Raw genomic sequence first — 72,089 nt, forward strand, 5'->3', positions numbered from 1 at the left:
TCTTACACTGAACTAGTCTTGTGATGGTGTGAGCCTGAAGTTGTACAGGAGCCACCATGGAAAGTCTGAGAATGTAGCCAGTCGGGAGGAAGTAGAGTCGAGAGATGAATCCTGGTGATATCATCCGATTCTTAAATGAGGCCACTGGTGAAGCCAGCCTCTCTAATAGATTTTACAATTAGGTGAAGCAGTATCTTCTCTTCTTTGTTTAAGTCAGATTGAATTGGGCTTCTTAATAACTTGTGACTAAAAGATTCCTAATTGGTAAACTGTTTAATTCTGAATTCACAGCCTTGTCCTTCAACCTGATTCTCTTTTGGTATTTATTATTTTAGTCACTGCCATTATCATTCATCCAGTGTGCTAGCTAGAAACCTAGGAGACATCCTGACACCCTTCTCTTTCTCAAGCCCCATATCTAATCTACCAGTGAGTTTTGGATGTTTTGCCATTTAAATTTTTTTTTTAATCTATCTACTTCTCTTTGTTCAAGATAGCCTCATCTTTCACCTGGGCTATTAAAACAAAACAAAACTCCTAAATATCTCTTAATATCTCCTCATGCATCCTTCAATCTGTTCTCCATTCTTCATCCGGAGGGATTTTTTTCAAAGTACAAATCCTAACATATCATCCTCCACCCATCCCAGTCCTTTGATTAAAACCCTACTGTTGGGCTTCCCTGGTGGCACAGTGGTTGAGAATCTACCTGCCAATGCAGGGGACACGGGTTCGAGCCCTGGTCTGGGAGGATCCCACATGCTGCGGAGCAACTGGGCCTGTGAGCCACAACTACTGAGCCTGCGCGTCTGGAGCCTGTGCTCCGCAACAAGAGAGGCCACGATAGTGAGAGGCCCGCGCACCGCGATGAAGAGTGGCCCCCACTTGCCGCAACTAGAGAAAGCCCTCGCACAGAAACGAAGACCCAACACAGCCAAAAATAAATAAATAAATTAATTAATTAATTAAAAAAAAAAAACACCCTACTGTTACTTTTAGGACAATGAAAACTCCTGTGAGAAGATCTGGCTCTTACCCACCTGGTCTAGTCTCATCTTAAACCCTTACGCCAGTCACTAAGGGCCACTGTACATGTTAATTCTTCTGCCTGGAATGTTCTTCCCTCCCCTTTTCAGATCTTAACTCTGAGCCATTTCCTCAAATAAACCTCCCTTTTAAGTTCAACAGTACTAGTCTAGCCTCTCATACCACTATGTGCTTGATTCGAGATTTATTCCAAATTAAGGGCGATTCCTCTTTCTTGACCACATTTTTATTCTTTAAACAAGAATGAGATGCTAAGACAGAAACCAGTCAAAAATATTCACACATCCTTTTGTCAACTATTAAAAGCAGTGACCAAATTATACTTAGCTATTACCTGCACTGAAGGTAAATTTTTTTGTCTGAAGGTGGTCCTGATCCCAGAGTGGGTGTTGATAGGACAGACATGTAGCTGAAAGGTGAGAGGAAGCAGTGAGGTGGGAGGAGGTGAATGTGAAAAACTATTGATGTAGAGCAGATGCACCAGGTGTCGTAGTTCTTTGTTATAACCTGCTGAATGGGAAGAGGTTGTGACTGATCTTATTAACTCTGGCTTAGAGCAAAATCTTTATAATTTCACTCTAATGTCCAAGTGTGAAGCCCACATCATCATCCCAGAATAGACTTAATGGATCTTGTGGCAGCTAATGGAGTGTGTTGTCCACATCTCCCTTGAAGTGAGAACAAGCTGCAAAGAGAATAGTTAGCTGACAGCCTCCAGATGCTGTAACTCTGGGATCCTCTGAAGTGTCCATGACAAGGAGGTTACACGCTCCCTGGGCTGCTCAAATCCAATAACCGAGCAAGGCAGGTATACTAGAGCCGGGCCGTTCCTGGCCAACATAGGGCTCCTCTAAAGGACAAACTTTGCTCTACAATGCCCCACTGGCCTGGTCAAGCCTTTCTGAGATCTGCACTGCAGTCTGGGGCCTCTGCCTACCCAATCCTCCTTCCTTCTTCTCTCCTTTCACAAGTGTCAGGTGAGCATCATGGTCTGAAGTTTTTCCCCATCCACTCCTGCTCCTTCTCCCTTACTCTTCATAGTTGTTTCCTCCGATTAATTATTTGTATATCTAATTTTATCTTGGCATTTGCTTCCTGAAGGATCTGAAATAACACATACATTCAGTTGGGAGAATTCCAGTGAGAAAGGGTCTGGAGTGTTTTCCTTTCTCCTTTTGCCATATCTGGAGGAAAGGAAGTAGAAGAAATGTTGAGGGAGAAGATACTTTCTTGATCACTAGGATTTGGTGATGGTTAATTGGCTGCACACTCCTGAGTCGATCATCACCTTTGATTTAGTTCATTCCAAATCTCCTGATGAGGGAGACCCACAGATCTGGATGGTGATGGACTTGTCTCTGAGCAGCTGTCTAGGCATCTGCGTGGTGTCTGTGAAGTATTTGGCTGCACCTTTCACCTGACAGTCATCTAACCTACAACTGTGATGAATGTGGTCCATTTGGCAAATGCCTTTCCTTCCCTTCCTGTTCATCTTTTGATGTCCCTGTCTTCCTGATCTTGACCTCTGTGGGCATGGCTGTGATCCTATTATTCACGCCTCTCAGGAAACATGGTGTGTGTGTGATGGGGAGGAGCACTGCTGTCTTCTGCCTTACTTTGCCAATACCTATCCCTTCTTCCTAAAATTCCTTTCATCAAGTTCTCGTTGCAAGCCCTGAGGCTCAGCAGATAAGCAATTGGCAAGTAAGGTGCCGGTCTCCTCTTCCTGTAGTCTCACTGTAACACAGCTGTCTGTCTCATGGAGCTCCCCCAAATCAGGAGTGAGGGAGCAAGTGTTCATGCAACAAACTAAAGCACCCAGGAACTTGGATCTGACCCCGAAAAGACTCTTCCTATTCTTCAGCTCATTTTTGTTTTTATATTTCTTCCTCTAGCAAGGGCATAAGGTCTGGGAAGATGAGCCATTCTAGTTTGCTCAGATTTTTTTTTTTTTTTTTTTTGGTCTCATATGGTAAGTTCTTCATTGAGCTTAGTCTAAGGCATTTTGAAGTGGGTATGAGGAGAGCAGGAAAGGAAAGTAAAATGGGTATCTTAAGTGGCTATCACAGGTTAAACGTATATCTCTAAACGTATATCTTGCAAATCAGTTATAGTGCCAACCTTACTGAGTTATGAGAATTAAGATAATTCACGTAGGGTATTTAGAATGGTGCCTGGACATGTTAAACAATGAATAATATTAGCTATTATTTTGCATTGATTAAAAATTTAGGTGAAAAGAGAAAACAATTTTATTATGTAAAAATCTTACAATGCATATTTCTTGATTTGCCCAACAAAAACTTGAGAATTTGTATGCATACTTATTTTGTTCAAAATGGCAAAAGAAAGCATTATGTTGTTTTTATAATTAAAAAATCATAAAATTCTGATTTACTGGGAAATCCTTGTTTATTTGTAGCTAGAGATGTGATAAAATGAAGTGCATGATGTTTTATAATAGCAGGGACAAGATCCAGAGAAGAGGGCACTGGGGTAAACTTCCTTCAATGTCATCTGCTTATTTATTTATTTATTTATTTATTTATTTATTTATTTATTTATTTATTTATTTATTTGGCTGCATTGGGTCTTTGTTGCTGCTTGTGGGCTTTCTCTAGTTGTGGCGAGCAGGGGCTACTCTTTGTTGCGGTGCACGGGCTTCTCATTTAGGTGGCTTCTCTTGTTGTGAAGCACGGGCTCTAGGTATGCGGCTTCAGTAGTTGTGGCACACAGGCTAAGTAGTTGTGGTGCACGGGCTTAGTTGCTCTGTGGCACGTAGGATCTTCCCGGACCAGGGATCGAACCCGTGTCCCCTGCGTTGACAGGTGGATTCCCAACCAGTGCGCCACCAGGGACATCCCCTCATCTGCTTTTTAATGCTATGCTTCCCCTTGGAATGTCTCCTCAGCCTGTACACTGGAGTGTCCCTAGCTCAGAAGTAAATGACTTTCACTGTGTGAAAATAACGAAGTTTTTGCCACACGTAGTACCCTCTGAAAGAGTAAGTTTTATTCTGTCTGTTATGATCTGTATCACCATGTGTATGTTATTTAGCAGTCTGTTATTGTCTTAACTACTCAGCTACCTCGTCGCATCATGGGTGTATTGTTTGAATTGGGCCACTGTGACTCACTGGGTTATATCTCCCAGCCCTTTATACTATTACTATGTCCAAATGCTAGAGCACATTTTTTTCTCAATTATCATAATGATGTGAGTTTTAAAAATGAGTGATCATTGAAAATAATTTTAGAACAGTTCCATTTGTTGAATGCTGCCAGTATTTGTACTTCTAGATAAGTAATCTTTTACAGCAGGGGTGAGCAAACTACAGCCTACCACCTGCTTTTATAAGTAAAGTTTTATTGGAACATAGCTCTTTTGTTTATGCATTATCTGTGACTGCATTTGTACTCTAATGGCAGAGTTTAGTAGCCGTGATGCCAACCATATGGCCCTCAAGTCTCAAATATTTCCTATCTAGTCCTTTACAGAGAAAGCTTGTCCACTTCTGTTCTTCAGTGTGATTATTTCTGTAGAAGAATGTCCATGGCTAGGATACACAGGTGGCTTCTCAGACCTTCTCTTAGAGAGAGATCTTTGATGACTTATGAAGAGGAGGGAGGTGGGATATAATTATTTTCTAGATTACTCCAATTGTGTTATATAAACAGAGAGAATGAGCAACAATCAATGCTGCTGCTGGAGAATCTACTATCCCCTGTCCCATGGTCCCATTACAAGTTCATTCTTAGGCATGTGGCCTTTAAGACACAGCTTCCTGGGCTTCCCTGGTGGCTCAGTGGTTAAGAATCCAGCTGCCAATGCAGGGGACACGGGTTTGAGCCCTGGTCCGGGAAGATCCCACATGCCGCGGAGCAACTAAGCCCGTGTGCCACAACTAATGAGCCTGTGCTCTAGAGCCCGCGAGACACAACTACTGAGCCCGTGTGCTGCAACTACTGAAGCCCGCGCACCTAGAGCCCGTGCTCCGCAGCAAGAGAAGCCACCGCAATGAGAAGCCCGCGCACCGCAAGGAAGAGTAGCCCCGCTCTCTGCAACTAGAGAAAGCCCACATGCAGCAACGAAGACCCAACGCAGCCAAAAATAAATAAATAAAATAAATAAATTAAAAAAAAAAAAAAAAAAGACACAGCTTCCTCTTTCTTTTGGGATTATATTAATGTGTCACTATCAATTTGAATAGGAAGGAAGAGAAGGGTGGTCAGATTTCCCCTTTCATCTATATTTTCCCTCAAGTTGGCAGGCTTTCTTCTCAGCTTTGGTACTCAGCAATTATCCATGCTCCTTTAGTATTAATAATCTACATAGCAGGGGGCAGTTTTTGAAGTCTACCTAAATTTTACAGTTTCTACTGCTCATATTTCCTTCAGAGTTTCTTTACCAATTGATTGAGTGTAGCAGGCGTTCTCACTGTCTCCTTCATGTGTCTCCTTCTCTACTTCATATCTTCCTTTTGTCTCTCTTGGGCGTTGTTTTGTAATTTGTTTTTAATCTCTACTTTCCAGTTCACTAAATCTCTCCACTGCTGAATCTAATCTGTTGCTTTTTTATTTTAATTTTTTCCATTTCTAGAATTTTTATTTGGTTCTGTTTTATATCCAGTTGGCCAATTCTAATAGTCTCTTGTGCCTTTTCAATATTTTCAAGTTACTTTTTTATTTTTTGAAACATATTAAACATACTTATTTAATATTTTGGGTCTGATTATTTCAATATCTATTCTTTATTGTCTTAACCTGCTGTTTGTTCTGTATGCTAGCTTTCACTCATCATGATTTGCTTCCTTTTCAGTATGATAATTTTGACTATGAACTTACATACCTTAGAACTCTATCTCTGAGAATTTTCTTTGAGTCTATGCCCAAAATTAATTTCTCTGGAGCAGAGTTGATTTTTCTGCCAGGTTTCTGGGAACACTGTTGACCAAGGGTCACTCAAATTATCTTTGGTTTAGGGTTTTAAATACATGGGCAGCGTGGCTTTTGGCCCTCAAACCATGAGAATGCAGATCTGGTGAGGAATTTCTTTGGAGACATTTATTTTTCTTTTTTCTTTATATTTCTTTCTTATCAGACAAAGCTAAGGCTGAGAAAGGTGGTATCTCCATGACTCTCTTTTAGGGAGAGGTTGTTTCTAGTTCACTCATTGAGAGTATTGCCCTTGGTGGTCCTGACTCTTATGAAAGGGGTCTTTGATCCAACCTCCCATTTTGCTTAGCTTCTGGCTCTGTCTCCTGTTCACTGCCAGTGGCCCATTAAAATTCAGATTTTAGACCATCAGAACTCAGTAAGTGCCTCCAAGGAGAAGTTTGGCTCTGGCACTTATGTGATTTTTTGTGCATTGTTGAACTTTGAATAATTCTATTCCTTCCCACTAGCTGAGTTATACATTCAAAATTTTGTTGCATTAAGAAAAATCTTTCCTAGCATTTTCTGGTGTGCTGTTCTAGAAGGGATTTCACTTAATGTTTATATAGCCATATTTTCAGAAATATCCATTCATTTAAAAAAGACTTTTTATTTATTCTCATATGTTTACGTCTCTCACCCTTCCTCCACAACATCTCTTGCATTTTTCCTTTAATCCTCTTTTTTTCCATTCTCACCCTCTACACCTTAGACTATTGCAAGGACCTCCAATATGGATTCCCGCACCCCCCATCTCATTTTCCAATTCATCCTGCATGTGCTAGCCAGAAATATACTTACACAAATGAAATGCAAAATGGCCAGCAACAGCATTTTGTATCAGCATCTTGGAAAAGAGCTCAGAAAAAATATTACCAGCAATACCAGGAAAGGAGGCTATATTGTCGGAGGAAACCTGTAAGTAAATAAATATATATATGACAATCAGATAAGCACTTTGCAAGGTGCAAGAGGCAGGTCCAAGAGGCTGTCTCTGGGAGCAGAGAGGAAGGAGAGGTCAAAGCTGACTGGATAGAGGATGGGATGCTAAAGGGCTTTACAGAAAAGATGGTGTCTTACTCCAGTCTTGAAGTAGCTGTTATCCAGGTGAAAAGAGGGTAAGAGGAGGTATTCTGGAAGCAGAAACAATATGTGTGAAGACACCACATATGGTTTACTTGGAGACAAGAAATTTGAGTAAGGTATAGAATGAAGGACATCCCAATGGTAGAGATGTAGTCGCAATTTAGATTTCCGTTCTGCAGAAATATATAAGAAGAACGCCTCTCCAGTTCTTTCCTACATTTTATTATAGTTCACCAACCCAACAGGTTAGCAGAGAGGTAGTATTATGATTTAGACATTCGAAGTTGCCTTATTAGTTACCTAGTTCATGCCATATCTGAGGTTTAAATTTCTTCCACTACGTTTTTCCAAATGAGTTTTGAGTCCCTTCGTGAATGCTTTTACGTGCAGATAGTGTGGGGCAGTTGTTAAGACCAGACTCAGGAATCAGATTGCCTGGGTTCAAATCCTATCTCACTACTATGGCAGGCCATGGCCAGACCAGCTGCACTGAAGAATCAAGTGGGCACACTGGCCATGCAAGAGCCAAAACAGGGAGATAACTGGATTAGGTAACAGTGGCTCAACCAGAAATTCTGACTCTGGAACCACAACACTAGGGTCTAAATGATGTGGTTCTCTCCCAGACTAAAAAGAAATGAAGGGTAAGTACGGTGTTGCAGATTCTTCCAACCTGGAGGATCTCCACAGCACATGAGCTGCTGAAACTACTCCACTTTAGGTGTGCTTGAAAAATAAAGTTGTCACAAGAGAGATTTATCTCTTTCCCATCTTGCTCTTCTGTGTATCTTTTGCGTTGCTTACTAGCTGAAGCAATAGTAAAACCGCAGGAAATTTAATCTTAGCTCACCCAGAGTTATCAGTTTTGCCGATCTGAACCTAGACCAACATTTGCATAGCTTAATCACTTACAAGCTATGATTTGCTCATCTGTAAAATAGGACTGATTTGAGGATTATGAGATAATAATTGCAAAGTCCTTGACAGTGGCTGGCTCATGGGGAGCATGAGCTAAGGTTGGTATTATTAAGTCACTATTTCACATGGTTACCCACTTCATTTTTGCCAATTCTTTCTTATCCAGAATCAGATGGTCATACCTGTAAACTCTACATCTTGTTTTGTTTTTTTTTCAAATATTTTGTAGAATGAGCCAAATTTCTCCTTCACAGCTATTCTCTTTTCATGTTACATTTATACCATTCAACTTGCCTATCCAAAATCTGCTCCCTCGGTCTTTCCCATCTTAGTTCATGGCCCTCCATCTTTCTGTTTGATTAGAGTCAGTATCGACTCCCTTCTTTTTCTGACAACCCAAATCTAATCTGTAACATCTTCCTGCTACACCTCATCTAAGCCACTGCAGTGTCTCTCCTGGTTTACTGCAGTAGTCTCCTAATTGGTCTCCCTATTTCTGTGCTTATCCCCATTTAATTTATACTCAATGCAGCAGCCAAAGTAATCTGATAAAATAAAAATTTGGTCCAGTCTGTTAATCCTTTGTTCAAACCCTCAAATGACTTTCCTCCTCACTCAAAGTAAATGACAAAGTTCTCTTAATATGAGATATGAGACCCTATAAAATTTGAACTCCTTTATCTCTTATCTCATCTTCTACTACTCTCCTTCTTGCTCACCTACATACACACTGACTTCCCCAATATGGTATTTGTGCTATGGTGTGAATTTCTGGGTCCAAATGCATGACTTTACATTATCTGTATGCAAATACCTTTTGCTTAGATGTGGCTTTTCAGTATCATCTTCAGTTCTGGTGCTCCAGCTAATGGCCATTCCAAGTGCATGTTGTGTTTATATTTGATCAACATGTCGATTATGTCCTCATTCATTTAAGTCATTAATAAAATGTTAGATCAGATTAGCAAACAAAGACTTTGGATTCACTACTAGAGACCTTTAGATAAGACTATTAAGACTGTTCATCCAGTTGCAAATACATATATTTCTGCACCCTACATTTCTCACACTTGTTCCTTAGTAAGATGAGGAAACTCAGAAAGGATAAATGAATTGCTCAAGGACCCATGACTAGTAAGCAGCAGACGTGGATCTAGACTGCTGGTCCAAGGACTTTCCCAATATTACATAATACTTTAGCATTTTTGTATTTCCCACAACACCAAGCACAGTGTTTTTCAAGTCCTCAATGGACATGTTTATTGCTGATTAATATGCCTTGCTTTCACTGTCCTGCAAAGTAAGTCCTTCATTTAGACCTGTGGTTCTCAACCCATGACAATTTTGCCTTCAGGGGACGTTTGCAAAGGCCTGGAGACATTTTTTTTTTTAATTGAAGTATAATTGATTTACAATGTTGTGTTAGTTTCTGGTGTACAGCAAAGTGATTCATATATATATATATGTATATATATATGTTTGTATATGCTAAACTACTATTTTATCCCTCCCCCACCCCCTTTCCCCTTTGGTAACCATAAGTTTGTTTTCTGTCTGTGAGTCTATTTCTGTTTTGTAAATAAGTTCAGTTGTGTCATACTTTAGATTCCACATATAAGTGATATCATATGGTATTTGTCTTTCTCTGTCTGACTTACTTCAGTTAGTATGATAATCTCTAGGTCCATCTATGTTGCTTCAAATGGCATTATTTCATTCTTTTTTTTTTATGGCTAAGGAATATTCCATTTTATACACACACACACACACACACACACACCACATCTTTATTCATCTGTTGATGGACATTTAGGTTGCTTCCATGTCTTGGCTATTATAAATAGTGCTGCTATGAACATTGGGGTGCATGTATCTTTTCAAATTAGAGTTTTTTCCAGATCTATGCCCAGGAGTGGGATTGCTGGATCATATGGTAACTCTATTTTTAGTTTTTTAAGGAACCTCCATACTGTTATCCATAGAGGCTGCACCAATTTACATTCCCACCAACAGTGTAGGAAGGTTCCCTTTTCTCCACATCCTCTCCAGCATTTGTTATTTGTAGACTTCTTAATGATGGCCATTCTGACCGGTGTGAGGTTGTACCTCATTGTAGTTTTGATTTGCATTTCTCTGATAATTAGCGATGTTGAGCATCTTTTCTTGTGCCTATTGGCCATCTATATGTCTTCTTTGGAGAAATGTCTATTTAGGTCTTCTGCCCGTTTTTTGATTGGCTTGTTTGGTTTTCTTGTTATTGAGTTGTATGAGTTCTTTGTACATTTTGGAAATTAAGCCCTTTTCGGTCGCATCGTTTGCAAATATCTTTCTCCCATTCCGTTGGTTGTCTTTTCATTTTGTTTCTGGTTTCCTTTGCTGTGGAAAAGCTTATAAATTTGATTAGGTCTCATTTGTTTATTTCTATTTCCTTGAGAGACTGACCTAAGAGACATTGCTATGATTTATGTCAGAGAATGTTTTGCCTATGTTCTCTTCTAGGAGTTTTATGGTGTTATGAGTCTTCAGCCATTTTGAGTTTATTTTTGTGTATAGGGTGAGAGAGTGTTCTAACTTCACTGATGTACATGCAGCTGTCCAGCTTTCCCAACACCACTTGCTGAAGAGACTGTCTTTCCTCCATTGTATATTCTTGCCTCCTTCTTGAGACTTATTTGATTGTCGCGAATGGGACATGCTACTAGCATCTAGTGGGTAGAGGCCAGGGATATGCTAAGCATCCTACAATACACAAAACAACCTCTTACAACCAAGAATTATCTGGTCCAAAATGTGCTGAGATTGAGAAACCCTGACTTAGAAATTAGCTTATTGATTTATAAGCAGTTAAGAGAAGGTCTGAAAGGGCACCAAAGCAAGCTCATTGTTTTTTCTCTCTGGTTTCCTTGTTAATAGACCCAGCTTTTAAATAAAACAAAAGAACTCTTGAACTAAAAAAAAACCAGACATGCAAATAAAACCTTGAAGCCCAGATCCTTTTAGTACCTGAGGTCCTTGTACTTGCACTGAGAGGTGATGGCCAAGTAACAGCCGCCCTCCTCAGCTGGGATAAAGAAGGTTGTACTCATTACATATTCATGTTTTCAATGGCATTCTTCACTTAAGAGATTCAGGGCACATCATTAATTAAAGCAATGAATTCCCCAGAAACAACAGTAATTAAACCTCAAAATCAAAACAGCATAAAAAAGCAGGCCTCATTTTTCCATCCTATCTGAAACACTGAGAAAAATCATACAGCTTCATGAGGCCGTGTGGGGAATGGGATTCATCAAGAAGGCAGACCACACACCTTCACTTATGCTTTCTTCCTATTGTTTCTTGCTGCTAGTTCTAAACATGAGCCAGAGACAGAGCTACCAGGAAGCAAATAGCTGGTTGGTAGTGGCAGTGTGATCACTTACGTGGTATGTGTTTTATCTTCCATGAAGAAGCAGTGGAATTCTGGAAGAGCAGGAGGGTTAGAATTTAAGGAGTCAGAAATCCACCCTCTTAACCTAGGCAACCTTGGCCGTCTCCTTTTCTACTCCATACTTAATACTTGAACAACCTCATAGTTTAACTCCCACATATTTGCTGAGTACTTCCATGTCTATACTTTTCAGTCCAGGTACTGTGCTGAATGGTTTGCATGCCTTATTTTTTAAAAATCTTTCAGCAGTCCTGTGTACTCTTATTCACATTTTCTAATTTATGAAATTAAGATTTAGAGAAGTAATTTGTCCAAGATCATATGTATAGAGGGTGAGAATGTTGGGACTCGAGCCCAAGTCTTTTGTTCCCCCTTCATCCTCAATTACATTGTTTGGTTCACGTTCCCATTGTTTCCCAGCTGGATTATTGTCCCAGTTTCCTAACTAGACTTCCTTTCATGCCATCCTACACTCTGCCACCAGGATAATCTTTGTTATATTATACTTAATATTCCCCTAATTAGTCTAACTAAATGATTTATGGTTCCTTGAGTATATCAGGTTCCATGTCCTCATTATGTTGTTTCCCTAACTGATATTTATTCTCCTTAAAAATTCAGCCTTATTGAGTAGAAAGGTAGCCATACCTTTTAAAAAACATAGACTTAAGTTACTTGCCTTATTAACATATGTAAAAAAAGAGAGGAAAAAAAAGTTAAACTTTTTGAGTAATCCTCACGTTTGTGAAATAATTTTCCATCCACAGTATTGGAATACTTTCTTTACTTTTGTCAGTTATATCATTTACATGGATTTCATTAGGCCTGACCGGCTTATCATTGGATGATAATGAAGTTCACCACTTTTCTCTTTCCCTCATCTCTAAAATGTCAACCTTTTAATTTTTTTACAGTATTCTGAAGGCACCTCAAATCATATTTCATTCATCTTCTTTACTGTGAGAATTAAACACATACTCAGAGTACGCCTATTTGTGGGCGTATCAATTGGTACCGCTCTCTGTTTTCTCATTAATTGGTGTAAGTCCACTGACGCTCTGACCCATTTGGGCCAATCCCTCAGGAGGTGCTACATTCAGGGAAGTACAGACCTTCTGACTCTGTTTTACTTGTCTGTCTTGAAGAACATAAGTGGGAATGGAGATTATATTTTATGGCAACTCATGAAGATCCCCAGCTACCTCCTGTAGTGCCCAGTAACTTTGCCCTCATTTATGCCATCCCATCCCTATACTCTCTCAGTCTCCTCCCCCAACTCCTCTTGCTCCCGCACCCTTCCTCTCCACCCACCAGCTCTATCAGTTTGCAGCTCTCTCTGCTCTCCTCCAGATAACCACCCAGTTAGCTTTTGTTTTTTCTCCACCTTCCACATTCTGGGGATTCCATTACACGAAAACTGAGTATTAGTCTGGCAGTATCCTGAGAACAGCGGGGAGAGGGGACAAAATGGGCAAAACCAGGTCACTTATACTTTAATAGTTTAATTACAATTTTTTTGTAGGGTAGGGGCCACGCTTCCACTTGTAATCATGATTTTGGTGAAGTGAGGAACCTTAGAGATCTGATAGTCCACTTTTCTAACTACATAGATGAAGAAACAACAGCTACCCGAATAGGTGTGACTTACCCTTGATCACACGGCTGGCCAATGCCATAGTTAAGCCAGACCTTCTACTCAGAGATCAGGATATGTCCTAGTATTCAGTGTTGTTTAAACTCCTCACTCAGTGCTAAGTGCAATGCCTCTTGAAGGATCTGTACAAGGTGAATGTGGGAACAACAACAACAAAAAATGTGATTTAATGATTACAGTTAAAGTAGAGTATCCTTCTCCCCACCACACCATGAAGAGGAACTGAATGGAATAGAAAATAAGATTGGCTGGCCAGTCTGCTTATGCTATTTTAGTTATGATGTTTCATTGTGGATTACCTGGGAGTCTTGTATTTTATTTTAATGATATAATGAATCTTTAAAATGAAGGTAAATATATCCCACCCCACCCCAAATGGCCTTTTAAGTTTTTATTGGCTGTGCTTTGATAGTAATAAAAATAGTAATGACAATACTAATAGCTACCACTACACATTACATACTATGTGCCAGTCCTCCCACTAAACATTTAATTTCTCTTATTTAATTTAATCTTCAGAATAACTCTGTAAAAAAACAAGTGTGTATATCTACCTTACAAATTAGGAAACAGAGGATCAGAGGAATAAGATAACTTATCATCACTTAGTAAATAGTAGAGTCATAGTGTAAACCCAAGCCTTCTGGTCTCCAAGAAGCTATGCTTTTACTCACTGCCATATAAGGCAGAAGGTGACAGCACCTACCTCATTCTGCATTATGTTATATGTAGTTCTTTCATTCAAGGGGCTTTTATTACTATACACTGGGACAGGTGGTAGGAACACAAAGTCCAAGAAAATATTTTCTGCTTTTAAGGAGACTCTACTTTAGTGGGGAAAATAGACAAGCAAATCAACAATTATAGTAAAGAGTAAGAAAGGGTTTTCCTTGAGCTATAAATGTGATACTCAGAGTGCCACGGGGGACATCAAAACGAGTGGGAGTGGGGATGGTCAGGGAACGCTTGCAGGTCTAGCGGGCCTTTGAGGTGAATGTTTAAGGAGGAATAGATGTCAGTTAGGGAAACAGTATGTCTGAGGACATGGAAGAGATGAACTCAAAAAGTGGTGAGTAATTCATTTAGACTGGAGAGAGCAGACCGTTCGAGGCTCTACAGAGGAGCTGGAGAGGCGGGCTGTGGCCAGGTCCTGCAGGGCGTTTGAATCATGTTGAGTGGTTTGGAATTGATCCTGAGCACCATGAGAAACTGCTGTGGAATTTTTATCAGAGAAATGACTTAATCAGAGATGGTTTAGGGAGTGTACTTGTACTTGGGTAGGGCTGGGGAGGGTAGAAAGGCAGGGTGGGGCATTGGGTGGGGGGATGGGAGATTATGGACAGGGCATTAGAGGGGAAGCTGCTGTGACCCAGGTACAAAGGGAGCAGGGTGGACTGAGGCACCTGTGAGGGAAAATGGAAAGGAGGAAACGGGTTCCCCAGATTTGAAACAGGTCCTTTGACTGCCATGGGGACCAACTAGATGGTAGGCTTATTTGCTCCGTTGACATTTGACTCTGACCCTTCCTCAGGGAGACTTTACTGAGACTTTACTGGGTGTGTTGTCTTTTGAAAAAGAAGCGGAAGAAAGACCAAATGTGAAATGAATCACAAAGAGATATGACCAAGAAAGAGACTCAACCAAGGGACCTGAGGGAGGTCAAGAAGGAAGAGATGTTTCGTTTCTCTTTTCACCTTGAGCCTTGCGTCCTTTTTCCCTCTCTGGTCTTTCTCATGTCTTCTCACTTATTCTTCCTCTGCCTCTGGACTTTAGCATGCAGTGCACCGTGGCTAAAGGTCTCAGGAGAGCCCAGAGCTAAACATTAAGCAGTGCTGAAGCTACAGCGCAGTTTAACTCTAGAATGTGGTCATTGCTAAACTGAGGCTTTTGGAAAAGAACTGTTTCTTGATTCAAACACACTGCATGGGGGAGGGGTGGATCAGGGGAGCTCAGCTTTTGCTTCCACAGTGTTCCTTGAAAAAGCCTAAGTACTGCTTGTGAACAGTATCTACGTTTTTCCATTGATATGTAGCTATTAGTTTGAACCCAGGCCTATGAAGTCGCTGTGATGCTAATGACCTTTTGTTTGTAAAAGATCTCAAGATTCTCAAATTATGCAATCCCCATTGCCAAAAAGCTTTCAGGTGGCCTTTTGAGCAAAATAAAGAAAAATGGCACATAAATTCACACCCATTTTTCCAATGTAAATGCCATTTTATTAAAAATGGAGTCTATAGAAGGGCAATCATAATTTAAATTAATGTGTCTTCAAATAATACTTGTTATTGCCAATTATTTTTTCATATAATATAAAATCTCTGGGTTCATAAATAGTAGTCTTTCCCTATTCAGGAAAAGCCATGCTCAGCAATGTGTTATTCATGACTTAATTATTCTATAGATGCTTCATTCATATGCATGCAGATATATCTGGCAGCACTGCATTTTAATGAAGATGCTGAAAGGCAGCAGGCTATAATTTCTAACAGAGAATTCTGTCAGGACTGAACAATAGCAGCTCCTCGAGAGGACTAGGAAATAGCATAGCCCAGAAAGAAAATTAAAAACCCATTTAAATATTTTAATTATAATCTTCATTAGTGAAATCTTGAAATCCTTTTGAACATCCAGAGCTTCTATAGTTTAGGAGCTATTTTGGTTGGAGGACAATAATTTTGAGGAAGCGGAATATTTTCAAGATTCCATGGTTTGAGATACAACCAGTCCCTACAGAGCACAGGACTGGGCCTCTGTCCCATCCCCTGTGCCCCCTTACCCTGAGTTTTTTTTTATTGAATTAGTGGGGTCAAAATGACCAGTTAAGTCAACCTTGCAAGGTACAATGAGAGGAAGAAGGGGGGGAGATTAATTTCAGGATTTTTACACCATACATATATATACATATATATATATACATATAGTGTAAGATTTTAGCACGGCAAAATGCACCTCAAATTTCCATCCCTTGACCCTCCAGAAAGTTCGGCTTGACTAGAAACAACTAAGACCTATTTTGACTGTAGAGATGGCCACAATTTTGTTATGGTTTCTCTCTTTCTCATCTTGCTAGAGAGGAAGAAATGTCAGAAAAATGATAGAATTCTCAAAAGCATGTGATATCAGCTAAGTAAATCATGATACAGATCATAATTCTACTTGTTCTGTTACAGAATAAAAGCCAAATAGAACCTGTCACTACCATGTTCAGATATTTTAGGAGAGCTGTGAATATGCAAGTGATAGGGCATTTTAGGCATCTAGGAAGGTGTGGCGTTTTCTGGAAGGGTGATGAACAAGAGACACAGCTGTCCGCGCACTACCCTGGGTTTCCTCCTACTCCATTGAAATGCTGTTGTTCTGGTCATCAGTGTTCCTTGTGTCTTCAAATCCAGTGCACACTCTTCTGTCTTCCTCGAATTCCCCCCTCAGTAGAATTCAACAAAGATGGCAACTTCCTTTCTACAAACATGTTTCTCTCGGAACTCTTGAGACACTGTACGCTCCTTCTTTTCAGACTTCTTGTCCTTTCCTTCTTTTTTCTTTGTTCAATGTCGACCTTTGATAAATAGAATTTAAAATTTTTTGCATACTTGAATTTTCAGTCGTTTTATATGTTTTACATCTTTCATTAAGGAATTCCTTACATCGAAAATTTCCATTTGCTTGTCACATTTTGAGGTAGAGATCCAACGTTTTTGTATTCTATATGTATGACCATTTGTCCCAGAATTACTCATTGAAGAGATCTCCTTTCACCAAGAATCTGCAAAGCCAGCTCTGTCATCTATCAAATACTTGTATAAATATAGGGCTGTGTATTAGTTGTCTATTGCTGCATAACAAATTACCACAAAATTTTCAGGTTAAAACAACACCCACTTATTATCTCACAGCTCTGTAGATCTGAAGTCTAGGCAGGCTTGGCTGGGTTCAAAGCTGAAATCAAAGAGTTGGCTGGGCTGGGCTCTTATCTGGAGGTTTTGGAGAATAAACAGCTTTCAGACTCATTCAGGTTGTTGTCAGAATTCAGTTCTTTGAGGCTACAAGAGTAAGGTCCCCATTTCCTTGGCTGTTAGCCTGGGGCCACTCTCAGCAGCTCAATGCCACCCACATTCCTTGGCCTGTGCCCCCTCCATCTTCAAAGTCAGCAATTCCATGTCAAATTCTTCTCAGCCTTCCAATCCCTGAGTTTCTCTTCTTCCACCAACCAGAGAAAATTCTATACTTTTAAAAGGCTCATTTGATTAGACCAGGCCTACCTAGATAATCTTTATTTTTTCATATAATGTAATGTAATCATGGGAAGGACATTTCATATTCTACCTCGGTCCAAGGGGAGTCATTCGTAGAATTTTGCCTACACAATCTGTTTGTAGCCTTTCTAACCTCTACCATTGGCTTATTCCTGTGTCAATATCTACACTGTCTAATCATGTTCCATCAAGAACCCCACTGATATTGAAACCGTGCACTTCAGACTGAGACTTGAACCCAGCCAAAATCCTGATTGGGACTTGAACCCACACAGCTGGGACTCAAACCTGGCCAAAATCCAGACTGGGACTTGAACCCACACAGCTAAGATTCAAACCTGGTCAAAATTGTCTTCCAATTGAGGTCTTCCAACTGAGGTCACACACCTGGTTTCAGGACTTAATGAAGCTCAGGTTCTTGATGTCTCATCGCAGAAAGAATTCAGTGAGAGACAAAGTGATAGGTAAGAAGTGGATTTATTTAGAGAGAAACACACTCCACAGGCAGAGTGTGGGCCATCTCAGAAGGTGAGAAAAGCACCAGAGTATGGGGTTGTCAGTTTTTATAGGGGTGCCTAATTTCATAGGCTAATGAGTGGAAGGAGTATTCCAGCTATTTCAGGAAGGGGCGGGGATATCTAGGAATTGGGCCACCGCCCACTTTTTGATCCTTATGGTTGGTCTTGGAACTGTCATGGTGCCTGTGGATGTGTCATTTAGCTTGCTGATGTGTTACAGTGAGCGTATACTGAGGCTCAAGGTCTAGTGGAAGTCGACTTGTCCGCCATCTTGGACCCATTTGGTTCTAATCAGTTTATGTCACGTCCTCCGGCTATGTAATTCTCTCAGAGGTTGGGCCCTGCCCCCTTCCCTCCTGTTTCAATATTTTAATTGGAATTTCATTGGATCTATAGTTCAATGTTTTTGATATTGAATCTTTTTATTAAAAAAATTATGATGTATCTCCTCATTCATAAGCTTGTTCGTAAGTCTTGCATATCTTTTCCTTTTTCACGTGTCATAATGAAACGTTACAATGACCTCTGGCCCAAAGCAAAAATTTTGAATGTGAGGTGGGACTTCTGGAAAGGTTGAGTGAGGCAGTAGGAAACCCTCTCCCTAAAAAGCAAATATAAAATCAGACAAAGCTGTTAAAAACAGCCACTCCAGGATTTTGGAAATTGACCAAAGGCGTCTATCTAATTGAGAAGCATTCATTCAAGAAAAACTAAGCATCATTAAGAATACTGGGGGCTTCCCTGGTGGCGCAGTGGTTGGGAGTCTGCCTGCTAATGCAGGGGACACGGGTTCGTGCCCTGGTCTGGGAAGATCCCACATGCCGCAGAGCAACTGGGCCCGTGAGCCTCAATTACTGAGCCTGCGCGTCTGGAGCCTGTGCTCCACAACAAGAGAGGCCACGATAGTGAGAGGCCCGCGCACCGCGATGAAGAGTGGCCCCCGCTTGCCGCGACTAGAGGGAGCCCTCGCACAGAAACGAAGACCCAACACAGCCATAAATAAATAAAAATAAAAATAAAAATTATTAAAAAAAAAAAAACTTAAAAAAAAAAAAAGAATACTGGGAGTCTGTGGCATTTTATCCTGGGGTTTCTGCCATTCCCCACCCAGCTCTGCTATTCAGCACTTTTATAAGGGCCGGGCAAGCTGTGAGGAATCGCAGCCTCCTTACTAGAGGGGGCTGATTTGCTCTGGAGAGAAGCACAAATACACAAGGGCATTGTCAAAAATGATAACAGGAAAATCCAGGGATAATAGCAAACAATTTAAGAAGGCTACCTGAGGTGTCAATACTGCTTGGGCAAGCGAGAGACTGACAGACCAGCTAGAAAATTAAAAGGGAAATCCAGAGATCAAGAGAGTGATAGAGGGGTTCAGAAGTGTCCACTTAGCCCTGGTGATTTGGAAGCAGGTATATGCATGCTCACTGATGTGTACTCACAGAGGAAAGACCAGATAGGGCCCTGGCTATCTACTTGTGCCTGATGAATGTGAAGTCTTGAGTATGCAGAAAGAATAAGCTAGAGCAGACTGTAAACTGCCTGAACTTTGATGACATTCCTTAAACACACACAGCTTCACAGCAAAGGGTGGAAACCTTACTGGTTCAAGATGTTTATGTACAACCTCTAATCAATCATTGGCTGACCATTAAGTTAGGCTGACCCCTAGGGAGTCAGGCTTAAAAATAAAACAAAAATATGTTAAAAAAAAAAACAAAAAAATACCCTGAACAAAGGCGTCAGTGGCTGCACAGTGCCGGGAAGACAGACTCTACAGAGTTAATCCAGGCAAGCCATTACAGAAACAAAAAAAGCAGCAACAGCAACTACCCCGGAGGGGATAAGAATCCAGAGTTGCTGCAATATATTATCTAAAAACTTCCCATTTAAAAAATTACATGCAAAAAAAAAAGCTTAGGAAGTTATGACCATACATACACAGGAAGAAAAGTGAAGGGATTTCTGGACATGTCACCCCAAAATATGCCACCTTGACATATTGATTATTTTGAGTTGAAATCACTTGAAAAACAGCAGGTGAAATTAAGGTACTTGATTACCCTTTTTATTCCTGAAAGCAGAAGTTAAAACTCCCATGTGAGAGCTGCCCTCCCTGTGCCAGGAGGAAAGGAACATTCTTATCACCAGAAATGAGAGTCAAGGCCAGGAAACTTCTGTACTAACAGACCTTGTTAAAATAACTCTTATCTCCCTTTGGTCTCTTCATATTAGTTATGTTTCCCCTACAGCGTTTGCCTCCCCTACCGTTTCTGGCGGTGACGATGGGATAGTACTGGCTGGGTCACTGCTTATCACTCTGGGGCTGAAGCTGAGAGATCCTGGGACATTTGACAAACGCTGGAAGTTGGGAAGAGTTCTTACTATGTCACTCCCTCCCAAATCTCCACCTGTAGGGTCTGGGTGGGAGGGTGAGAGTGATAAGAGTCTACCCTTGTCTTTTTCCCTTTTCAAGTTCAGATTGGCAGGGAAAACCACTGGTGTGAACTAGTTTTCTGTGTATAGCACCTCTAATGTTTTCTGTTTGGAGTACTCTTGTTTTCTGTTGATCTCCTGCCTCCCAGAGATAGTTTTCCTTTGTCTCTGTTTCTGTGTCATTTGTCATAAAGAGGCGATTCATAGGGTAAAACAGAGGTATAGGTCTGACAAGGCTGTTGTTTGAGCTGGCCTCACAGTCTGACTAGTTTATAGTTCTCACTAGATCAGCGTCTGTTTAGACAAACTTTGCTGTGGGTCACCGATAAAAACAACAACCACAACTGGATCAGATTCTCTCTTCATGTTGTTTTATGTCCTGAGAGCTTGGCTTTGTGACCAGTGAGAATATTCTCTCTGGTCTCTGCCAGTCGGGGGACACAGGTTGTTGGGTTTGCCTCAAGTGACCTGCTCACAGGCTGGGAACCCAAGACAAGAAGTGACATGCAGCAGTCTCTTTGTCCAACCATGACAGCTTTCAGGGGAGTTTGTCTTAATAACGGATCCCAGTCCCTAAGGGACCTTTGTCTCCCTAGTGCTGGGAAAGCCCCTTCCTAGTATTGCCTACCCTGTGTCACAAACTAGTAGGTCTGCGACTAGAGGAATCTCAAATTCTTGTGGGAGACTGGAGTCACAATTTTCACAAACGCTATTCTTACCTCCCGTGACAATGAAGAGCTCTGCTTTCTTAGGCTAACTCTGGAAGTGAACTTCTTGGATCTTGCGGGCTGCATCTTCTAGACCTGCTTTGGGGATGTGTCTTGTGTCTGTGCCTAGAAAATTGCCTCTGGTCTTTCCATAAAAAGGTTTATTGGATTGAGTTGCTATTGAAATAAACATACCCTTGAAGATCCTTTTTGTCAATAACCAGATGATGGATCCTTTGAATTGGAAAAACTTCTTTATTCAAAAAAATTTTACAGAGCTCTCATCCTAAACAAATATCCCATTGGTTTCTACGGGAAGATCAAATTAAAAAGAGGACACAACGGATTTTAACGGCTAGCCTTAGAGACTCCCTTAAAAAGATTAAAGAACAGAAAACAGATTTAAAAACAAAAGTTAAAATCCGCACCCACTATAAATCTTCCCTCTCTACCCACCTATACTCCCTTTATCCCCACCTTCCTGTCCCTGACCCTTCAGAAGATCTATTGGGTCTGTGGACCCCTGCCTTAAACCCCTCTCCTCAAAATCTGGCCCCATCTCCTCAGCAAATTCCTTCAACTTTCCCCCCAAACTGCTCCAACTTCCCCCCCAAATCCCTTAAACACCCAGCTACCTGCTTTAAGTTGCCTTTCCCTGCAAGATTTACAGGAAGCACTGTAGCCTGATCTTCAGGCCTGGAATACACAGGTTATTTGTATAAACACTGATAGCCAGGAAATAAATCTGGCACAGGTTCCAGGGGCTCACAGCCAGGATCACTTTGCGATACTTTACAACCCCTCTTACTTCCCTGGGCTCTGTAATCAAACTCAGTCATCTCCAGGCCTTCCTGTGCAATGTCCCATGAAGTTGCATCCTGGACCTCCACAGCAAAGAATTCGGCTTCCCTGGACAGCACCAGATCTTTTAAATTCCAAAGGCTTTTTGCCACCACTTTCAGAAGATTCTACCAAATTTAGAGAAGAGTTAGAAAGATTAGTGGGCTTTCACAGCCCCACTCTAGGGACTTGGACTGGCTATTAAAGGACATTCTTCCACCCTTGATTATACTGTAATTATCAGGCTAGATGGCCTCAGGGGGGAAATCCTCCCCCAACCCTTCCCCAGAGGAAACAGGTGACCAGAATCTCCCAGGCCCTCCTGCAAATAACAGGAAAAGGCTCAGCCAGGCCAACATTCAGGGCCTGATGTGGGGATAATGGAGGCCTCCCTCTAAGGTAAATTGGTCTCAGGTTGAATTATGTGCTCAGAGAAAGAGGAACATCCTAAAACGTTGGTGGAACGCTTTATATAGACTTTGCAAAGGCACACTGCAGTAAACTCCGGAGTCTAGAACATCTTTTAATTTCTGCCTTGGTTGGAAATCTTCTCTCTGATACAGAGAGATGAATCCAAAATAGTGTCATTGGCTGGGCAGTTCGGTTTCTTAACATTATTATAGAAGCAACTACATAGTTCTTTGAAAATAGCACTCAGGAAAACAAGACAGAAAAGAAACTAAAATGAACAGACCTTGATGGGCACATTGAGCCTTTACAAAAACAAAAATGATGACTCTAAGGGTAACTCCAAGTCCACTCATTTTTCTCACCAACCACATAGCCTTCCCTGTATTCCCTGTATTTGTGAGAAGCCAGGACATTGGAAGGACAATTATCCTTAACTTAAAAGAAAAAAAGCTCAAATAACCTTTTCCCTAAGCCCCAGCACCATCAGAAGGTTCATTTCTTCCTTCCTCTGGGACAATACTCCATCAACTGACAGGGTCAGCCAATCCTCAGTCACACTGCAGAACCCACTATTAAACTTAAAATAGAGGATTCGAAGCTGGACTTCTTAATTGACACTGGTGTGAGTCTCTCTAGCATCTGCTCAGAGGATTTAATACTACCTGTCACCTCTGATTCTATTCTAGGTGTCAGAGACCCTGGACAGCCTGTTCCATTGTCCACATCTCAGGCCACCCCAATATCCTTAGGCTCTCAACTCCCATTATACTTTTCTAATTTCTGACTCCTCACCAGCAAATCTTTTAGGTAGAGATTTGTTTTGTAACTTTAATGCCACCATACAATGTAATAAGAAAGGCAGGGTTTTTTCCCCCTGCCCTCAGACTAAACCTCAAGCTTCCTACTTTCCCTAAGGAAATCTCATCTCAATTTAAATCCTCTGAAGAGGAGGCAACCTTAAAATTGTCCCAACTAGTCTTTGGGCTTCACATGCAAATGAGGTTGGATTGCTATGGAGCACAGAGCTTGTGCAGAGCCAGGAAAAGGAACAAACCTTTCCCATCGGTGGCCCGGTAACCCCTCTCAGGAGATGCAGAGTGAGGGATTAAACCTATAATAGACTCTTTTTTGTATCAGGGTGTCCTTATCTTTACTTCCTCACCCTATTACGCCCCAATCTTGCCAGTAAAGAAAGAAGGGAAATTTGATTTGCATAAGATCTAAGAGCCTCAAACTCCTCTGTAATTCCTCCACCCCATAGTCCTAATCCGGGTACCATTCTCACCTCAGTTCCTGCTGATGAAGCCTGGTTTACAGTAATTGATGTCTGCTCAGGTTTCTTTTTGGTTCCATTGCATTCTGACCCACGATTTCTTTTTGCATTTACATTTACAGGAAGATGATTGACATGGACTTCCATACCTCAGGGATAGTGTGGGTCTCCCTTAATACTTTTCCCAGTCCTTAAAGCTGATTTAGATTCTGTAGCCTTGACCCAAGGTTCCACTCTTATTCAATATGGTGATGACCTTTCACTCCGTACCCAGACTGAACAGGGTGCTTTTATAGACGCCCTCATTCTCCTAAAGGCACTGGCTGAAGGAGGCCATAAAGTCTCCCAGTCTAAACTTCAATGGGTGCAAATAACCTTTACCTACGTAGGACAGGAAATATCTCAGGGCACTCAAAAGCTCTCTCGAAAATGCCTTGAATCAATTTCGTTCATCCCCTTTCCCAAAACAAGAAAAGCAGCTGCATAAATTTCTAGGGGCAGCTGGCTACTGCCGCCAAGGGATTCATCACTGTTCTGCCCTTGTTAAACCCCTATATGCTCTCCTCCAGATACTACCTCAGAGTATATTTCCTGGCCCCTAGAGGCATTAACTTCCTCTGAAGCCTTAAAATTAACATTGTCCACACCCCTGGCTCTTCGCTTATTTAATTTTGACAAACCTTTTCACCGATATTGCCATGAAAAAATAATGGGATTGCTGCAGGACAACCTTTAACCTCTCATACGTCCTAAAGAATATTTCTCATGTCAGCTGGACCTTGTGGCAGGGGGGATGCCCCATGCCTGCATGTTGTAGCCTCAGCTGCTGCCCTAAACGACAAAGCCAGTACCCGTACAGTACATGCCTAATGTAAGAATAAGCATATTCCCCATACTCTCTTACAAGTTCGTAAGACATAGCATCTCTCTACATGGTGGCAGACCACCTATGAATAAGCCCTATTTGCAATCCCTCCGTCATCCTACATTGTTCTAGCACTTTAAATCTGGCTACTCTACCACCCCCCGGCTGACAGAGAGCCTCAGTCCATTCCACGTGATTGCCTTGCAACTACATATATAAATGGTCTCAAAGCAACGAGAAGACCTCTTAGATGCCCCCTTTAGACAGCCCAGACTTACTTCTATTTTGTGATGGCTCTTGTAGATACAGTTTCTGGGAAAACATAATAACTGTTTCCCCACATGAAATGCTTGAGGTGTACCCTTTGCCACTGTAAAATCAGCCTGGGCTGCTTACGGATCTTACTAGAGCTTGCATGCTGACAAGAGGAAAAAAATGCTCCTATTTACTGACTGCAGATATGCTTTTCGAGTCTGCCATGCTGTTGGCACAATCTAGAAATCCCACAGATTCTTAAACCCTGCTGGTACTCCTATTGCCACTGGCTGCCCTGTGAGAGGCTATTCACCTCCATTGTCCAGTCTGTATTAAGGAGACTGATACTATTGTACATCTCTAGGGAATGATAGGGCTGACAAAGCTGCTAAATACACAGCCTAAAACGGATCCCCACCCTTTCCCCACCCAATTTATAAACCTGCCTTTATCCGTGGCTGATATTATTGATTATCAGACAAGTACTCCTCAGTCTGAAAAAAGACAAATGAATACAAAAAGGTGCCAAACAATTGTCAGACACATTTTACATTGGGCCAAACAGACTTCATGTGGCCCCCTTTCTTCTGACCTTTTGGCTTGCACGGATCTCCCATAAAATGGGACATATGTGCAGATGGGGGATAGTCAAGGAACTAAAAGATACTTGTTTCTGCTCTGGCATTCATAAAATTTCTGACTCAGTGATTTCCCAGTGCACCACTTGTAATCTCACTAAATTTTAGAAGCCAACATACCTTAGGAAGTCTTCCAAGGTCCACACACCCCTTGTATTACTCCAAATGGATTTAAAGGTTTAGGCTATTCCCACTGTGTGGTAATTGTCTGTATGTTCAGTGGGATAGACTGAGTGCTATCCATTAGATGTGCTGATGCCACTTTACCACTTTACAATAGTGGTAAAGAGTTAATAACAGATTATTTTTTGTTTTGGCATTCCTTTACGAATTGAATCAGATGAAGCAATTAGTTTTACAGCAGAAATAAACCACTCACTTGCAAAAACTTTGGCATACTCATCAGAATTTCCTACCTGATGACTGAGGATGCTCAATCATCAAGGCAAGTGGAATGTAAAAATCAAGACATAAAAAGGACTTTAGGAAAAGTCTGTCAAGAAACTGGACTTAAACATTACCCACTGTCCTTATAAAAATCTGGAATACTCTAAATAATAGACATGGATTAACCCATTTTGAAATAATGTTTGGTTGCCCTTTGCCTTCTGGCATCTCTAACCTTCCATTCCCAGATTGAGTGAATGTTATGGAGACTTAAGAGAACAATTTGATGTTAAGACTAGCTACATGTAAGAACTGCCTGGTACACCTGGAGCACATCATCAACAGGTAAGAAAGCATGGCCTCCACCAACTAACTAGCCTCACCATCCTTTCCATCAGGAGATCGGGGGTATATCAAGGCTTCTAAAAGAGAGCACACACTGTCACCTCATTGGGAAGGATTTTATGAAGTATTCCTAACCACCTACACTTCCATCAAAATAGAATTTTGATGAATTCACATGAGTGACACCAAACTAGACCCAGATCAGCAGTCCCAGGACGAGTGGAGGACCATTCTTACAAATGACCTTAAAGTAATGATTCCTAGCATCAATTCTCAAGCCCTGGAAGCAGATGACATCATGAATTAGACAGCTTTTCCCAAGAAGATGGATTAAAAAACTACATTTCCACCTATTTTCTTCCCCTACTAAGTTTCCAACTCCACAAAAAAACAAAACAAACACACAAAAACAACCCTTTTCCTTTTAATGAAGCCTCCCCTTTCTTTGGCCATTATATTAAGGGTTGACTGAGATTACTTGTCCCAATCTGTCCTATTCTCTCTCTGATCCTCCACTAGGGCCTTTCTTTCAAACTGTATCTCATTCTTATTAACCCTTACTATTTTCTCAATAGGTCAGGGACAGACCTGACACTCCTTTACATTGTTTCTCCAAACCTCAGCCACATTAGCTAACCAGTCTAATTACTCGTTATGTCAACATCTAGATCATGCAAAAGAACCTGACCTAATTTTTGTTCTTACCAGTGTGAACACCTGGTAGAACAGTTCTAGAAAATGGGTGTATGGTATCCACAACCAAGTAAACAACATCACCTACTTCTCCTTCTGCTGAGTTCATTGGACATGAAAACAATCTCTATAGACTCTCAAGGACCATCCTTTACTCAGATGAAGTCATTAGAAGGGAATTTTTCCCTTTGCACTGAAAACAGTCATGGTGCTTGACCCTTCCTAGGTGACATACAAAGGCAATGCTTCAATCAGATTCTGTGGTTTGATTCCACAAAGGTGACATGCTCAAGCTTCACACAGAGGTTATAGATGGTCCTAGCACTTATGGTACAAACACTTGCCAAATCATCAGATATTGCGGCTAGGTCACAAGACACATTTGTGCAATCTTGGGTAGCTCAGCCACTCAGCTGCTTCCCTAATTAGGATGCTCAATGCCAAAGATTACATATGGGGTAGTCTTTGTAGACCAAAGTAGATCAAAATTCTGGACTAGGTTGGCCACGTGACAAAACCAAGCCTCATAACTACCAAAGCTGAACTGCAGCTCTCCTATATTAGATATTTTGCAACCTGTTCCATTCCTACAGACTGATGGGGACCTATGGAAGATGGAGTTGTGCAGATGCCAATATGACAGGTGACAAAACACAACAAACTCCACCCTAGTGGGTTAAAAGTTCCACTCTGACCTTAACCATGAGCATTGCTGGTCTTTTTGGCTTATGCAATGACAAGGTATTTGAAGGATTCCCATCTAGATGGTTGGGACAATGTGGATTTGGATACCTGATGCCTTCTGCCACCAGGTACTTTACCTTAAATAAAATTACAAACTTAGGCACCTTTGTTCTTAAAAGAGTGCCACATATTCATACTAAATGTACTAGGCAGGAAGTCATAGAAAACCCACTTGTGTATCACCATTCTAAATTCTTTTCAGTATTGAGATCCCTTTGCCCAGGCTTTGGAACTTATGAGCTGGAAAAGGCAGTTTGAAATCTTTTCATAGTGATAGAACAAGAGTTCAGCATTAATGTGCAAATACTGGAAGCACTTCAATTGGAGTTAATACTTTAGCTTCTGTTTAACTCCCAAATCTTTGTGCTCTGGACACACTGATAGCCCAACAAGGAGGAGCTTGTGTGATCATCTGTGGAGAATGTGGTTTCTATGTAAATCACTTGGAACAAATAATGTCTAATCTACATTATTGTCCTTTTAAAGGACAAGATAAACACTCTCCATCAGATAAATCATCAGATAAATGAGTCTCAACCTTTTTTTTTAATTGTACTGACCTATTCCCAGGGATGGGAGACTGGTTTAATGGGATATGGGGAAACATACTTAGATTTTTTTTTTCTTTTCTGCTTATTTATTAGTGTTTTATCTATGTTATTCTCTTCCTTTGAAGATCTTTTGCCAATCAGCTAGTAAACTGTGCCTTCTCTCCTCAGCCTCCAACTCAGATTTTCATATGTGAAACTTCTGGGGAATTTCCAGATTGGGGAGATGAAGGGGTTAAGGACATGCTACCAAAAATAAGCTGCCTTGATATATTGATAATTTTGAGTTAAAGGCACTTAAACAGTGTGTGCAAGAAAGGCACTCTGATTCTCCTTTTTCTTCCTGAAACCAGAAGTTAAAACTCCAATGTGAGATCTGCCCTCCCTGTGCCAGGAGGAAAGGAACATTCTTATCACCAGAAATGGGAGTCAAGGCCAGGAGAATTCTGTACTAACAGACGTTGTTAAAATAACTCTTATCTTCCTTTAGTTTCTTCGTTTATTTTAGTTGTTTCCACAATTGCCACTCTTTATTCAATCCAGTATGTAAGCATTCAGGTTTTGCCACTTCTTTGGGTCCTTCATTTCCTTATGAAGGCTTCCATGTCATATAAAACTAACCTTAAATAAATGTGTATGCTTTTCTCCTGTTAATATGTCTTTTGTCAATTTAATTCTCAGGAGCAGCCAGAGACTTTAAGAGAGTAGAGGTAAGGTTTTTGCCTCCCCTACAAAAGCAATAAATAGAAACGATCTCTGAGGGGGTCAGATATTGGACTTAGCAGAGGAAGACTTCAAAGCAATTACTGTAAACATGTTAAATAAAGGAAACAATAGTTAAAGAAGTAAAGGAGGTATAACAAGGACTCATTAAGTAGAGACTATCAGTAAAGAGATAAAGATTATTTTAAAAATCAAATAGATATTCCAGAGTTGAAAGTACAATAATTAAAATGAAAAAAATTACTAGAGAGGCTCAATAGATTTCAGATGGCAGAATCAAATGAATCAATGAAATTGAAGCTGGATCAAAAATTATAAATTACAGAAAGAAAAATGAACAGTCTCAGAGACCTGAGGAACATCATCAGGTGATCCAACACAGGTGTTCCAGAAGTACAGGAGAGAGAAAAAAGGGAAGAAAAAATATTCAACAAATTGTGCCTGATAATAACTAAAATATATATAGTCAAAGGCATCTGTATTACTCTGCTCAGGCTGCCATAACAAAATATCATAGACGGCATGGCTTAAGCAACAGACATTTATTTCTCATGATTTTGGAGAATGAGAAGCCCAAGATCAAGGTGCTGGCAGATTCAGTTCCTGGTGAAAGCCTTTCTTCTGGCTTACAGATGGTGGCCTTCTTCCTGTGTCTTCATGTGGCAGAGAGAAAGAGAGCTCTGATCTTTTTTCCTCTTCCTCTAAGGACAAAAGTTCCATCAAGGAGACCCCATCCCCATGACCTCATCTAAACCTAATTACCTCACTAAGGCCCCTACCTCCAAATGCAATCATATTGAGGGTTAGAGGTTCAACATATGAACTTTGCAGGGAGACAAACATTCAGTCCATCACAGTATCCTACAGATGAATTTAAATGGTGCACTAGAAAATATTTAATACAGGGGACATCCCTGATGGTCCTGTGGGTAAGACTCTGTGCTCCCAATGCAGGGGGCCCAGGTTCGATCCCTGGTTGGGGAACTAGATCCTGCACACATGTGCAGCTAAGAGTCTGCATGCCACAACAAAAAGATCCCGCGTGCCGCAACGAAGATCCCACGTACCTCAACTAAGACCTGGCACAGCCTAAATAAATAAATTTAAAAAAATGAAAACCTAAAAAAAAAGAAAATATTTAATACAATACAGGCAATAAAGGAAGAACAGAAAAAAAAATGAGATATGTAGATAAATAAATCCAAATAAAATTTCAACAAATAAGTTGAAAGCAAAAGCATGGAAAAAACATATTATTAGAATAGCCAAAATCCAAAAACTGAGAACACCAGTTGCTGGTAAGGATGCAGCAGGAACTCTCATACATTGCTGGTGGGAATGTAAAATGATGCAGAGACTTTGGATGACAGTTTGGCAATTTCTTACAAAACCAAACATAATCTTACCATATGATCCAGCTATTGTGCTCCTAGGTATTTACCCAACTTATTGGAAGACTATGTCCACATAAAACCTACACATGGATGTTTATAGTAGCTTTATTTATAATAACCAAAATCTGGAATCAACCAAAATGTCCTTCAGTAGGTGAAGAGATAAACTGTGGTACATCCATAGAATAGAATGTTATATTCAGTGATAAAAAGATATGAAGTCATAAAAAAGACATGATGAATTTTAAATGCATATTGGTAAGTGAAATAAGCCAGTTAGAAAGGCTACATACTCTATGATTCTAATTATATGACAATCTGGAAAAGGCAAAACTACCGAGACAGTAAAAAGGTCAGTAATTTTCAGGGTTTGGCATGAGGCTGTGGTGGGGTTGGGGGGAGATTCAGTAGGTGAAGCACAGGATTTTTTAAGGATGTGGAAAGGATTCTGTATGATAATATAATTGTGGTTATGTGACATTATGTGTTTGTCAAAACTTCAGAACAAAAATGTAAAAAAATCAATTAGGAGATTGGAGGAGTCTCAGGATTGAATGCTGTATGTGACGGAACAATCAAACTGTATGTATTACAAATGTATGAAGCAACCTCACTGAAGGGGGTGGGGGTAAGAGGTACTAACCTAAGTAACTTTGGAAATGAGTGGAGTCTGTAAAACTAATGACAAAAGAAACTGTGCATAAGCACTGTCACTAGTTGATAAAGTTATTACCCACGGGCATATAGCTTAACAGTTCTGATACCGCTATTCTGGAATTGAACAGTTAAGTAAGTTGATGTCAGATGATGGGAATCAGATGTTAGATGATGTCAGAAGATGTCTCACTGTTGCACTGAAAAGTTAGAGATATGCAAAGGGAGGAGGCTAGAATTATTCAAGTGGAAATGGGTTAGAGTTTGAGATGTCAGTATGAACTCAGGTTTAGCTTAATATCAGTAGAGATGTTTACACATAGAAATGTGTATATACACAGGTTAGTATATACACATATATTTCCTTGTTCTGTCAGCTGAGCAGGCCCAGAAGCAATAACACTCCAGTAGAAATGAGCACACCTAGTCCCCAGATCTTGGTTTCTAAAACTATTCTCCAATCAAAGGAACCAGGGTTCCTTGGAGAACTGGCTGATTCTAGAACTGGGACAGGAAATACACAAAATGAGCCTGGAGCATCTTGTGGTGCCAGAAAGTAAGAAAGTGCTCAAAAAAACTAACCAACCAACCAATCTACACGTACAATGTTGGGGATATGTCTGGGGCACAGGAAGCAAATGAAAGAGCTCCCAGTGGCCAAAGCTGGAAGAGTTTGAGGAACAAAATGAATAAAGTACTATTGGATCATAACCCTAACTGTAAAATAAGTATCCATGAGTCCATAATGATATAAATAAATGATTGAATCAATAATAAATGGGGGAGAAGAGACCAATCTCCCATGCAGAAGAATTACAAATAATTTATGTAGATACTCTTCCCTCAAAAATGTGGAACGTAATTCCCCAATCCTTAGGTTTGGGCTGTGTATAGTGACTTCCTTCCAAAGAGTGTAGTGTGGAAAGGAGAAAAAAAAGAGTACATATATAGTGGAGAAAGCTGACAAACACTACCTTGATCAGTGGATCAAGGTCAACACCAACAGAGATGTCACGTTGATAATATGTATCCTTGATAAAATGTGGTGAAAGTGGCACTTTACCTTTGTGGTTTTCCTCTGCAAAACCCATAACCCTGGTCTAATCATAAGAAATACATAAGTCAAACCCCAATAGAGGGAGATTATGCAAAATACCTGACCAGTACTCCTCATATAATGTCAAGGTTATCACAAACAAGGCAAATCTAAGAAACTGTCACAGTCAAGAGGAGCTTAAGTAAACACGATGAGTAAACATAATGTGTCATCCTGGATGGGATCCTGTATCATGAGAAGGACATTGGAGAAAAACTGAGGAAATCTGATTAAAGAATGGACTTTAATTAATAATAATGTATTAATGTTGGTTCATTAATTTTAATAAATGTACCTTAATAATGTAGGATATTATTAACATCCTACATGTTAATAATAGGGGGAAATGGATGTGAGTTACACAGTAACTCTGTACTATCTTGGTAATTTTTCTATAAATCTAAAACATTAAAAATAGTTGATTTAAAAAATATATATGTACCTGTGTGAGTGTATGCAAGCAGTAAACTTAAAAAAGATATAGCAGCTATAATAATATCAGGGGAAATAGAATTTAAGATAAGAATATTTATAATAGTAAACAAAATGTGTTATGTCCACATAATGGAATAGTATTCAACAATAAAAAGGTATGAACTACTGATACCTGCTACAACGTGGATGAACCTCAAAAACATTATGCTTTGAAAAGAGCCAGATGCAAAAGACCTCTTGTTCTATGATACTATTTATATGAAACATCCAGAAAAGGCAAATCTATAGAGACTAAATAGATTAGCGGTTGCCTAGGGCTGGAAGTGAGAAAGTTGTTTGGCTGCAAATAGGCCTGAGGAAACTTTTGGGAGTGATGGAAATGTTCTAAAATAGGAGTGTTGTGATGGCTCTGTAAATTTAAATTTATGGAAAATCATTGAATTTTACATTTAATATGGGCAAATTTGGGGGGAAGTGTATTTTCTGATTGTGAATTATGTGTCAATAAAGCTGTTTAAAGCATTAAACAATTTTTTTTTACTCCCTAGAAGAGCTAATGATTAATAGCATACCCAGCAAACAAATATCCTAATGATTTTTAAAATCATCAAAAATACATATCTCCAATGATCCAATAGCTTAATATGAACATTTCACAGAAAAGGCAACTGCTTCCTGAAAAAATTGAAGAGGGTGCTCAGTTTATATAAATAAGTTTATTTCCTGACTTTCCATTCAGATTGTTTGTTCTTCAAGGACAGGACTATTGCTCTCAGAGAATAAACTTAGATATACAATTAATATAATTATTAATTATTGTTTTTTTCAATTAATTATTGTTTCAATTAATTATTTTTTGACTTCAAAGATTTATGCAACACTTGATTAAAGACCAAATGCTATAATTTATTGGGCTAAATCAGTGTAGCCCAAGATGAGGTGAAGTTTCAGATGCCCTCTAAAAGGAAGTGTTGCGAACTATATTATTGTTCAAAATATTTATTCCCTCCCCATGACTTCATGGGAAGAATTCTCTTCCCTAACTCAATTGATGCTGGGCTTGATACTCTATGATTTGCTTTGGCCTCAGCTGAGCAGAAGGTACGTCTAAACTCCTGACCTTGGGCTTGGCTATGTGATTTGCTGTGGCCAATGGGAGTTAACAGATGTGATGTAAGCGGAGGCTTAAAGTGTGATTACAAGGTTGAACTTGCCATCTTGTGCTTCTGCTATTGCCATGAGAACTTCTCCAGGGAAGGCCCAGGTTCTAGGTTCTTCCTTACCAGCCACAGGGGGCCCTGGCCTTTGCTGAGAACCTGGTGTGGTACATAGCAGCTAGACAACCTCCGGGATACCTGGAATTCTGTATCTTTTGGCTTCCCTAAAGGCAACCCCAGGGTCAGTGGGTCCTTCCCAGTGCTGGATCCATCAACCAGCCCACAGATCCATCAGAGAAGCAAACCTCAAGAACAGTGAAGCCTGTATAAAGAGGTAATTTCACACACAGGGGTGATTCTGTGGTGGCTGGTAAATCCCCCAATGGGATCTGTGAGCCTGAACTGAATCATGAGAAAGTTAAAATCATCACCATCATCATTAGTGATGTGAGGATGGTGGGAAAGAAGGGAGCCATTGCATGTTACTCTTTTTTTCCCAGCACTTTGTGAGGGGTCCTGTCTTCAGACCTTTGCACACACTCCCCCTTTCCATCCTGTCTCTCTTTCACCTGGGGAAATCCTTTACCACCTTTGAGATTCAACTCAGATGTCCCCTCTTCTGAGAAGCCTTCCTTGACCCCCTTAGCCTTAATACAGCACACTCTCCTTTATACTCCTTGGGGCTTGGCACCCATCTTGGGTTTTTGTCTTCCTCACATTGTATTATGATCATATACCTCACTGTCCTCAGCCTTAGATGAGGACTATCTTCAGGGGCTGAGCTGAACTGCTGATTCATCTCTATGCTCCTAGTATCATGTACAGTGACTGGCATGGACAAAGCTTTTAATAAATATTTCATTAATGAATAAGGAATGTCTGAAAGAAGAATGAAGAGAGGCCAGGATCCAAAGGAAACTTTGAAGTTTCCTCTTACCTCATCCCTGCATCCCCTAGTTGGTCTGGGCTGCCAAACCCTTTGTGGGACTAGGTGCTGTTTCCAGCCCAGTTTTAAAAAATGTTTTTATTATAGGTTGAAACTTGCAATGTTGAAAGTGATCTTTCAAGATCATGGCCTTCAAGCCTAGAATTAAGTTGCAAATATGTGTCTCTGGTTGTTAGCAATGAAAAAAAGGTTGAATGGGGAGATCTTTCCATGGAAAGGACACTTGATATTGTTACAAAGAGTAGTCTTTATAACATTGCAAGGGAATATCAAGGTTTTTCAAATGTTTTACAAGGAGGCTGGGGAAGAGGGTGACCTTTAAGTCTCACCAATTCTGTCTCTATGGTTCTACTTATTGATTTGCAAAGAGACCACACTGCATTGTTCTTAGCCAAGATAAGCGCTCTAAAAAATGCATTGATGCATATCCTGCCTCCCATATTTGTGAGCTTAAGTTCATTTCATACTTCTTTCTTCTCTCTGAGCAAAAAATTTACCAAGATAAACAGATATATGGTATATCCTGAATCCTCCTGCAATGCATGTCTTTCACAAATGTGACCTCCCTTTCTCCTGGCATACAAACCTCTTTCTAGAAATATGCTTATTTTACCTGTGACTGTTCCCTGGAAAGCAGTTCTGTCCCCAGTTCAACCCGGTTCCCAGATATCCTTGGAAAATTCTTATTATTTTGTACCTGATTGAGTTGGACTGGTTTGTTTGTTTTAGCATATAGGGTTTTATCGGGGGGGAGGAGTGTTAAAATTTGGCCTCCCTTAGTGCACCTATTTAGGATGAGTCCACTCTTCCTCCATGCTCTTGCATAAAAACTTAATGCAATGTATTACAGACCCTTGTGTACATGACTGTTCCTTCCATCTCCTTGAAGGTAGAGAGCAGGTATGGTTCCCCTCCTTATCCCCAGCACCTAGCCCTGGGCCTGACACCTTGAAGGCACTTGGTAAATGTCCTTTGAATGAATGGAAGAACAGGTGAACAGTAAGTTAATGGAAGGCTGTGATTTTTAACTTTTACCATTGGAAGCCCAGCATGGCTATGTTAGCACCTGTAGCACCAGTGTTAGTAGAAGGATAAGAAGGTGGGGATGTTTGGGTAGTGTTTGAGAATTAATGGTGGCAAGGAAGATCTCTCAGATGAGGAAAGGGATGGAAGAAAGTAGAAGACAGTTAAATGGGGCAGGAGAAGAGAAAAGAGGAATAGCGGAAGAATCCCCATCTGTCAGACTCGGTTCTTCCTTTTTCCCTCCTCTCAGCTCCAGGCCACTGAACACTTTTGAGTTTTTCTTTGTAGTCCTTCCCCACTTGCTCCATTTCTGGTCAGAAGAACTGCAGTTCAGGATGGGGAATTGTAAGCAAGTGAAGAACAGCAACTAAATAGCCAAGCAATTTAAAGTTGTGTTAAAATGCCAGGCTGCATTAAAATGTCCGCAAGGGGTAGACCTTCTAAATGACTAATCACCTTTCACCCAATAAAATGCAGTATGCTCTGGTGGAAACAGCCCATGAGCAGCCTGGTGTTCCATTTTTCCAGCGTCTGCCCGGGTTGCTGCTGGGTTGATTCATTGGGTTGGCTGGGTTAGGCTAAGGTTAAGCCAAGAAGATCTTTTCAAAGTAAGTGGCATTTGGGGCCAACTACTATATGTTTCCAAAGAACAGATGATGTTGACAAAGAGATGTGACCTTAAAGGTACGTGACCCCAAAGACAGGTGACCTTGGTCTTTTGCCTGATTCTAAAAAAAATAGTCAAGAAAATGTCTGATCAAGGGTCATGTTTAAAGAAAAATTACAATTTGCCAAATTCTGTTTTTAAAACATCAGTTTCTTAAGAAACAAGGAATAAACACTGATTATAATGCAGGTGTATTTTTGTTTAATTATGAAAACAGTTTTAGGATCTCTCAAATGCCCTCCAGAATCTGGCAACTAATATTTAAGGTATACATGTTTAAGTGATATAGTGGAATAAGAAACTTGCCTGCTGGGAAAAATGAGAAATTTTGAACTCTTCATTTGGGTTCATGGTGATACCATCTGTATCTCTGTACCCAAGTGCTTGGCATGTAGTGGGAGTTCATAAACATTTGGTGCATGAACAGAGAAACTGAAAGCCAACTGTATTATGCAATCCTGCTCTGCTGGTTGGTTATAGCTAATAGGACGTCAGCATTTGTATTTCTTTTGCTATAAAAGTAGGTAAAGTGAGACCTAATAAAAGTGTTAGGCACACTTATTTTAAACCACCTAGTCTCAAGGCTTGTCATTAACAATACATCTGTTTTATTAGAAATACTTATATGTGCATGTGTGTGCCTGTGTGTGTGTGTTTGCAGAAAAACCTTCCAATGTAACAAAAGCAGTTTTCTAAAAATTGACCATTCTATCTTTTGTAATCAGTAACTCATGCAGTTGTAGTCATTGCAAATGGGCAAACAGCTCCAAGATTCTGTAAGGTCACAGTGATTTGAACTAAATTAATAATGGTGTCATTCTGTATTTTTCCTGATTGCCAAGTCATATGTTTTTTACTGCACAAAATGAAAAAGCGGAAAGAAATGAAAACTCAGAGCTGCCACTATGAATACATTTCTAGAGTATTTTCAGTGTAAGGATGTATAAAAGACAGAATTCTAAGATGGCCCCCATGATTTCCACCCTCTGAGGTTATGCCTATGATTAGGTTACATGGCAAAAGAGATTTTACTTAAGTTACTCATCAGTTGACCTTAAGATAAGGAGATTATTCAGGTGGGCCTAACCTAATCATTTGAACCCTTTGAAAGCAATTTTTTCTCTGCTAGTTGGAAAAGCAGAGGTCAGAGATTCAAAGCATGAGAAGAATTCAACATAGCATTGCTGGCTGGAAGATGGAGGGAGCCACAAGCTGAAGAATGTGAGTGACCTCTAGGAGTTGAGAGTGAGTCCCAGCCAACAGCCAGCAAGTGTATGGAGACCTCAGTCCTACAATCAGAAAGAACTGGATTCTGCCAGCAACCTTAATGAACTTGGAAGAAAATTCTTATTCAGAGCCTCCAGTTTGGCCAGTGCCTTGATTCAGCCTTTGAGATCCCAAGCAGAGGACCTAGGTAAGATACGCCAAACTTCTGACTCACAGAAACTGTCAGATACAGGCTTTCCTCGGACATATTATAGGTTTGGTTCCAGACCACTGCAATAAAGCGAATATTGCAATAAAGCAAGTCACACAGATTTTTTTGTTTCTCATTGCATATAACAGTTACGTTTATACTATACTGTGGCCCATTAAGAGTGCAGTAACATGTCTAAAAAACAATGTACATATCTTAACTAAAATATAATGCTGTTGGGAAAATGGCGCCGATAGAGTCACTTGACGCCTGGTTGGCACAAATCTTCATTTTGTATAAAACAGAGTATCTGTGAAGTGCAGTAAAGTGAAGCACAATAAAACAAGATATATCTGTAATAAGTATGGGTTGTTTACAGTTGCTAAGTTTGTGGTAATTTGTTGTGTAGCAATAGAAGACTAATACACATTTTGGTATTTAGAAGTGGGGTACTGCCCACAGTAACAACTACCTAGTGTGGAAGTAGCTTTGGAATTAGGAAGTGGCTGGAGGCTACAAGAATTTTGAGGAACATGATAAAAGACACCCAAACTACCTTAAACACATTGTTTGCAGAAATATGGACATTAAAGATTCAGCTGGTGAAAACTCAGAAAGAAGTGAGAAGCATTATAGAGAAAACTCACATTTTCTTTGAGAAAGCCTAAATCACCATGAACAGACTGTTCTTAGAAATTTGGACTTTAAGAACAATGCTGGTGAGGACTCAGAAGGAGGTGGGAAACATGTTATTGGAACAGGAGGAAGGAGAATCCTTGTTGTGTGGTGGCAGAAACCTTAGAAAAATTGTGACCTGCAGTTATGTCAAAAGCAGAATGTGTAAATGACAAACTTAGATATACATCTCAGGAGTTTTCCAAGCAAAGTGTTAAAGGTGCTGGTTTGTCTCTCTCCTTACTGCTTATACTAAAATGTGAAAAAAAAAAAAGAAATAGTTTTAGGGAAAATCTGGTAAACATAAAGAGATGAGGACTGGATAATCTTGAAAATTCTCAGGCTTTTCAGATGGTAAAAGATGCTAAATGTCAGAAATGACTTCTGAAAGCATAACATAGAGGAAAGAAGGACTCCGTGTCTATACAGGTCTTTACTAAAACAACAGAAAGACCAACAGGTCAAAGTATTCAATCATACAAAAGCCTCTTCTAAGAGATTAAAAGTGTGATGCATAAATCCCATTAATCAAACCAGAGGGTCTCTCAGAAGCTTAGGGGTGTATCCCTTAGCCATCTCTGCAGAAGCCAAAGATAGAGAGGAGACCTCCTCCAAAAGATATGTGGGTATGACTCTTGTCTAATGGAGCAAAACCCTGTGAAATTAATGCAAGGACAATAGAATGGGTTGAATAGTTTCCCCCCCAAATTCATGTCTACCTGGAACCTATGAATGTAACCTTATTTGGAAATAGGGTGTATAGACATATAATCAAGTTAAGATGAGGTCATACTGGATTAGAGGGGGCCCTAATCTGTTGACTGATGTCCTTATAAGAAGAGGGAAATTTGGATAGTATTCTAAGTATTCTGGCAGTATTCTAAGATGGCCTCTTGATCTCTGTCCTCTCGTGTTACTCTCTGATTATATGATTTTACGTAAGAAAAGGGATTTTACAGATGTAATTAAAGTTACTAATTGGTTGTCCCTAAGAGAGCAAGGGTAGGACTTCCCTGGTGGTCCAGTGGGTAAGACTCCGCGCTCCCAATGCAGGCGCCCTGGGTTTGATCCCTGGTCAGGGAACTAGATCCCACATGCATGCCGCAACTAAGAGTTCGCATGCCGCAACTAAGAAGTCCTCATGCTGAAACTATGAGCCCTCATGCCGCAACTAAAAAAGATCCCCCATGCCACAAGGAAGATCCCGCCTGCTGCAACGAAGACCTGGCGCAACCAAAATAAATAAATAAAATAAATATTTACGAGAGCGAGGTAGACTTGTTCTAATCACATGAACCCTTTAACTCAAGAGAGTTTTTCTCTCGTTGGAAAAGCAGAAGTCAGAATTCAGCATGTCATTGCTGGCTTGAAGACGGAGGGAGCCACAAGCTGAGGAATGTGAGCAAGAGTGACACCCGGTAAACAGCCCCCAGTGAGAGAATGGAGACTTTAGCGCCACAATCACAAGACCTGGATTCTGCCAGTAACAGGAATGGCCTTGGGAGCATACTCTTCCCGCCGAATCTCCTGAGGAGAGCTCAGCTCAGCTGACCTCTTGATTTTAGTCAACCTTTGAGACCCTCAGCAAAGGGCCCAGTTCAAGTGCATTGGACACCTGACTCCTGGAAACTGTGAGATAATAAATTTGTGTTATTTACAGTTGTAAATTTGTGGTAATTTGTTATGCAGCAATAGAAAACCAATGTGTGTGTGTGTGTGTGTGTGTGTGCATGTGTGTGTGTGTGTGTATTCTCTTAAGCAAAAGAGATCACATTTTTACCAAACAATATAGAATCAGTCTAGCCAGAGGTTTATAGAACAATTTGGTAGGTCAGTGATGAAATGAATTTTATGGTACACATATGATTCTAATAATTTTTTAAAAGCCCTTAATAAAAAGAGATAGCTCTAGGTTTAAGCTTCTTATTGCTTTATGCTTCTGGGAGATTCTGTGAGGAATATACCTGGGTAGTAAGTACTCTCAGAGAGTTGAGATCTCAATCAAACCAAATCATTCCAATAAATTACTGAGAATCTTGCATGCATCACTAGACACTGGGCTCAGCACTGGGGATTGAATGGTAAATATTTCTTGCCCTCCAGGGGGTTTATGTTGGATAGGTGTAACAGTCAAGTAACTATATAGTAGCAATATAATGTGTTAACTACTATAATTGGGTAATACAGGAGCACATATGAAGATGACCTAATCCATACATGAGAGGGGGATGGTGATGGTCTTCAGTACTTGTGGCTCACGGGCTTTAGAGCATAGGCCCAGTAGTTGTGGCACATGGGCTTAGTTGCTCCACGGCATGTGGGATCTTCCCGGACCAGGGCTTGAACCCGTGTCCCCTGCATTGGCAGGCGGATTCTTAACCACTGCGCCACAAGGGAAGCCCTAGTGGGAAAAATCATTAGAAGTATTACGCATAGCAGGGATGTTATCAAACTTTCCCTTCAGAAAAATCTGTTTGCAGTGTGGAGATGAACTGTAGGGAAAAGATCAAATTGCAGGGACATCAGACCAAATTCTCCCAGGTTAGAGGTACCTGAACTGAGTGATGGTGGGAATGAAGAGGATTATATGGACTTGAGAGGTAATAGGGGTAAGAGCAACATGTGTGTGTTTGCACCTGGACTGTGAGGAAGGAGAAGAACACAGGTTAATGTCCAGTTATTTGGCTTGTGAGGCTGGGTAACTAGTTGCATCCATCAAAAAGATGGGCACCGAGAGGAAGAACAGTTTTGGGGAGGAGCTGAGCTCAGTTTTGGACATGTTGAGTGTGCGATATACGTGGGACACCAAGGGGAAACGTTAAGCAGGAAGTTGCCGATATTGTTCTACAAGTCAGGAGAAAAATCTGGTCTAGACGGAGGTTTGGAAAAGTAGGTGCAATGAAATTACTATTGGGAAAGGGATTGAAACTGTCAGCAAGAGAGTGGTTGCACTGATAAAATCTAGGCTATTTATCTGTAAAATGGGGATAACAACTTATCTGTATAAGGTATTCAGGCTGGAGGTTTGGCAAACTCTAATACATAAATGTATGGATGTTATAAGAGCAAAGGATACATTTTAAGCAAAGGATGCCCAGATATCTCACCTAATATATGTGAAGTAAGTGTAGCATCTCGTTTCCCTGGTTCTTCACAGAACTGCCTACTTTGGTGGTGATGGTGTTTCACCTGTCTAGGATGAGATCCTGCCAGGTTGCAGGAAGCCCTGACGGGGAGCTTACCAAGTCTATTATATTCCATAATATGTCACACCCAAACTCTAGTATAATTACTTTATAAGGCTGAAAAAACTTCCTTTGGCAAGTCCCATTACCTGTATCTAAACAACATAGGTTCCAGGTATAATCCCTTACTAAGCCATAGTGCCACCCTGCTACACTGTCTTAGGTTTTAGAGTGATGGCTGTGCATCTCTTGCGTGCAGATACATTGTAATGATGAGCAGTGTATATGTATTCAGTTCGAGACCTAGAGAGGGCTCAGAATGGGAGGCTTGACTAAGGCCCTTTACAGCTAGTCCACAGAGTAGTCCTGAGAATTAAATGATGTAAGGCACGAAAATGCTTAATACAGGGCTTGGAATAAACTAAGAACTCAATAAATGCTAGTCATTGTTGTTAATTGCTATTACTTACTTGTTATTGTAATTACTACTGCTGCAGCAACTATATTATTGAAGAAGTGGTGAAGACAAGAGGGGCTGCTATTGAGAGGAATCAGAGGGTATCTGGAAGTCATGATGAAGTTGAAGAAATAATACTGTGGTAGTAATTGAATGAGAGAGATGGAAGGAAGTCTGCAGTGAGTGGAGAGTTTGAATTTAAGCCTTAAGAGATGGAACAGGAGCATATGTAGCAATCCAGGATGGACGTGGGAGTGAGCGATGTGAGATGAGAGATGGGGGAGGGAGATGTGAGGTGAAGGTCATTAGCGCTCAGGAGGTCAAAGAAGTCACAGACTGAGGAATCCAGGGGGTCATCCCTGTGATTATGGGGACTCCTGGGGTGGATGACAGCATGCCTTGGATTAGAGGAGGCAAGTGTGAGTAAGCACTAACATCTTTAATAAAAGAAGGAAATACCTGAATTTGCTTGGTAGGATTCCCATGCCTGAGATTGTCTCTGGATCCTGTGGTTCTAGCAGAGCTCTTACATGTACTGTTGATACCGTTGACAGAGTTCTCTTTATCCCCTGACTTCTATTGAGCCAGTTACCAGAGAGCTGCTGGGAGAGCGTATTTAGGCCTGAACTGGCTGTTTGGAATACATATGATGTACTATCCCCATTCCTCGAGTCCAGGCAAACTGCCCTGGTTCCAGGAAGAAAGACCCCTTAAGAGCTACTTGACCGAACATCACGAAATCTGTTCTCATTCTAATTTAGAATGCAGAGACTTGTGTGGTGACTCATACATTTGAAAAGCTCAAATTAAGTAGTGGTGATCTCAACCGTGATTCACTGATGAAAACTGGAAAGTGATTCATCTCCTTTATGTGCTTGTCCTTGGGAGTCAGGAGGCTTAGAGGTCTTTCTTCCAAAGAACACACACCACACTCAAGGAAAGACACTGGGCCCTCCTATGGTGGTATTTTAGTAATTACACAGAGTCATTCACTACACTTTCTTACAAGGCAATTTTCTTTAGTTCATTTTATTTCCATACATAATCTGGATGCTACTTTTGTGCTGTAACGACTCATTGCTAATAAATTAGGGAAGGCAATGGTGCTTTCAGGCTAAAGGTGGGGGAACGTATAGGAAACCATTGGTGCAGATTCTAACTTTGTAACCTGTAGAGCTAGTGTATCTTCCTCAGTATCTATTTGTTATCAAGGAGTAACTTTTTTCGTAGGAGAATAACTAGGCTTAAATGAATAATAAGATCCTAAGAGGAAATACTAATTAAAAATACTTAAAAATGGAGATGAATTCTACTGTAGCAAATAAACATAGAGATTAATGACTCTTGTATACCAGTAATAGTACTTTATGGAATTAAAACTGATACCCAAAAGATCTATCTGAAAATGAAAGGCCATAAAATTTGACTACAATAAGTATTTATTTGTGCACCTACTATGTGCCCAACCACTGTGCTGACTACCCAGGACTAGGTAGGAACTCTTCCTACGAGCTTCCCTAGCACCTTGTACTAACACACACTGTTGCTTTTATAAATGATCAGTTCCAGTGCCATCTGGTATATCTAACCTCCTCACAGTCTGTAATGCTTATAGCTAACATTTATACTGAATTTATTTTGTGCCAGGTTCTGGGTGTAAGCACTAAACATGTATTAACTTATTTAATCTCTACAGCAACCCTAGGAGATAAGTACTTATTATTATCATTATCCCTATTTTTATATACAAAGAAACTGAAGCACAGAGACATTAAATAAATTGCCCAAGAAATTCTTCCCAAACTAGGAGTGAAAGGAAACTTTCATAACCTGATAATAGACATCTTCAAAAAAAGAAAAGAAAAAATACCACAAATATAATTCTTAATAGTGAAATGCTGAAAACATTCCCATTAAGATGAGGAACAAGACAAGGATGGTCATTATCAACATACTTTATTCAACTTGGGACTGAAGGTATTGGTCTGAAAAGTACAACATAATAGGGACTTCCCTGGTGGTCCAGTGGTTAAAATCTGCCTGCCAATGCAGGGGACACAGGTTTGAGCTCTGGTCTGGGAAGATCCCACATGCCACGGAGCAACTAAGCCCTTGCGCCACAGATACTGAGCCCGGGTGCCTGGAGCCCGTGCTCCTCAACAGGAGAAGCCACATCAATGAGAAGCCTGCACACTGCAATGAAGAGTGGCCCCCACTCGCCGCAACTAGAGAAAGCCCCTGAACAGCAACGGAGACCCAACACAGTCAAAAATAAATAAATAAAATAAATAAATTTTTTAAAAAGTACAGCATAATAAAGGCTGGAAATACAGCAAAAGCTGAAAAAAAAAATTGCCCGAGGTCACAGAGCATAAGATGGAGGAGCCAGGGTTCAAACTCACGTAGACTTGCTGGAGTCTGTATTCCTTATCACTCTCCTGTGTGGCTCTCTGTTAAGTCTCTTTCTTGCCCATCGTTGCATCCCTAGTACTGGGTATCATGTCTGGCCACTCAGCTTTCTTGTTTGCTCCCCTTTGATCTATTCTCTGCACAGCCACCAGAGTAATATTTAAGAACCATTAGATCAAATTACTATCCTTGTCAAAACCCCCAGTGACTCTCCATCTCACAGAATAAAATCCAAACTCCTATGAGGTGTGATGCAATCTGGCTACTGACTACACAACCTCATCTTTACCATTTCCTGCCTTATTCACTCCCATCCACCTACAACATTCTTCTTGCTGCCCCTACAATACAGCAATTCCTTCCTGCCTTTGAAACTAGAAAATTGCTCTTTTCTCTGCCAGTGAGATTCTTTCCCTGGCATTTCTTTTGCCTCACTTGATATCTCTTCTGAAATACCATCTTCTGGAAGGGGCCTTTTCTGACCACCCTACCTATTAGAGTCCACCCACTCCCAGTCATTGACTTGCTCTTACGCCACTCTTAATCGTTATCCAAAATGTTACACAACAATGCCACTTTCATGATGGGAGGCAATTTATTGTCTTATTCACTATTGTATCTTGAATGCCAAGAAGAAGTACCTGTTTCCTAGTACGCATTCAGTACATATTTGGTGAATGAACATCTGTCTAGTAATAGATATAAAATTTTTTGAGTGAGTGAATAAATGCATGCAGTCTTGTAGATGAAACACATAATTTTAATACAATGTGAAAATGTTTATGAGTGTACATAAGAGGGATTCCTAGTATTTCTGGAAAGAATGGTGCTGAGCTGAGTCTTGACAAAACAGTAGGAATTACTTAGGCTTAGAATGGGTGAAAAGGGCCTTCCAATCAAAGGAAACAAGATGCACAACGATTTGGAGGTGTGAAACAAATATTATGCACTACATAGGGTAATTACAAGTAGTTGGGGTACTCTAGAGCCATAAAGTATAAAGAAACAAAAATAATCCTGGAAATACAAGCAGGGGCTTCTTCATCTCTCTTCAACATTGAAATAAAAATGTAAAAAAACACAATCAACCAAACAAAATCATTTATAAATTAGTGGAATGTATTAACATGTAATATATTAATGTATAATGTAGTAATATATTTTAAAAAGCTATTATTAGTTCTCACGCATTTTTTTTTTTTTTAAGCCAGATACTCAGAATTACTGACAGCATCCAGACAAAGAAAGAAAAAGGACATCTGAGACACAAGGGCACTAATTACAAACTGCTAGTACATGAGCAACTCAGGTTACTCCTGGATGATGAAAACTTTCTGGAGCTGTCACCCTTAGCAAGCCGTGACTTACCTATGACACTACCTAGAATGCAGGCAACTTCACTGGTGAGATGTCTCTTGCCCCAATTATTATTTCACTGAGAAGAGAAGCAAGTCTTTATTTTCTTGTTGGTTGTTGATTTCTCTACTAGAGTAAGCTTCTTCAGGGCAGGGACTTTACATATTTTGTTTATCACTGCATCCCCAGCACCTAAAATTAAATGAACATTTGTTGAATGAACATATGGATATCCAAGTGGAGGTGCCTAGGAGTCATTTGCATACATGGGTACAGAGATGGTTCATTGGACTAGAGGGTAAATAAAGATTGTGTGTGTTGAAATGGTCCCCAACATTGCCAGTGGCTTTGCGGATTAATTTAATATGTGAACCTTAAAATTACAGACAAAGGAGGCAGAAGTTAAATAAAAAGAAGACCTGGACTAAAAGTCAAAGAGCTCAGTGAATGAGGGAGAGTAGCTAGGATGTCTGTAGATGACATCAATAATTTGGGAAAGAGAGTGGTATAGATGGATATCAAAGTGGTAAGTGATTCAGCCTGAGTATGGAAAAGTAACAATGCACGAAAGGATATGGGAGAACCTGGACTCTGTGGTATTTGGAGTGAGAAAATAAGCAGCCTTAAGAGGACTTAGGGGAAGACAAGTTCCCATAGGGGATTCAGGTTTCTGGTAAGACTAGAAAGGTGAAGGAACATCCTGTAACTAGGTTGGGAATATAAAAGGATTGTTGCAACGAAATCAAGAGTTTTGTAGAGCACTGAGAAGTAGGACAGCTATGGAAAGAAGAATCAGAGGTGAGGAAGAGTATAGGATAGTATAGAAAGGATAGCACATAAGGGAATAGTGGATTACAGAGCCTTGCTTTTTGGCCAATTACCAAAGATGGCAGAGATGAAGGGCACAGTGGCATTGTTCTTGAGTGAGGGACCATTCTTAATCTGCAACCGTCTCCCAAAGTGTTAATTCATTTTACAGGTATTTATTGAGGATTTGCCAGCTGTGTTCTAGTCAATGTTAATACACAGGAGAGTAAAATGGCTCTAGCTTCTTTTCTAGTGGATGCTACAGTGTAGCAGAATAGATGAATTTAAACAGATATTAATGTAATAGCAAATATCATAGATCCAATGAAGGGCATATGTAGAACGTAATGAGAATTTAAAATAAGGGAATCTACCTTAATCTAGAGATTCAGGGAAACTTAATCCTAAAATATGAGTAGTGACACATCAGATTATAAGAGTAGACAAGGGGGGACTTCCTTGATGGCATAGTGGCGCCTGCCAGTGCAGGGGACACGAGTTTGAGCCCTGGTCCAGGAAGATCCCACATGCTGTGGAGCAACTAAGCCCACGCGCCACAACTACTGAGCCTATGCTGTAAAGCCCGTGAGCCACAAGTACTGAAGCCCACGCACCTAGAGCCGTCCTCCGCAACAAGAGAAGCCACCCCAATGAGAAGCCTACGCACCGCAACAAAGAGTAGCCCCTGTTCGCTGCAACTAGAGAAAGCCCGTGTGCAGAAATGAAGACCCAACACAGCCATAAATAAATAAATAAAAATTAAAAAAAAAAATAGACAAGGGAAAAGTCTCTGAGGCAAGGTGGAACTGCCTGGTACAGTAATACATAGTGTTCTGTAAAATTTAGTACTCAGTAAAGCTTCATTACTCTGTCATGTTTTATAACGTGGAAGAGTGTTTCATGTCATATGTGGCATTGGGTAAAGTCCTTAGTACAAGCATTTAAAGTGCTTTCAGGTGCTGTTGTCAGATACACATTCTCAATAGGTTGGCTTTGACATTTTCCTTCAACACCATAGGTATGTCTTTCCTACTGATATAGGAAATTGAAAGAATTGTTTAACCTCTGATTGAATTTAATCAGCAGTCTACTGACTACAAAATGTTGTACATGATACAAAGATGGTCACGAGCTCAATGAAATTACAATGTTATTGAGAATGCTATGTATTAAAATAATGAGAGAAACATGATCATACAATATAACAATATAGTAGAGATTACAAAACAGTGCACAACAAACAAAGGACATAAACAAGAGATACTCTGGAGTCTTTGGATGGAGATAATACTTTCTCCTGAAGTTGTCTGAGAATCCTTCATGATGGAGTTGAAGCTTGAGATAGTCTTTGAAATATCTCAGAAGAAAGGCCATAGCCAGATATTTTGATCTTGAAGTAATCCTCTTAGAGTTTGTATTATTTAGGATCATTTTGGTTGCAACTAATGGAAAATATAACCCAAAGTGGCTTTAATGATAAAGGAAATATGTTAGCTAACAAAACTAAAAATTCCACTAGTAATGTTGAGATCAAACACAGTTTGATCAAGGACATGGATATATTTCTTTTCAATTATCTTGGCCCTCATCTTCTTTATCCTCAGACTGTTTTCCTTCATGGTTGCCTGATGGCTGCCCTCAGCAATAAGGGCTACATGCCTCTTTGTTCACACCAGGGACAGAGAGGGAGTCTTTTCCACAAGGGTCCTGAGCTTTGCTCTGATAAGGTCATCTTACTTCCTATCGCGATGGCCATGGGAATACTCTGTACTGGTTGTCTTAGGTTTGGGTCACATACCCATTCTTGAACCAAGCGGCAAGGGAGGGAGGATTAAAAACTACATCTTAAAAATAACTGAAGGGAGTGGATAAATTGGGAGATTGGGATTGACATATATACACTACTATATATAAAATAGGTAACTAATAAGGACCTACTGTATAGCACGGGGAACTCTACTCAATACTCTGTAATGACCTATATGGGAAAAGAATCTAAAAAAGAGTGGATATATGTATATGTATAACTGATTCACTTTGCTGTACAGCAGAAACTAAGACAACAGTGTAAATCAACTATAATAAAAATTAAGAAAAAAAAACTGAAGCTGGTTGACCATGTGACAATTGAGTTCATTGTGAAATGACCAGTAATTCCAAGCAACAGCAATCTACAAACCAGTATTTTTGAACACTGGCTACTTGTCCAGGCCTTTGCTGCTCTGTTATTCTCAGATTCATTTTTGTTCAATAGATATGTATTGCATGCCTGTCATGGCATTGTGCTAAGTGCTGAGGGATATGATATCAGGAATGAATCAGTTCTTATCCCTATCCACCAAAGTATATTGTATGGGTGGGGGAGGGCAATGAAGTGTTACAATAAGAGTAAAGACCATGAGGAGCAGAGTGCTGTGGGGGAGAGGAGGTGCTAGAGGGAACCATTCTCAGAAAAAGTACTAGGGATAGGGGAGAAAAATTTTAAACATGTATAATAAAATTTCCTGCTTAATATTAGTGTGGATTTTTCCTCCTTAAAACAGAAGCAAAAAGTATACTGACATATTAAGGATTCATGTAACAAAATATATTTTGCCTTGAAATAATTTCTGATTTAGAGTTACCTTTATTCTTCTAGTTAATACAAGCCAATCAGAAGTATATTTCAATTGAGTGTTGCCAAATTTTGTTCCTTTAGTCAGAGTAGGGGAGGAAAAATAACTTTCCCTTTCCCTTTCTGAATTCTTGGCTGAGACTCCTGTAATAAAATACAAATTAACAAGAGAAAAACAAACAGAAGTTTATTAGCATGTTTACTTCATGTACCCATGGGAGACACCCAGGAAAAATGAGTAACTCCCTGAGGAGGCTTAGAATTCAGAGTTAAGTACCATCTGAATAGGGAAAGGGTCAGGGAGATATAGGCCTCTTAGGGGAGAGTAAATGATTTTGAGGAAAGATGAATGGACCTTCAGAAGAATAGCTAGGAGGTATGATAGATTGTGGCAAAGTTTGTCTTGGTGGGGTGTTGACTTCTGGTCTCCTCTCCTGTGATCAGAGTCCCTTTCCCTGGTTGATGAAAGTTCCTGGGAGGGGCATTAGAACAGGGGAGTTCCTTTAGGAGGATCTGTCTTTAGGCAGATAAGAGGAGTTCAAACAAAGATTCTCCCTGCATTTGCTGTTTTTCAAGTACCTACAGCTCACAATAATCAAAGCCAAAGTGGCATATTCTGTTACTCTTCATTAGTTAATGAAAAATAATCCTTCTCCCCCCTTTCTAATATACTATCGTTGGAGAGACCGGTATCACCAAATAAATGTCTTTGCCTCTGGTGTTACGTTTGTGAAACAACCCCACTTCTCTTGCTCCTGCTGGGCTTGGGAAGATGCCTGCAAACAACTAAGCCATTGTGCTTTCAGGTTCTGTGAACACTACGTCACTCTGAGGGGAATAATACCCTCAGACCCATGGACAATTCCACCCCAGGGCCAGGACTGGGAAAATAGGGTTACATGCAGCTCAGTCTGTTTATTTCTTTCTGATAATCCTATATCAGCTTGTGCTGTGTTGCAAACAATCCCAAACTTGGTGGCTTAAAACAATAATTATTTATTTGCTTACTCTTCTGTATGTTAGCAATTTGGTCTGAGTGGTCTCCCTCACACGTGTGTTGTCACCTAGCAATCATATATAGCCTCACTTACTTGTTTGGCAGTTAACTGTCATCAGGGGTAATGAATATTGCCAGGCTTGTTCACATGGTGGTGGTGATAGGGTTCCTAAAAGTAGCAAGAGAGAGCAAGCCCCAAAACCCAAGCACCTTTCAGGCCTCTAGTTGCATCGTGTTTACTAAAAGCCCATTGGTCACAGGAAGTAACATGACCAAGCCCAGATTTAGAGGGTGGAGAAATACTCCATCTCAATGGGAAGAACTGCACAATTGTTTCGCAAAAGGGTGTGGATAATGGGATAGGGAGAATTTCTTGCCAGTTTTTACCACACATCTACCACACACCCAACAAATAGTCTCTCTGTTTTTTAAGAGTATAGTGTAAATGTATGCTTAACTTAAAGCCAGAGAGTGGAGTAGAAGGAACTTATTCAGGTTGCCTGAAAAATCACTGTCAGCCCAGACGCTTTTCTGCAACAGGTGTTAATGGCTGAGCCAACTTTATATTATTTTGAGGGAGAAAAGGTGAACATAGAGGGAGAGAATAGATAACAGCATTTGTGGATGAACACCAACATTTTTCTTGTTCTAAGATTCAACTAATTATACATTATCCTACAGGAACTGGAAAGATATATGGAGTCTGGTGTATGTTAGTAGCCAATGATGCAACAGGGAAAGATGTGTCACTATACCCAATTATGGTGAAGAAACAACTGTGAGCGCAAGATATGCAATCAAGAACCACCTTGAAATTGTGTACCTCATTGATAGTGGAGGAGCATTCTTGCTACTATGTAAGGATAATCAGAATGATGAACTATTAGTCATTTGGTTTCTGTATAGATTCATATCAGTTATTATCATTGGACAGTGTTGATGATCTTCACTCATGGCAGGAGGTTCATAACCTTTGATTTCTGGAACATTGATGATATTCTCTCTCAGCTATGCTAATTCCTAGCTATGAAAGTAATTAAGGGGATTAATTTCTTTAACTCTGGGGTCTTTTTTCTTCAATAATATGACTGAGCTAACTAATGATAATGTGGTAATGTTTCACCTATTTGGAATTCTGCAATCAGTTTCAATAAATATTTTCTGAGTACTTGATTTGGGATAGGTATTTTGCTGGGGGCTGGGGATATAATGCTGAATAAGGTAAGCATGTTTGGAGCTTTTATTTTGTAGAACAGATATAGATTAATTAACTAATAATAAATATGTTAGATATTTCAGTTAAATCAGCTGTGGGATCATGTACTAGGATATCTAACTTAGTCTAGGAATCAGAGATGTCCTTCCTGAAGAACTGATACTTTAGCTAAAATTGAGGGATGGATAGGAGTTAACTGGGTGGAGATGAGGACAAGGTGTAGGGGATGGAGATGAGCTTTACAGGTTAATGAAAAAGTATGTGGACAGACCCGTAGGTAGAAGAGAGCATATATATTTGACAAACTGAGAGTAGTCCACTGTAGCTGGATCAGAGAGAGCAAGGGAAAATGATGGCTGATGAGGCTGGAGGGTCTGGTGTGGCCAGATTGTTAAAAAATCAGTGAGATTGATAGGAAAGGTATTATCTTTTTTTGAAGATTGTCATATATATAGGAAGTGTAGACCTCAAAAAGTACGAAAAATCTCTGGCTGGACTCTGTATATCCCCTAGAGCAAGAAAAGTGTTCAAACTCTGTTTTTCATGGATTTGCTTCATTATACAGATAGCTGCCTAGTTTCTCATATTTCCCTAAACAAAACACGTGGATCGTTTTCAGTGTTTTGGTATTATAAACAATGCTCCAATATACATATTTCTTGCAGAAACAGGTTGAATATTTTTGTAGAATAATTCCTAGAAGTGGAAGTGCTAGGTTAAGGTGTATGTGCATTTCAGATTTTATTAGAAGTAGATGCTTCACAAAAGCGGACATTTAAATGACCAGTATGCATATGAAAAGGTGCTTAACATTATTATTCACCTGGGAAATGCAAATTAAAGCCACAAGGAGATATCATCAACCCCCCAAGAGAATGCCTAAAATTAAAAAGACTGACAACAACCACTGTTAGGAAGGATATTGTGCAACTGGAACTCTCATACATTGCTCGTGGGAGTGCAGATTAATATAGCACTTTGGAAGACTGCTTGGAAATATCTGTTAAAGCTAAAGACATTCTATTGCTCAGTAATCCCAAGATGAGTATATATGCCCACCAAAAGACACGTGCAAGAATGTTCACAATAGGGGCTTCCCTGGTGGTGCAGTGGTTGAGAATCTGCCTGCTAATGCAGGGCACCCAGGTTCGAGCCCTGGTCTGGGAGGATCCCACATGCCGCGGAGCAGCTGGGCCCGTGAGCCACAACTACTGAGCCTGCGCATCTGGAGCCTGTGCTCCACAACAGGGGGCGCCACGACAGTGAGAGGCCCGCGCACCGCGATGAAGAGTGGCCCCCGCTTGCTGCAACTAGAGAAAGCCCTTGCACAGAAACGAAGACCCAACACAGCCAAAAATAAATAAATAAATAAATATTAAAAAAAAAAAAAAAAAAGAATCCACCTGCCAATGCAGGGTACATGGGTTCGAGCCCTGGTCCGGGAAGATCCCACATGCCGTGGAGCAACTAAGCCTGTGCGCCACAACTACTGAGCCTGCGCTCTACAGCCTGCAAGCCACAACTACTGAGTCCGCGTGCTACAACTACTGAAGCCCGTGCACCTAGAGCCCGTGCTCCGCAGCAAGAGAAGCCACCGCAATGAGAAGCCTGTGCACCACAACGCTCGTCGCAACTAGAGAAAGCCGGCGCGCAGCAATGAAGACCCTACCCAGCCAAAAATAAATAAATTAATTAATTAAAAAAAAATTTCTATTCACTTCTTCTGCCCATTTTTAAATCAGGTTGTTTGTTTTTTTTGATGTTGAGTTGTATGAGCTATTTGTATGTATTGGATATTAATCCCTTATAGGTCATATCATTTGCAAACATTTTCTCCCATTCAGTAAGTTGTCTTTTTGTTTTGTTGATGCTTGTCTTTGCTGTGCAAAAGCTTTTAATTAGGTCCCATTTGTTTATTTTTGCTTTTATTTCCTTTGCTTTAGGAGACAGATCCAAAAAAAAGTATTTTTAAGCAAAGGAAAAAGTGTAAGTACTTAGTTTTCCTTACGTTTATGACTGCTCCCATTTTTAAAAACTCTTGTCAGTAATATTTTGAAAGTATTTTAATATTTTAAAATTTAGAATAAAAATTTATACCTTAGTTATAGTTTTAGAATGCTGAGTAGAAAATTTAAAGATGTAAGGTTAATCGTTTGTTTCAACTTACAAATTTTTGAATAGAAACTGATTCTTATTTTTAAAGTCTTAACTGAAGGCTTCTGAGGAACTTGTTACTTTATATCTGTTTGGTTCTCATCTCAGGCAGACATTTTTTCCATGGTGGTAGACTGATACATAGAACATAGTGTTAATACCTTCAATGAACATACCACAGGTAACTAGACAATTTTTAACTATGTAGGATTAAAAAAAAATACATCTTTAATAAATTATTTAGATAACATTTTAGGTTCTATTTATAAAATTGCTACTTACAAATCATTTTAAATATTTGAATTTGTCTTTCCTTTGAAAACTCGTGTGTTTTCATTATAAAATTATCATAGTGACTGAAAAAAAAATCAGAATTCTAAAAAATGAAAACAATCACCATATAATACTGATAAAATATTATTGTTTTTCTTTTTTTCTTTTTTTCTTTTAGAATTTTTTTTTTTAAACATCTTTATTGAAGTATAATTGCCTTACAATGGTGTGTTAGCTTCTGCTTTATAACAAAGTGAATCAGTTATACATATACAATATGTTCCCATTTCTCTTCCCTCTTGCATCTCCCTGCCTCCCACCCTCCCCATCCCACCCCTCTAGGTGGTCACAAAGCACCGAGCTGATCTCCCTGTGCTATGTGGCTGCTTCCCACTAGCTATCTATTTTACATTTGATAGTGTATATATGTCCGTGACACTCTCTTATCCTGTCACATCTCACCCCACCCCCTCCCCATATCCTCAAGTCCATTCTCTAGTAGGTCTGTGTCTTTATTCCCGTCTTGCCACTAGGTTCTTCATGGCCTTTTTTTTTTTTTTTTTCCCTAGATTCCGTATATATGTGTTAGCATACTGTATTTGTTTTTCTCTTTCTGACTTACTTCACTCTGTATGACAGACTCTAACTCCATCCACCTCATTACAAATACCTCCATTTCATTTCTTTTTATGGCTGAGTAATATTCCATTGTATATATGTGCCACATCTTCTTTATCCATTCATCTGTCGATGGACATTTAGGTTGCTTCCATGTCCTGGCTATTGTAAATAGAGCTGCAATGAACATTTTGGTACATGACTCTTTTTGACCTATGGTTTTCTCAGGGTATATGCCCAGTAGTGGGATTGCTGGGTCGTATGGTAGTTCTATTTGTAGTTTTTTAAGGAACCTCCATACTGTTCTCCATAGTGGCTGTATCAATTTACATTCCCACCAACAGTGCAAGAGGGTTCCCTTTCCTCCACACCCTCTCCAGCATTTATTGTTTCTAGATTTTTTGATGATGGCCATTCTGACCGGTGAGAGATGATAGCTCATTGTAGTTTTGATTTGCATTTCTCTAATGATTAATGATGTTGAGCATTCTTTCATGTGTCTGTAGGCCATCTGTATATCTTCTTTGGAGAAATGTCTATTCAGGTCTTCTGCCCATTTTTGGATTGGGTTGTTCGTTTTTTTGTTATTGAGCTGCATGAGCTGCTTGTAAATCTTGGAGATTAATCCTTTGTCAGTTGCTTCATTTGCAAATATTTTCTCCCATTCTGATGGTTGTCTTTTGGTCTTGTTTATGGTTTCCTTTGCTGTGAAAAAGCTTTTAAGTTTCATTAGGTCCCATTTGTTTATTTGTGTTCTTATTTCCATTTCTCTGGGAGCTGGGTCAAAAAGAATCTTGCTGTGATGTATGTCATAGAGTGTTCTGCCTATGTTTTCCTCTAAGAGTTTGATAGTGTCTGGCCTTACACTTAGGTCTTTAATCCATTTTGAGTTTATTTTTGTGCATGGTGTCAGGGAGTGTTCTAATTTCATACTTTTACATGTACCTGTCCAATTTTCCCAGCACCACTTATTGAAGAGGCTGTCTTTTCTCCACTGTATATGCTCGCCTCCTTTATCAAAGATAAGGTGACCATATGTGTGTGGGTTTATCTCTGGGCTTTCTATCCTGTTCCATTGATCTATATGTCTGTTTTTGTGCCAGTACCAAACTGTCTTGATTACTGAAGCTTTGTAATATAGTCTGAAGTCAGGGAGCCTGATTCCTCCAGCTCCATTTTTCGTTCTCAAGATTGCTTTGGCTATTCGGGGTCTTTTGTGTTTCCATACAAATTGTGAAATTTTTTGTTCTAGTTCTGTGAAAAATGCCAGTGGTAGTTTGATAGGGATTGCATTGAATCTGTAGATTGCTTTGGGTAGTAGAGTCATTTTCACAATGTTGATTCTTCCAATCCAGGAACATGGTATATCTCTCCATCTATTTGTATCATCTTTAATTTCTTTCATCAGTGTCTTATAATTTTCTGCATACAGGTCTTTTGTCTCCTTAGGTAGGTTTATTCCTAGATATTTTATTCTTTTTGTTGCAATGGTAAACGGGAGTGTTTTCTTAATTTCACTTTCAGATTTTTCGTCATTAGTGTATAGAAATGCAAGAGACTTCTGTGCATTAATTTTGTATCCTGCTACTTTACCAAATTCATTGATTAGCTCTAGGAGTTTTCTGGTAGCATCTTTAGGATTCTCTATGTATAGTATCATGTCATCTGCAAACAGTGACAGCTTTACTTCTTCTTTTCCGATTTGGATTCCTTTTATTTCTTTGTCTTCTCTGATTGCTGTGGCTAACACTTCCAAAACTATGTTGAGTAATAGTGGTGAAAGTGGGCAACCTTGTCTTGTTCCTGATCTTAGTGGAAATGGTTTCAGTTTTTCACCATTGAGGACAATGTTGGCTGTGGGTTTGTCATATATGGCCTTTATTATGTTGAGGAAATTTCCCTCTATGCCTACTTTCTGCAGGGCTTTTATCATAAATGGGTGTTGAATTTGGTCGAAAGCTTTCTCTGCATCTATTGAGATGATCATATGGTTTTTCTCCTTCAATTTGTTAATATGGTGTATCACATTGATTGATTTGCATATGTTGAAGAATCCTTGCATTCCTGGGATAAACCCCACTTGATCATGGTGTATGATCCTTTTAATGTGCTGTTGGATTCTGTTTGCTAGTATTTTGTTGAGGATTTTTGCATCTATGTTCATCAGTGATATTGGCGTGTAGTTTTCTTTCTTTGTGACATCTTTGTCTGGTTTTGGTATCAGGGAGATGGTGGCCTCGTAGAATGAGTTGGGGAGTGTTCCTCCCTCTGCAATACTTTGGAAGAGTTTGAGAAGGATAGGTGTTAGCTCTTCTCTAAATGTTTGATAGAATTCGCCTGTGAAGCCATCTGGTCCTGGGCTTTTGTTTTTTGGAAGGTTTTTAATCACAGTTTCAATTTCAGTGCTTGTGATTGGTCTGTTCATATTTTCTATTTCTTCCTGGTTCAGTCTCGGCAGTTTGTGCATTTCTAAGAATCTGTCCATTTCTTCCAGGTTGTCCATTTTATTGGCATAGAGTTGCTTGTAGTAATCTCTCATGATCTTTTGTATTTCTGCAGTGTCAGTGGTTACTTCTCCTTTTTCATTTCTAATTCTATTGATTTGAGTCTTCTCCCTTTTTCTCTTGATGGGTCTGGCTAATGGTTTATCAATTTTGTTTATCTTCTCAAAGAACCAGCTCTTAGTTTCATTGATTTTTGCTATTGTTTCCTTCATTTCTTTTTCATTTATTTCTGACCTAATCTTTATGATTTCTTTCCTTCTACTGGCTTTGGGTTTTTTTTTGTTCTTCTTTCTCTAATTGCTTTAGGTGCAAGGTTAGGTTGTTTATTCGAGATGTTTCCTGTTTCTTGAGGTAGGCTTGTATTGCTATAAACTTCCCTCTTAGCACTGCTTTTGCTGCATCCCATAGGTTTTGGGTCGTCGTATCTCCATTGTCATTTGTTTCTAGGTATTTTTTGATTTCCCCTTTGATTTCTTCAGTGATCACTTCGTTATTAAGTAGTGTATTGTGTAGCCTCCATGTGTTTGTATTTTTTACAGATCTTTTCCTGTAATTGATATCTAGTCTCATAGCGTTGTGGTCGGAAAAGATACTTGATACGATTTCAATTTTCTTAAATTTACCAAGGCTTGATTTATGACCCAAGATATGATCTATCCTGGAGAATGTTCCATGAGCACTTGAGAAAAATGTGTATTCTGTTGTTTTTGGGTGGAATGTCCTATAAATATCAATTAAGTCCATCTTGTTTAATGTATCATTTAAAGCTTGTGTTTCCTTATTTATTTTCATTTTGGATGATCTGTCCATTGGTGAAAGTGGGGTGTTAAAGTCCCCTACTATGATTGTGTTGCTGTCGAGTTCCCCTTTTATGGCTGTTAGTATTTGCCTTATGTATTGAGGTGCTCCTATGTTGGGTGCATAAATATTTACAATTGTTATAGCTTCCTCTTGGATCGATCCCTTGATCATTATATAGTGTCCTTCTTTGTCTCTTGTAATAGTCTTTATTTTAAAGTCTATTTTGTCTGATATGAGAATTGCTACTCCAGCTTTCTTTTGATTTCCATTTGCATGGAATATCTTTTTCCATCCCCTCACTTTCAGTCTGTATGTGTCTCTAGGTCTGAAGTGGGTCTCTTGTAGACAGCATATATATGGGTCTTGTTTTTGTATCCATTCAGCCAGCCTGTGTCTTTTGGTGGGAGCATTTAATCCATTTACATTCAAGGTAATTATCGATATGTATGTTCCTATTCCCATTTTCTTAAATGTTTTGGGTTTGTTATTGTAGGTGTTTTCCTTCTTTTGTGTTTCTTGCCTAGAGAAGTTCCTTTAGCATTTGTTGTAAAGCTGGTTTGGTGGTGCTGAACTCTCTCAGCTTTTGCTTGTCTGTAAAGGTTTTAATTTCTCCATCGAATCTGAATGAGATCCTTGCTGGGTAGAGTAATCTTGGTTGTAGGTTTTTCTCCTTCATCACTTTAAGTATATCCTGCCACTCCCTTCTGGCTTGCAGGGTTTCTGCTGAAAGATCAGATGTTAACCTTATGGGGATTCCCTTGTGTGTTATTTGTTGTTTTTCCCTTGCTGCCTTTAATATGTTTTCCTTATATTTAATTTTTGACAGTTTGATTAATACGTGTCTTGGCGTGTTTCTCCTTGGGTTTGTCCTGTATGGGACTCTCTGTGCTTCCAGGACTTGGTTAACTATTTCCTTTCCCATATTAGGGAAGTTTTCAACTATAATCTCTTCAAATATTTTCTCAGTCCCTTTCTTTTTCTCTTCTTCTTCTGGGACCCCTATAATTCGAATGTTGGTGCGTTTAATGTTGTCCCAGAGGTCTCTGAGACTGTCCTCATTTCTTTTCATTCTTTTTTCTTTATCCTGCTCTGCAGTAGTTATTTCCACCATTTTATCTTCCAGGTCACTTATCCTTTCTTCTGCCTCAGTTATTCTGCTATTGATCCCATCTAGAGTATTTTTAATTTCATTTATTGTGTTTTTCATCATTGCTTGGTTCCTCTTTAGTTCTTCTACGTCCTTGTTAAATGTTTCTTGCATTTTGTCTATTCTATTTCCCAGATTTTGGATCATCATTACTATCATTATTCTGAATTCTTTTTCAGGTAGACTACCTATTTCCTCTTCATTTGTTAAGTCTGGTGTGTTTTGACCCTGCTCCTTCATCTGCTGTGTGTTTTTCTGTCGTCTCATTTTGCTTATCTTACTGTGTTTGGGGTCTCCTTTTCACAGGCTGCAGGTTCGTAGTTCCCGTTGTTTTTGGTATCTGTCCCCAGTGACTAAGGTTGGTTCAGTGGGTTGTGTAGGCTTCCTGGTGGAGGGAACTAGTGCCTGAGTTCTAGTGGATGAGGCTGGATCTTGTCTCTCTGGTGGGCACGTCCACGTCTGGTGGTGTATTTTGGGGTGTCTGTGGCCTTATTATGATTTTAGGCAGCCTCTCTGCTAATGGATGGGGCTGTGTTCCTGTCTTGCTAGTTGTTTGGCATAGGGTGTCCAGCACTGTAGCTTGCTGGTCATTGAGTGATGCTGGGTCTTGATGTTGAGATGGAGATCTCTGAGAGATTTTTGCCATTTGGTATTACGTGGAGCTGGGAGGTCTCTTGTGGACCAGTGTCCTGAAGTTGGCTCTCCCACCTCAGAGGTACGGCCCTGATGCCTGGCTGGAGCACCAAGAGCCTTTCGTCCACACGGCTCAGAGTAAAAGGGAGAAAAAATAGAAAGAAAGAAAGAAAGAAAGAAAGAAAGAGGCTATAATATAGTGAAGTAAAATAAAGCTATTATAAAGCAAAGCTATACAGACAAAATCTCACCCAGAAGCATATAATATACACTCACAAAAAAAGGAAAAGGGGAAAAATTAATATATCCTGCTCCCAAAGTCTACCTCCTGAATTTGGGATGATTCGTTGTCTATTCAGGTATTCAACAGATGCATCACATCAAGTTGTTTGTGGAGTTTTAATCCGCTGCTTCTGAGGCTGCTGGGAGCGATTTCCCCTTCTCTTCTCTTTTCGCACAGCTCCTGGGATTCAGCTTTGGATTTGGACCCGCCTCTGCGTGTAGGTCGCCTGAGGGTGTCTGTTCCCCGCCCAGACAGAATGGGGTTAAAGGAGCAGCTGCTTCGGGGGCTCTGGCTCACTCAGGCCGCGGGGAGGGAGCGGTACGGAGGAGGCGGGGCGAGCCTGCGGCGTCAGAGGCCGGTGTGACGTTGCACCAGCCTGAGGCGCGCCGTGCGTTCTCCCGGGGAAGTTGTCCCTGGATCACGGGACCCTGGCAGTGGCGGGCTGCACCGGCTCCCGGGAGGGGCGGTGTGGAGAGTGACCTGTGCTCGCACACAGGATTTTTGGAGGCGGCAGCAGCAGCCCCAGCATCTCACGCCCGTCTCTGGGGTCCGCGCTGGTAGCCGCGGCTCGCGCCAGTCTCTGGAGCTCGTTTAGGCGGCGCTCTGAATCCCCTTTCCTTGCGCGCCGCGAAACAAAGAGGCAAGAAAAAGTCTCTCGCCTCTTCGGCAGCTGCAGACTTTTTCCCGGTCTCCCTCCCAGCCAGCTGTGGTGCGCTAACCCCTTCAGGCTGTGTTCACGCCGCCAACCCCAGTCCTCTCCCTGCGATCCGATCCGACCGAAGCCCGAGCCTCAGCTCCCAGCCCCGCCCGTCCAGGCCGGTGAGCAGACAAGCCACTCCGGCTGGTGAGTGCTGCTCGGCGCCGAGCCTCTGTGCGGGAATCTCTCCGCTTTGCCCTCCGCACCCCTGTGGCTGCGCTCTCCTCCGTGGCTCCGAAGCTTCCCCCCTCTGCCACCCGCAGTCTCCACCCGCGAAGGGGCTTCCTAGTGCGTGGAAATCTTTCCTCCTTCACAGCTCCCTCCCACTGGTGCAGGTGCCGTCCCTATTCTTTTGTCTCTGTTATTTCTTTTTTCTTTTGTCCTACCCAAGTACGGGGGGAGTTTCTTGCCTTTTGGGAGGTCTGACGTTTTCTGCCAGCGTTCAGTGGGTGTTCTGTAGGAGCAGTTCCACGTGTAGATGTATTTCTACTGTATCTGTGGGAAGGAAGGTGATCTCCGCGTCTTACTCTTCCGCCATCTTCTCCTCAATCCCCAAAACTTTATTGTTTTTCTGATACATTCCTTTCTACTATTCTTTTTGTATACATATGTTTACATAATTATAATCAGGGTATGCACGTGATCTTTGTAAGTTGTGTGTTTAACTTTACATCAACATCATCTGGATTTTCCTCATTTGCTATGTTATCTCCATAGTCATCAACAATGGCTTCATAATATTAAATTTTATAGATGTATTATAATTTGCTCAGTCATTTATCTTTTGTTGGAAATTTAGGTTATTCCTAATATTTCATTATAATAAAGTCATTTGATATGTTTTTATTCTCTGTGATCTAAATTTTAAAATTTTTATTGAAAATACTGACATATGATATGTTAGTCTCAAGTGTGCTACATAGTGATTTGACATTTGCACACATTATGAAATGTTGACACATTTTTTTAAAGGCTAGATTACTTAGTGAAATTATTGAATAAAAGGGTTATTAATTTCCTTATTTCTTTTGATATATTTTTACAAATTGTTTCCAGAAAGTTTATACCAATTTATACTCTCACCTATTCCACCATAAATGCATGAGGGGACCAATTTCACTACATTCTTACCAAGGCTGGGTATTATCATGTTCTTAAAAGTTTTATTTTATTGTTTTATAAGATGAATTGTTCAGACATTGGCATAGAAGATAAATATAACAATATAATCTTAAGGCCTGAAAAATAATGACTTTTGTTTACTTCTCTCATTTAGTTTAGGTAGCAGTGGTGTGTGGTTCTTGTGTAGCAGGAGTTGCCTACATTCCTAGCCTAACCTGAGGAATGTATAATTGTAAACACAACTGAGTCTATGTTCCTAGATGGGCCAGCTTTAGTAAAAGCTGCTACAAAAGAACATATCTCTGTTGAAGACCTGGGAGGAGCCATTCTGCATTCTTGGTAGGAAAAGAGATGAACAAATTAGATGTTCTCAAAAGGTACTATTCAAAACACAGGTAAACGGCAGGCTAGTTCCATGGAGACTGAGTAATTATAATTTGAGCATTATAAAGATGGATCAATTCTTCTGACCAATTCATGCTGAGCATTATGCAGTGACCAACCATAACTCGGGGGCCTACCCTGGTTTAGGAATGTGACCCTGAGTTTCTCAAACAAAATCCAAAAGATTGAAATCATACAAAGAACAGACCAACAATCTAAGTAGTCATCCCAAGATGTTACAAAAATAACAACAAATTAAAAACATAGTAAGCAGGAGAAAGAAAATAAATAATAAAAGCAGAAAACACTGAAATGGAGAAAAAGTATATAATAAAATGGACAGAGTAAAAAACTGTCTCTTTGAAAAGTCTAATAAAACTGATAAGTGTCAGATGAAAATTAAGAAGACAAAAAGTGAGAAGTTATAAAAAAGTGAGAAGGAATGAAAAAGGGGACATTAAAAAGAACCATAAAAGTGCATTATGAACAAATTTTTGTTAGAACATTTGAAAATTTAAATGAAATAGACAAATTTCTAGGAAAATAAAACTTACCAAAAGTGAGAGAAGACATACAAATCAAGGAATTATATAACTGCTAAAAAAATTTAATGCATAATTAAACAGCTTTCCATAGAGAAAACTTCAAACAGCATTACCAATGAGTTTTTCAAAATATATAAAGAAAGAAATAATGCCTCTTACATAAGCTTTTCTAGAAAATAGGGGCAAAAAGAACACTTACCAACTTTTTTTGTGACACCTATATAAGCTTAAACCTGACAAGAACTTAAAAAAAGAAAACTCAGGCCCATCTTTTTAAATCCAAGTAAAAGTCCTAATAAGAAGTGAGGCCTTAGGCGAGTCTCATAACCTCTTTGTGCCTCAGCTTTCTCATCTGTGAAATAGGTATTGGGGAAGGATAACATGATATAATACACTTACTAAATAAACCATTGGGACACCAAATCCAGAAATTTATAAAAAGAATAATAAAATATAACCAACTTGGGTTTATTTCTAATAATGCAAATTTAGAAAATCAGTTTTATTCATCATATCAACAAAATATAGAAGACACATCATATGTTGATAAACACCAAAAAATCACTTTAATAGTCAACATCTATTCATAATAAAAACTCTTGGGAAATATGAAATAGAAGGAGACATCCTTAATCTGATAAAGTGTATTTATAAAACAAACAGACAAAAAAAACTGTTAAAATATTTTAAAATACTTTGCTTATATCAGGCAAATTCATTTTCTCCAGGGAAGCTCATTGTTTAGTGCTTGAGTTAAAAATTTTCATGGTAATTAAGAGGCAAATTATACAGATCATATATCATCATCACAGATATTTAACGAATATTTACTGGGTATGTTTAAATGTGCTGGTCACATCATGAATTTTGAGTTTCTAGAGAGGTGTGAGAACAACTTGTTTAATACATCGTTTTTTAAAAAAATATGTATTTATTTATTTTATTTTTGTCTGCATTGGATCTTAGTTGCAGCACGTGGGATCTTTTGTTGCGGCGCGCGGGCTTCTCTCTTGTTGTGGCACAGGCTCAACAGTTGTGGCGCGCAGGCTTAGTTGCCCCCGAGGCATGTGGGATTTTAGTGCCCCGACCAGGGACCGAACCCGTGTTCCCTGCATTGGAAGGCAGATTCTTAACCACTGGACCACCAGGGAAGTCCCTACATCCAGTTTTATTATCTAAGTATTTTATTAGTTTGTTATTTTGGAGTGACACCAGAGAGTGTTGGATCAGGAATTAATAGTTTCCCCTGGTCAGGTGTTCTTGGAAATAATTGAAACAAATGATAAACTGCAAACAAATTTTCAGATGACTATATGAATTGCCCCAACTAAGCCAAGATGGTAACATTACCAGATATTGAACTCTTATTGTGTGCCAGGACTTGTTCTAAATGTTTTATATATATTACTTTATTTAAAAATCAGAATAATCGTATGAAGTAGATACCATAATCACCCTCATTTTACGGGTGAGACCAAGGCACAGAATAGTTAAGTAACTTGCAAAGTCAGTACTAGTGAGTGTTGAAACTGGAGTTTAACCCTGGACAACCTGGCTTCAGAGACTGTGCTCTTAACCAGTACAATGTAGTACAGCGGTCCCCAACCTTTTTGGCACCAGGGACCAGTTTCGTGGAAGACAATTTTTCCACAGACCAGGGTTGCGGGGGATGGTCCAGGTGGTAATGTGAACGATGGGGAGCAGTTGAAGCTTCGCTTGCTTGCCCGCTGCTCACCTCCTGCTGTGCTCCTAACAGGTTCCTAACAAGCCACGGACCAGTATGCGGGGGTCCACTGTGGGGGGGTTGGGGACTCCTGATGTAATAGTAGTAGCAGCAGCAGCAGCAGCAGCAGCAGAGATAGAATTAGTAGAGTGGTAGCAGCAGTTTAATATTGAGGAGCAGCAGAGCTGGTGGTTGAGAGTGACAACTCTGGAGCCAGGCTGGCTTGGTCCAAGCCCTAGCTTTGCTCCTAACAAGTGAGACCTTAGGCAAGTCTCATAACCTCTTTGTGCCTCAGCTTTCTCATCTGTGAAATAGGTATTGGGGAAGGATTGCATGACATTATACACTTACTTAGAATAGAGCCTGGCATGATAAGTGCTCAATGTGTTACTGTTAATATTTATATTATTGTATCTGTTCTGTACCCTTAAAAGAATAAGGAAGACCTGAACAAGAAATCCTTTTTTTTTCCCTTCACTCATCTTTAAAATCCTATCACATGATACTTTCTTAGTTTAGCATGCTTCTCTTCCTCCTCATCCTAGGATGCTTTTTTCAGGGAAATATGATTTGCTGGCTCCTGGATATTTATGCCTCACCTGTCCAGGTATATTATACATTTCTCCAGAGTATGGTCAGCAACACATTGGAAATATTGGGGTTGGTAGATGATGAGACAAGTCAGTCTTGGTGTAACCAGAATATGAAAACTAGACATGTATCCAGGGGGGCAGGCAGATCCACCTTGGGGGTGTAAAGTGGGTGTTTTCTCCACTGGTTAGAACCAGTTGGCCAGCCACATGGACAGTTATGAAAGTCAGGGCAAGACTCAGGCAAAGAGAGTTGCTTCAGGACTGTGCTTTGATCCTTGAGAAGAAAGGGTGGAGGTAGAAAGAGGAGATATTGGTGAAAGCAGCTAATTGACTTGCTGAGACCGCGTTTCTTTGCTTACAAAAAAGCCAATTAAAAATTCAGTTCCGGTAAAAAAAAAAAAAAATTCAATTCCTCAGTTATGCTGTCACCTGTAAAACCCATGAACAATTCCCAGGAATTAAAAATAGAATCTGGCGACTTCCCTGGTGGCGCAGCGGTTAAGAATCCGCCTGCCAACGCAGGGGACACGGGTTCACGCCCTGGTCCGGGAAGATCCCACATGCCGCGGAGCGACTATGTGCTGTGAGCCACAGCTACTGAGCCTGCGCTCTAGAGCCCACGCTCCGCAACAAGAGAAGCCACTGCAGTGAGAAGCCTGCGCACCACAACGAAGAGTAGCTCCCGCTCTCAGCAACTAGAGAAACCCCGCGCGCAGCAAAGAAGACACAACACAGCCAAAAATAAATAAATAAATAAAATAGAATTTGGGTAATAAGATAAAGTCTAACCTTTTTTTTTTTTTCTTTTCCTTTGTGCTTCGTCCAGTTTCATTTGCTTATAGGGTGCCATGTGCGGAGGCCTAGCCCCCAGCTCTTCAGACCAGAGTTCCTAGTACTAAACAGCTGAGCCAGCACCTCCGCTCAGCGGTCTGTGCCGAGTCTCCATGCAGGCCACCTCCACCCAAGACGGCGGCGGCGGGCCGTGTGCAGAGACGCCGCGCCCCCCGGCACCCGAGGTCTGCAGCGAGTGCCGGGAGCTGCGCAGCAGGGCCAGACCCGTGAGAGCCCCGCCCCCGCCCTGCCGGGAAACCCCTATAAAGCAGCCCCGCCCACGGCCTGTCCGGGAGAGCCTGTGCTCTAGAGCGCAACTCTCACCTCTCCATTCTTTGATCAACAAAGCAAACTTTAGTTTGCTTCTGAACAAAACTTGGTTTCGTTCCTTTGGCTCAGACAACGCGGGGCTGGACTCTTGTTGGGGCCCAACTTGGGAGGGTGGGTAAAAATGCTGGGCACATTTAAAGTGCTCAACAGTCCTATGTGGCCAGTGATTATAGCATCAGACAACATGGTATAGAACATTTCCACCTTCACTGGTCCAGACAGTACTTGGAACATAGTGGTTGCTCAATAATATTAGTTGAGCGAAAGGGTTGAGTAAACAAAGAATATTTATTTGCCTTGCCTACTTCACAGAGTTTTTTGAGAATCAAAGCTCTTTTCAAATGGTGAGTGATCTGGGCATACTGAAGAATCTTCCTCTCCACGGTGGCTTCCAAACAACAAATACTTCAGCGGACCTTTTGTTCTATGGAGGCAGAATGAATTTTACTGTTTGTCGTGTTTTAGGAATGGTGTTTCCTCATGGCCACTGTTTGTGCAGTTAAACAAACCTTCCCTTTTGATTACAGGAAACAGGGTGAACTTGACATAACTGTATGGCCCTGTTTGTTCTTGTTCCTTTTTCTCTTCAACCTTTTGATTCTCACTCCAAAACCCCTTTGGGATCACTCTTACGAACATTTTGTGAAGCGAGTCTGTGTTGGGGAAGCAAGGTGAAGTGTGTGTGTGTGTGTGTGTGTGTGTGGTGGTTGTGAGCAGAGCTAGCAGTCAACATATTTGTAATCCACTTGCAGTGGTTTCCCAAGCAACCTCTGTGGATGACAAAAAAGCTGCTTTCAATAACAGGAGTAAAAGTGACTTGACTTCTTCTTTGTGATTTGGTTTTGTTTATTATGTTTTTAAAACTTCACTGCTAATTGGTCTATTTAATTACTCTCAAAACGAACAGTTACATTATTTGAATCAGTGCCTTACACTTGAATCCGTCTCCTCAGTTTACCAAAGATGTTTACATATGTCATCTCACTTGTCTTAGAATAATCTTGGAGGGCTGTTAGGGCAGGTATAATTCTTGCAACTTTGTGGACAAACTTCAGGGCATTTTACGTGAGTGTTTTGCTTCAGGTTACATAGCTTATGAGAAGCAAAATAGGGCTAGAACCCAGGGCTTCTGATACTTACTCCTTTACACTCTGCAGCCTAGTTTACTATGAAGGGGGGTGAACGCATGTGTAGGTAGTAGTAGATATAGACACTAACTTGAGCCTATTTCAGTTTCCTCTAATACCCTTTAAACTGGGTTGTGTTTTTGCCATTCTTTTATCTTTCCTTAATTTAGATGCAATGAAGAATGGTAGGAAAGGATGGAATTTGAAGTCAGATAGGTTTGAGTTCTGATGTCTCCTCCACTACTTACTAGTTGAGTACATTTGGGCAAGTTACTTTTTCTGAACTTTGGTTTACTCATTAAAAAGCAAATAAGCAAATTAGCAAATCAGGAACATTAGCTACCTTACCAGTATACTATGACTTAGCAAGCTTTTTATAAATACAGCAGTCATTCTCTCCCTTTCAGAATTAAAAAGTGAATGACAGATCTCAGATAAAGTTTAGGCAGTCCACGTGCTCTCAAAAGATCTACTTATTAAGGATCTACTATGTGTCCCAAAATGTGCCATGCAAGGCTCCTCAGAATGCAGAGCCTGTATTCCTGTCCTTTGAGGCTCTGAGTACACTCTATCAGTTAGTGAACAAATACTGTTTATTGAGAACTTAAGTACAGCAGTATGTCAAGAATGATATGAAGAATGATAAGATGTAGCATTTCCCTTCAAGGTACTTATGTTCTAGAGAAGGAAACAAGGTACTTACCCTTGTTGTTCCATTTTATAGATGAAAGTTTTAAATAAACTGTCAAAGTTCACAAAGATAATATATGGAAGAATGTGGATTCTGGTCCAGATCCATCTGACTCTAAAACCCTTTTTGCTGCTTGAGAGAACATCTGAGAAAACCTCCCCAAAACCTACCCCTCTACAAACATCTAACCATGACAACCAACATTTACTTGGTGCTCCTCTAGTTTCAGACACTGCTCTTAACACTTTACATGCTTCCTCTTGTTTCATCCTCACAGTGAACATGTGAAATAGGGGCTTTCATTAACCCCTTTTTACCAATGGGGCACCAGACCTAGCTCAGAAATGGCAGAGCCAGGATTCAAACCCAAGTCTATCACCAAACCTAACTCTTCACCACTCGCTAGAGGAGAACCTGCCCTAGTCTTCTTGCCCATCATCCACATATGGAGAAACAGCTCTCCCAAATTCTAGTGCACTGACACTTTGTGTGATTAATGACTTCTCTCATTCATATTTCAGCATATTATTCCTTCAGATAACCAACAAAAGCTATTTGTAGCTACTATGTAGGAGATTTAAATTATTTAGCTGTTCAAAGTATCCAACACAAAGCCAGCATTTTAAAAAAATATACGTGATGAAAATCTTGATCCCCGAGGCAATATTTATTTCCTACACATGCTTCAGTTATGTGGAAACGTTTTTCTTTATTCTATGGAAATGGGAATTTTCAGTGATGATTTATAGCTATAAGACATTCTACTATAAAATTTCATCTACAGTTTTTCTGTTAAAAATCAATCTTCTAGTAATAGCTTCAACCATAATGAAAAAGAGAGTAGGCTGAATTTGGCCTGATACTATACTAATAATTTGATTCATATGGTCATATCAACAATGATTTCTCACATGCTAGCAGATCAAAACCAAAATCCTTACACAGGGCCCTCTGAATTGGTCCAAACATATCCATTACTTTTCCCTGTCATGAGCCCTGTTTATCCTTCCCAATATCCTCAAAAGGATATTGACCCTGGGTTTCCTTGCTTATAAAAATGCCAATTAAAAATTCAGTTCCTTATACTCACATTTCAATAGGCACAAGTAGCTAGTGCAAACAGCATTGAGCAATGCAGATATAGGACATTTCCATCATTGCAGAAAGTTTTATTGGACACCGCTGCTCTACAGCAGAATTTCTTAACCTTCGTGATTTCAAACAGTATTTCTATAGAACAGTTTTTTAATAACTTAGATTTTGTAACGTCACCTTTACTAATTTGAAGTGAAATAGGTGATATAACCCAATTGTACACATAATTTTAAAGCTATATAATAACATCACACAATTCATATATATATATATATGAATGAGAAAGTGTGAAAAAACAAATTTTGATAAAATAATATGTATTTTGGTAGGAAATATAGGGGAACAACTCCATTAGAACACATGAGTGCCTAGAGGCTTGCACCTTTATGCAGAATCACCACAAATGCAACAGCTGCAAATATAAACTCACACAGCTTTGCTGTATTGGCAACTCAGAGTGGTTTTGCCATCAGTGACATAATCATATGAAATTGTCAACTATCAAAATCTCAAACCAATAAAGGATAATTTTCCCTCTTCACGCATGGTCATGTATTCCTGGCAATTTCTGTGTATATTAAAATCAAGGAAAAAATAGTAGATTTAAATGTAAAATTGAGACATGTTCTAGGCTCTAATAATTATGAACAAATTTTTCACTCTTCTAAATGTCTAGCATGATATTTGAAGTTACAAAGAGTACAGAGTTCTTCTTTGATCAGTAGTCCCCTAGATTACAGGAAAATTGACATCTCTGGATTGGCTTAAAATGTTATCGGTGTGTTCCTTTTTCCATCTTCCTGATGACACAATGTGCCTTATATATTTCCAAAATTCCCCTATGGTTGTTTCACCCCCATGGAGACCTCCTGCTCTAGAGTTTTTTGGTCTCTGATTGCAATGGCTGTTTAGACAATGGTTGCTTGGTTCAGATGAAAGATGTGGCTGTAAAAGTTCTGCAATAGTTCTGCCATGAAGCCTGTAGCTATAACCACATTGAGACAGGGCTAGCATTATAATGAAAGTTATTTTGCTTCTTAGGATTTTTAAACCCTAACCTTTTATTTTCTTAGATGCTACTGATAGTGGTCTAACACCACTTTCTTAGGAACCTAGGATTCCTTCATACAATGAAAATATACTGAAATACAGATTATTAGCGACTCTCATGATAAGAGAATAGCAAATGGATACTGAGTCTATGTTTAGAGACTGATGTGGACAACTTTGTAAACGCCTTATACATTTGGTCTTTGGAAATAGTCAAATGGATATTTAAGGTCAAGAAACTTACATTTAAAATTTCATGTGAGATTTTCATTCATAGATACAAATAGCAGTTTGGTCTTTATTCATTTGTTCATTTATTCACTCACCCAATGAATATTTAAGTCCTTATTAAGTACCAGGCACAGCGCTAGCTACTGAGACACAAATATAAATAAAACAAGGATTCTACTCTTACGGAGTTTAGAGTCTAGTGGGTAACAATTAATTATGAAACAATTATGGTAAGTGACTTAGAAGAAAGGTACATGGGGCATATGGGAACAAAGAGAAGAATCATGTATTAAGAGGACATATGTTCCCGGAAACATACCATGGGGCCTGGCATTTCAGGCCGTTTCTCTCTTTCTCCTCCATAAAAAACATCCAGCTTAAATCTCATGTTATCGGATTTTACCATCTATTATTTCTCCTAATGTAATTATTTAAGCATTTTCTAGGTTGTTACCCTTCATCTGTTGAACATTTAGCTATTGGATCATTCTCTGCCCATTCAATGCCACTTTTGTCATAATTCTTGGGAATTTCAACATTCATTTAGATGATTGTACCTGTGCTCTGGTATCATAGGTTGTTTGACTCCTCTCCTTTACACTTCCTTGGTCACTCATTCCCATGTCCTATTCTTAATCTTGTTATATCCCTTACTGCAAACTATAATCTCAATTTCACACACTCTATTTTGCAACCATTGCCTTCTATTTTCTCTAACTCCCAAAATAGTTTGGCCTGACATGACCACTGACCCTATCCTAATGATCATTTTTTATCTTCCTGTCTCACTCTGCTTAAATTCCATGTCTATTCATTATAATAAGTTTTTTGCATAAGTACTAAACTTCCTCAGCCTATCCAAAGTATATGTGCCCCAGATTCCATTTTTTTCTTGCCTGTTCAAGGACATTGCCCCAGAAATATCCCACTGTTTCTACCAAATCATCATGTTCCCCTCTCTACCAGATCATTCTTAACAGCATTTAAGTAAGCCATAATTTCTTCAATTAAAAAGAGCTTTTTGGATCCAAATTTCTCCCAGTCGCCCCCACTATCATCTCACTGCTCTCCTTCCCTTTATGGAAAAACTTGTTGAAGGTGTTTCCTATGCTTTATATTTCCAATTTTCCCCCTCATTCATTCTTGCACCTATACCAGTCAAGTATCTTTTCCCACCAATCTGCAGAAACTACTCTTAACAAAGTCAGCCAATGACTTCCACATTGCTAAGTTAAATGAGGGCATGAGGTCAATTCTCAATCCTTCTCTAACTTGACCTCTCCTAGTATTTAACACAGATGGTCACCCACTTGTTCTTAAAACACTTTGCTTCTATAACACCCACCTTGACTGTTTTTCTTGTATATTTCTGTCTACCCTTTTAAAATTTTCATTGTTAATCCCTTCTCATCTCCCTGACTTCTAAATGTTGGAGCACCCCAGAGCTCAGTCTTTGAAACTCTTTATTTCCCTTTCTCTATCCTTTGCCTTGTTGATCTTACTTAATTTCATGGCTTTACATACCGTATATGTGGTAATGACTCTCAAATATTTGTCTGCAGACCTGACTTCTCCTCAACTCCAGAAACTTATAACCAGCAGCTTACTTGATATGTCACGTGGATTGCTATAGACATCTCAAACTTAACATTTGAAAAACCGTTTCTGATATTTGTCACTAAACCATCTCCTCATACTGACTTTTTCATTAATGGTAATTCTATCCTTCCAGGTGCTCAGGACAAAAATTTTGGTGTTATCTTTGACTCTTTACTGTTTCCCCTCAACCAAATCTGTCAGCGAATTGTGTTGGCCCTATCCTCACAATATATCCAGAATTCCACTTCTCATCACCTTCATCACTTCCTTAGGCCAAACCTCCATCCTTTCTCGCTTGGATTATTGCAGTAGCTTCTTAACAGCCTCCTTATCTCTGGCTTGTTCCACTGCAGTCTAGTCTCTGAATAGCTACCCAAAAGATGATGTTAAATTGTAAACCAGATCACCTTACACCTCTGTTTAACTCTCCAATGGCTTGCAATCTGAA

The sequence above is a fragment of the Eschrichtius robustus genome, chromosome 3 (genome assembly GCF_028021215.1).
Source record: "Eschrichtius robustus isolate mEscRob2 chromosome 3, mEscRob2.pri, whole genome shotgun sequence".
Taxonomy (NCBI): Eukaryota; Metazoa; Chordata; class Mammalia; order Artiodactyla; family Eschrichtiidae; genus Eschrichtius; species Eschrichtius robustus.